We start from the raw sequence: 72,089 nt of genomic DNA on the forward strand, positions 1-72,089 counted from the left end.
ACTTTGTTGTGATTTTTTTCCACAGATTTCCATACTATGTTTTCAGATGCATCTGTTTTTCACGCAATTTTTATTTCAGTAGTTTTCAAAAATTATTTATATACACTATGACATGTGCATTGTTTCCATATTCATAAATCTTGTTATAAGTTGGTTTTGTATATATTTTGTTAATTTGTATTTTATTAGGTATAATATTTTATTATCATATTTTTTAAGGTTCATTTTGAGTCACATTTGAACTCCCTACAGAGATTTGCCAATGAATTGTTCTAGGAATCAATAGAAACATTTATTTTAAATAATTATATAGATATAGTTCTTTTTAAAATCAAGTCTTATTCAGCATAAATAAACATTTGATACTCATGATCAGGGTTAGACATTGAATGTACTCATAGCGTTAAAATCGTATATAAATTTGGATGTTTATTGGCATTGATAAATAAACACTAGCAGTTTAATTTTTATTCAACAAGAATCTTATTTAAGATACACCTGTATAGTACTGTAAATCGTATCATTTGTGAATAGAGAATACAGTTGGTATCATGTATATATAGAGGATATTCAATGTTTTGTAGATGAATATGGAATTTATTTCACGAGTGGGACAGGATTTTTTGATATTTTCACGAGTGCGAAGCACGAGTGAAAATATAAAAAAAATCCTGTCTCACGAGTGAAATAAATTCCATATTCATCTACAAAACATTGAATTTTCTGTTTATTACATTTTTTTATTTCCCCTTTGCCTCTGTCTTTTCTTAACACAGTGTCATAGGCTTGACGTCATAGTTGAGCGGTTGAGACGTCATAGCTTAGCAGTTGTGAGATTGAAAACATTACATTGTATGGATTTTAGCAACATATTTGGGAAGAAATTTGCAGTTTTAGCTCTATCAAGATGGTTTACTTACTATCTCTATCTTATGACAGGCAGAAATTATTTTGTTACTTACTTTGATATCCTTTCACACTGTGAGAGAATATCATTTTGGTATCCTTTCACACTGTGAGAGAATATCACTTTTATTCAATAAATAAATCACAGTATTTCACTGTTGAAAATGTAATAAACATGGTTTATGTAACATTGCCATTGTGAATACTAAAGATAATAGGATATCTGCACTATTATAGTTTTGCAAGAAGAAGAGACTTTTGGGGATTAAACATAACGGGTGACCAGCCACCAGAAAAAAAAAATTCTCACATGGCACCTTTCGTAAATTTGTAAATAATAATTACTTCTGAAAGAAGAAAAAATGTTGTTTTTTTTTTTCATTACAATCAATCCTTTTGGTAACACAATAGATTTGTTTCTTTGTGTTTTTTAACGTGAGAGTGTTTATTAAAGCCTTTTCCATAACTTCACTTCAATTTTTTTACAAGCCCTACCTGGACCAAACTTGCATGGGTGATGCATCAAGGGATGGACACTACCAGACTTGCTTCGGATGCTGGATGTAAAACTTTGATTCCATGTTGTGGCCCAATCCTACCCCCCAGAGGTCATTTAAAAAAACTTGAATCTATACTACCTAAGGATGCTTCTGTATAAGTATGTCTAATCATAGCTTTGCTGTTCCTGAAAAGATTTTTAAAGATATTTCTTATATACGTGTATTCTTATGTATTTGATCCCCTGTTGTTGCCCCGCTCTACCCCCAGGGGTCTTGATTTGAACAAACTTGAATGTACAATATGTAATGAAGCTTTCACGTGTTTCATCTTTTCCGGTCCGGTGGTTCTTGGGAAGAAGATTTTGAAAAATGCCACCTCCCAATTCTCAATTATCTTCCCTTGAATAGGGCGTGGCACTTCCTGTGAAAAAACTTAAATTCCCTTCACCCAAGCATGCTTTGTGTATGGTGTCCGGATAGGGCCATTTGCAAAAGCTCAACGGCGCGTTCAGAAAAAACACGCCATCGCGCTAACACACAACACGCAATCACGCTAACACAATTATACAAAATACGTCATCGCCTTATACACAACACGCCGTCGCGCTAACGCAACTTTACACAACACGCTGTCGCGCTGCCACACAACCCGCTAACACAACTTTGTGATAGCGACGGCGAGTTGTGTGTTAGCGCGACGGAGTGTTGTGTGTTAGCGTGACGGCGTGTTGTTTAATGGTATGTTAGCGCGATGGCGTGTTGTGTGTTAGCGCGACGGCGTGTTGTGTGTTAGCGCGACGGCGTGTTTTTTTTTTTTTTTTTGAACGCGCAGTGAGCTCTTGCAGATGGACCTATCTGGACACCATATTTGTGGCAAGTTATGTTGAAATTGGCCCAGTTGTCCCAGATGAAGTTGGAAATGTGAGAAGTTTACAGACAACACATAACAGACAGACGGACGCTGGACACTTTTTGATCAGAAAAAGTCACTTGAGCCTTTGGCTAAGGTGAGCTAAAAATAAACTCAAAATACGTCGACAATATCATATGATGTCTATAAAAAAGGTACCTCCTATCTCTACATACTAAAGGCATGGACTAGAAATAAAATGGATGTATGATGAGATAGCGAACAGTAATAAAGCTCAAAAGTCCATTGAAACAATACAGATCGGGAGCAAAGCAACACCGGACCTCTTAAAGCATCAGAGGTGGGATCGGATTCCATGGAGGAGCATAGTTTTTGAAATCTACCGGTCCCACCGGCAAATATTCTTCTTTCTTTCTTTCTTTTTATTTATTTATTCATAATTAATGTCATTTTTATTTTCTTTTTTCTTACTTATTATCTTCAATAATGTTGTAAATATGTTTGACTGTACGTTGCATTACTTAATTTGAATCTCCGTTTTGGAGGAAAGAGAGAGAGAATGAATGATATCATCCAAATCGTAACTAATTAGCAATAAGTAATCCAATTTGAATTAATGTCCAGTTTATTACATAATTATCAAAAACTGAAAATAAGATGAGCATTCGTTCGAAAAGAAAAAAAAATCGAAATATCATAATGGTTATATATACAATGTTCATGTATAAATAATAGTAATTAAATAATTCACCTTGAATAATGTTTATTTTAAATTGAAAGAATGAGGGAAAAAATCAATTTTGGTTCAAAATTTCATTCGAATAAAGATAACATTGAGTTGACATAAATGTTGAGAATTAGGGTGAGGAAGAAAAGCCTGGATCCGTCGACGAAAAAATGTGCTTGCTGAGAGTGAGAAGTATCTGTCATTAGCCTTTTGTGCAAATCGAAGGTGTCCAACTACACAATGTTTTGAATGAATTCTATAAACATTCGTCAAGGGACATAACCAAGTGATTGCAAGGCTGTAGAATTGTGATATACCAAACATCCTTTGACAGTGGCTAGAAAACAGGTCATTTTTCTTAAGTAAACAGAGCAATTCTGTCTAGAAACTTCGGGTAATTCTCAATTTGGTATCGTAATTCTCTGAAGCCTTCCCTCCAATATACTACACGAGTACGTTATAAAAGTGATGCTTTTGCGATTCACCGCTTCTACAGCAAAATTAAAAGAAATATTCTATTTGAGGAATGCTTTGTCTCTATTGATCCTCCATTTAAAAGTGTTGATAGTTGTCGATTTTCTTGGGTCTTTGCTAAGTAGAGGAATTGGTTCCGCGTGAAATATTAGATATAAAAGCCAAATAATTCTCCAGAAATTGGTCAGATGAAGTAAGTATGTAGTGAAAAAATCTTTACAATAGGAATCCTCGCGGAAATCCACAGTAGGTGTCGGAGGAGGGAGGGGCCTGAGGTGTGACTGCAGTGCTATTAGTGCCTTCAGGGGTTGCTGGTGGAACAGCATCTACATCTGTACCTGGTGTGATGTCCTCAGTTTCCTTGCTGGTTTTCATTTCTTTGAGAAAAATACAAAGTCTTTCTATGTTCAGAAGGCTCAAAAATATACCCCTTCAATTTTAATACGCTCTATGTACAAGTTATTGATATTTGAAAAATGGGTTAAACAATATTGTACAAATACAATGATACATTTTAAGTGCAATTATTTTGAGAGTAATTTGATGTGAAGAGTAAACATAAATGGTATAAAGTAAAAAAAAAAAATGATTGTTCATATCTACGTCTACAGAAATTGAGTAAAAATTGCTTGCTTTTTAAAAACATGACCACAAGTCCACAAACAAATTCTATACAAAGAGTGTTTTCAAGACTTTGCTATTTACTCGATATCTTAATGGAAAATACAAATGCAATACCTAGAATGTTCGATGAAACCCATCTGTAGGTCCATTGGGCGGACAGATAAACCAAATGCATGGTAACAATCATCTTATTCTTCAGTCATATAGATCGTAAACACAGCTCTTTGACAACAATTGTAACACGTGATCTCTTCATTATGACGTCATAATAAGTCGAAAAGTCTATGCACATCTTCTGTGATTAGGATACGAAAGAATTGGAATTTTGGGGGGAACAGACACATAGCTAGGATCATCAATTTTTAAATTGAGTTCTTAATGAGGGAAAAACTAAATGTGTTCGCATCATTTTGAAAAAAAAAATTAAAGAAAGAGAGAGGGGAAGAGAATGTCGGAGAAAAAGTCTGTAATAAATTATTGATGATATTTGATGTTTTATTGCGGCACAACCTAAACCCCGGACAATGGTTTGGGAAAAAAAAATGAATCTGCACTTTAATTCTGGACATTTGGTATCTTAAAAGCATATAAAGCTTTAAAAATGTATTTAAGTCAAAAATTTCAATTTATTTGACTGAACAGGATTTGAAAAAGAAAAACAAAACATTTCGCTGTTCAGTCTTTGAGATACGATCCTAAATCGAAGTACAATGACACAGCCTTCTTTCATCTGACTTTATTCATGTCAGAGGTTCCAAATAAAGTTATGGACTGGACCCGTAAAAATTCTATTACTTATCAAATCAAACTATAAATGTATGAAATTTAAATTTAAGAATAAAAACTGTGTTTTCTTGATTTTAAAAAAAATGGTCTTTTTTTTAAAATTCTTACGAAAGCTCATTTGGGTCAACCTTAAAAAACAAGCAGAAACGATATTTAAAAGGCGTTGTAAGGCAAAGTTAAAATGCGTAATACGAAAAAAGGCGCAATAGCGCAGTGAAAATGCCTTAAACACAAACTAGAGTGTTCCAAGGAACGCATGTGTCACCTGCTTAGTAAATAAATGTAAATAAATCTTAGAGTGGTCAGCTTTTTATTTACTATTAGCATGATAGTGTTCATGCATTTGCCTGCAAAGAAAAAATGGCATCCAGGGATAGTATAAGACTGCCATAGAATCTGACAATCAAAGAAAATATGATTCCCTTACCCTCAAATGAATAATTAAATTGAAATTATTAGAAATAACTTTTTATCATTTTATAAATACGTGCTTCCAACAATCCTTCCATCAAAACAGAGATTTCAGTCTGTCTTTACTGCAATTCTCAATCTATACGACCAGTTGTGGAATACCAATCCCAATGTATTTTAATAGTATTTAAAATAAGTCTGTGTGGTAACTGAATATCATACAGTTTCAAAGTATTGTATCATGAGCTCAACGTGTTTCCAACTATTCCCCAAAAGAGATTGCAGTCTGTCTTTACTGCAATTGACAACACGATCCACTGTGAAATACCGATCCCGATGTATTTTCGTAGAGTTTGTGTGGTAACTGAATATCATACAGTTTCAAAGTACAGTATCATGAGCTCATAAACATGTACAAATGCTAATTATCAAAATCCCGCATCTCAAAATTCAAAAGTCATAAGTTAAATTAAACTGCCTGGGGTATTTTTTGCGAAGTAGGTCAGAGGTCAAGGTCAAGTGGACTGTAATGCTGGTATTTTTCATATTGTCTTATGACAAACAGTGCACATGCTAAATAGCATAGACTTACTTAGTGGATATTTTATTACGGGGGAAGGTTTACTCTTTGACACCGGCATCAGAGTAGGGCTTAGTTGGTTACATGTCTTGGACATCTATATGTAGCTGCAAACTGTAAAAATTATTATAATGAGCAACTGCACTCGATCTAACAATTTTGTTTAATTTATGCAATGAATCCTGGTTCAAATTATTTTGTATTAAAAATCTTTTTTACTCATGTCATTTTGCAGGAAAACTGTGTGATTTTCATCAAAATTTATATCTCTTTTAAAAGTATGAAATGTATGTTCCCTAGGCCTGGGTACATATTGCTGGTCGGGGCTACCTTGATCCAAGACTGAAAATTCAAATACTTTGACAATCTTATTTAGACCATTTAGCAAGCAAACTGTTTGCAAGATGGCAATAAGCTATGAGTCATTTACCAAACGATTTTTGATCTTTGTTATTATGCTTTTTGAAAGTCATTATAATTTCTTCCTTTTTTGCGTTACAAAAACTTCGATACGGGTGCATAAATTCAAAATGTAATATACAACCATTCCCAACGACAATAACCCTGGGTGCCGAGTTTAGGTTTAAACTTGAAGCTATTCGCTTGTGTATGGTGACGTCTCTATACGAGTTTAAAATGCTTTATAAAGTATTTTTTACTACAAATGCGTTATGCCCGATTGAAAGGTTCAATAATGCCTGTTATAATGGATGAAGATTCAAAGCAAGGTTTATATCATACCCAATGATATAAACCTTACTTTACAGTAAACATCGAACTCATCAGTTGCCTACAATCTTTTTGTCTGTAGACTGTATTTGTTTCTTTACACTTTATTAAAATTAAATTATCCTCCATATAACTAGTTGTTAAGGTTCTTATCAATTGCTCATTCAACACAAGAATGTATTCAGTCTAAAGCTTGGGGACGTGTGGCTAGGTGCATATTAAAATTTTATTTTCTGAAAATACGATGTCTGATTTCAAGAAATCAAAAACAGGAACCTCATGAACTCAGAATGAAAACCAGAACTCGATAACACTTTCCAGGTAATCGTAGAAAACGAAACACCAATAATGAAAGTAAAAAAAAAAGATACAACCTTGTACATTACGAAGTCGGCAGATCTAAAACCTGTTTTTTCCTAACTAGTGATTTTAGCTGAGTATGTTAGAAAGTACCGGTATACATTTATATGACACAATTGCATGTTTGCTTATCGTCAATTTGATTTGAATATATTTTGTAATTCATTAGTTCAAAGTGATTCGGCACAAGTTCTAAAAATCTATTACGCCATCTCCCTAAATTTTGCAAGTCTGAATATATTACATATGTCCATGTGTGTGCTCTTATTCAAAGTCATAATGACATTCATATAATTGATATTTTGAAATTATCTTACTAATTCTCGTTCCTTCATCCCATTTTCTTGTGGAGGAATATTTCGATCAGGTTTTCATACATATAGCATTCATATGTTTATCCTTGAAAATACAATATTCCAGCATATGTATCAAAAAGTCATTAACAGAAGATTTACAGGTAAAATTTTCAGATGAAAATTAAATCTAACGATTTTATTCAGATGAAATAAATTTCAGGTTGATGTCCTTGTTTTAAGTAATGCATGTTTTAGCTGAGGATCGATTGAGGGAGGATTTTTTTTTTTTTTTTTTTTTTTGAAGACCTTCTTTCAAAGATAATGAAGCATTAAAAACATTAGACACGATTTTTTCATTAATATGCCTATAATTGACTATAATGTTGGGGGGGGGGGGTTGCTTTGTTTTTTTTATTCTTTGTTTTACTTATATCAGTAACTTTTTTGAGAAAATAAACTTTTATCAAGAGTTTGAAAATAACATTTAAACCTGAAAGAAATCAAGAGGTGATCTAGGCTAGAAATATTGTTTTTAGGAAAATTATCAAGAAATTATTGCACTGAATTCCAATCTTAAGATATTTAAAAGCAATTAAGCGATATATATTTCTAACCAATTAATTAAAGCGATATATATATTTCTAGCAATTATAATTAAAGCAATTTTTTAATATGAGTAAAATATGCTTTAATCAAAACTTAAGTTTTAAATATGAATACGTAATAAAAATGACTTAATTTCTCGTGAACGCTAGAAATATTTCATTTCAATGTTGTTCTGGCATTGATTTGTAAAAATCTTGTGAAGAAAAGAAAATGAAATCTATTTTTTTTTCTTTTTTTTTTAGATAATTGGAATGTCCCCTCTTAAATTTTGAGTTTTATAAGATCGATATTGATGCATTTTTATATGTTCCTGGTCTTATCTAATGACGTAACTTGTGCTGATAAGATAGAAAACTCCTTTTCCTGCATAAAATCATATCATATTGTTGCGTCGGGTTTGCCTTAGTTACCTGTAAGCAATATGGCGGACGGACAATCAGGTTTGTGTTTCTGATGAAATTTTTTAGGGATTTTGTAAGAAAAAAAATGGAATTAATAAGAACTGTAAAAAATTTAACTTCTTTATTTAACCGATCTTATCTTGATGTAAGTTTACCTACACTTATATCAAAGTTTTCGAAATTGATTTTTAAAGTTTGAATTTTTCTATTTTTATTTTTTTTTAATTTGGCCTTGAAAATGAAGGGAGAAATCAATTTCTTCAAAATTTTAAAGAATATTAAGATTCTGAAAGAACGATGCGCATTGCACTCCATTTATGTAAAGATTACAGGATTTTAATTTTTGTCAAACGTAAATGTTTCTTCGTCGAGTCCTACTGTATCATGAGAAAAATCCATAGTACTCTCAGAGCAGACCCTATGCCTACATGTAGGTCATATATAAGCCGATGGTCGGGCGACCAAATTTTTCTCGTATCGTCGGCTGAAGAAAAAATGATCGGCCGACACTAGTATCGGGCGACGCAGAGTAGTCACATTAATTCCTAGGAACACCGATGCCTTTAAAAGTAAAAATATTTATAAGTCGGTTAACCGTCGCCCGATCATTGATTGCTACATGTAGGCCACAGTTTGTTTTTCACCGTCGTCCGACGTTTACGAAAACCCAATTCCTAAATGTCGATCGACCGACCACCGACTTTAAAAACTGATGACTGTCGGAGGATGAGCGAAGATTGATCGACGGACTATTTAAGCGGGACTGCTTCAAATGAAGGAATCGGCCACCGACGCAGAAAATATTATAATTTGACCTGACTGATACTGCCGACGAAAAAAATAGGTCAAAATCAGGCAAGACAGCAGGCAATGAACTGCCGACTGTCACCCGAAGAATCCTATTTTTGCCTAAATCGTCGATCGTTTTTGGAAATGTGACTGGGGTTTTAGCAACGGAGAACATTTAATAACTAACTGGCAAGATAATGAAATTTTCATAGATTCTCAAAATCAAGCCCAGAAAGAACAAAATATTGCATACATTGTAAATAATGATTTTCTGTAATCATCATCTTGACAAGTACTTGATCAAGTATTCTTCCAAGATCATACAACATTTAGCAAAATTTTTTGAAAATCAAATTATTTACACTATGTTTAATTCTTAAATAGGAAAAACAGAAGGAAAAACAGACTCTAAACCTCCCATTGCTTCCCCGCATCAAAACCAAGTCCATCCTTATGGTGGTCAAGAACAACCACCCGGCTACGGTGGCCCTCAGTACTCGGGGCAGCCCGGACCGGTTACAGGTCAACCTGGGGCAGGACAGTCATTTGGTTACGTAAGTATTTTATCGTTCTATATAAATATTAGTGTCAGATTCGATATCTTCTTCTACTGGCTTTTATGTAAGATTTGTTTGCATTTAGCAATCAATGATTCTGCAGTGTTTCATAAAAATGATAAAATTTATCAATGCTTTTGAAATGCTTGACCCATTTTCAAAGTTCTGTAGAACATTTCTGAGTGTATAATTGTATCATATCAGTTACATGTAATTGATCGATGAAAATTGGATTTCTGGGAAAATATTAATTAATAGTTCATACTTTATTAAATCAAGACCTAGAAAATTAACTATTGATATAGTTTTCACCTATTTCCTTTTTCTATACCTCGACTTAAGTCTACGTGTAATTTTCTGTTTTTGTAAACTTACCAGGTTTTAAAATATAAATTATATAGAAAATGTGAAATTTGAATGGAAAATTGTAAAATTTCAACTGAACTATTTACAAACATATTTTCTTTATTTTAAATGATATAGCATTCCAGTAACACCACCGTAGTTGTAACACAACAGCAAGTACCAACTCGACCTCCAAAACGAGGCTGGAGCACAGGCATATGTGGTTGTTTCGAAGATTTTGGATCCTGTACGTTTGCATTTGACATAGTTATAGGGGATCAAGTATTAGTTTGCGTTTCTCAACTTATACCTTCATTTTAAAAATGTTAAATTAGGCCAAAATAAAAAATACCTTTGTTTCCCCTAACGCGACCGACCCACTTAAATCGCGCCGACTGAAAAGTTTTTTTAATAAGATTGTTCAAATATTTTTTTTATTGTCTATCAACTTCATAAAATCCGATTTTATTAAAATCTGTTTTTATCAGAACGGCGACTTTTGTTCTACTCTGATTTGGCGCCCACAACATGTGGTCACAATTAAAGGGTTAGTTTGTGTTATAAAACAACGGCGACGTATCGATCTTATTAAACATATATGTATATCTTTAACTCATTAGAATCCTACACTCTTGAAACATTTCGTGAATTGAATATATCATGACTAAAGAGTGTTTCGATTGTATTTACAAATGTGTCTTCTAAAATTAACGTACATGTACATGTACGTAGTAAGCATGGCAAAGCCTGCCTCAAAAGTAGATGAGGAGCCCACCTTGTGTATACATATCAATAAACTTCACTGGATTTCATTCGTTTGGATCTAATAAACAGTTTATGTATGATCCTATTTTTACTATATGGGACCATAGCAGTTGTAAATATGTCTTTGTATAATTATTTCATCTTGATAAATATAATTCAGACGTCGTTTCTTCATTCCTTTTATTTATGGGTTAAACTTCGCGACTTTTAACATTAGATATATAGCATTTTAATCATATTTAGATATGGTTTGGTTGAATTAAATATTGTTTATACATGTACACTCTTTCCAAATAGTGTAGAAATCTTTAAAATTGGCTTTTGGTACAGCCTCCTGAGAGGTCCAACGCATTTTTCTTTAGTTAGGCCCTTGAAAATAGGTTGTTTCTTTGCTTTAAAATCCCTTTAAAATTGTTTGTCCGACAACATTTGAATATCTACCTGGTGGAGGGCTCCAAATTTAGACTTTTATTCGGCACCTATGGCCACTGATCATTAAGCATCAGTAAGGGATCTTTAATTTTTGATGCCAACATCTATACTGCGACGCTGGACGTTTTTTAAAGTCTCATTCGACTGACCACTCTCCACATCCCACATCGGGACCTGTGACTTAGAATAAGCTGCTAAATTACGTCCTGACTCTAAAACGAAACACTCTATTATCACTGCGCCACGCAAAATCCTTGACATTTTGCCTGTGTGAGCACTTGAAGATGATAGTAGGTTTGAAGAATATACTCGGATGTCCGATGGTTGAGTATTTGCGAATCTTATCCTTTTGTAAATATTCGATTTCAATAAATTTACACTGGCCTGAGATATTTCACAAGTTCAAATGAATAATATTTGTGAATTAATTTACCATACTTGTTGCTTTTGAATTTCATTTGTATGATATTCAGTTTAAAAATCGGTTTCTTTTGGGGGGTTTTCTTATTTATAAAGATATTATTCAATTTTTCAGAATGCATTTTCATAACTGCTGTCAGAAAAAAAATAATTTACCTACCTACCTACCCAACTTCAGATTTTAGGGTCGGGTTAGGGGAAACTAAGATATTTTTAATGATGGCCTTATAAATACCGTACTGAAACTGATGGCTTACGTTTCATAGTACGATATGAAAAGCAAAAGGTCTCTTTGATAACTTACACGAGTTAAAGGTTTAAGTGTAGTTTTCGCATCGTCCTTCTGCCTGTAAGCTTTCCAAATTTTAGACTTCTTTAGAACCACAGGGAGAATTTTAACCAAACTTAGCACTAAACATCCTTGGAACATAGATGTTTTTTTTTTCAAATGAAGATTCAAACCCTCGATCTTTGAAGGGGAAATAATCAATCAGCATTTAAAATAGGGCGGGGTCTTTTTAAAAAAAAAAAAAACAGGGTCATAAAACAGAAATTTTTAATATAGCATAGATCCAAATAAGTTTGTTTAAACATTTCATGGAGCTTATTAAATGGAGTCTAAGTTTCACATAGGAATACTTAGGAAGAAATCTATTAAAACTCTCTTCCCAAGAGCAGGTGGGTTACAATTAGTCTTAAGGATATATTCTTATCCCCACTTATCCCCACGTAGCTGAGATTCAAGTTCGCTCTAATCATGACCATGGACTCAGGGCTTTGGGTGGGGCCGCAACAGAGACTCAATGATTTGGATATGGATATAAGTGGATTTTTTTTAAATTTTCCACAAGAACCTAAGAGCTACAATTGGTAGTAAATACATGCTTCAAATAGTAGGATAAAAACATCCAGTGTAATGAAGATTGCAGTGTGTTCAAATTATGCATCGGAATCAAGGATGAGACCCAGATTTTAAGAAAGGAAAAAAATCTTTTAAAATTTTCTTCTCAAGAAAAGGTTTACAATTATAGTTATATTCAAAATATTGATAAGCATGTATTCCCCATTCAGTGAAGATTTATGTTCCTTCCGAATAGGATTTGGACACAATAGGGTGATAAAGGTTGACACAGAAATTTATAAATTTCTACAAGAATATCAATGATATAATTTGTAAGCAAGACTCCATGCCATAATATGCTTAATTGAAATTGCTGAAATCATGGAATTTAATAAGCTGATTGTGTCTGCTTTCATATATATATATATATATATATATATATATATATATATATATATATATATATATATATATATATATATATATATATATACCTTATTTTCTTGTTTAAATAAAGGCTGTGCTGTGGTTTTATGTCCATCATGTTATGTATGTTACCTGTCCAGTAAACTTGGAGAGTCATGCTGTCTGCCTATCGCTCTCGGAGGACAATATGCACTAATACCTCTCCGTACCAAGATCCGTGCAGAGAACAACATTTATGTAAGACTGACTGTGTAACTATTACGAGTACATGTATACATTGACATTCCATACCCTAAATTTACTCTGTTTACATGTACGATAATACTTTTGGTATTCTATGAAAGTCTTCTTTTCAAAATTGAAAAAAGGATTTCCCATCCCCTTGATCATCTACATTTAATGCTGTATAATTTTATTATTTTATTTCATATTTTAAAACATCTAACCATCCTTTATCTGACCTATATTACAGGGCAGTATCTGTGAGGACTGCTGTATGGTCTGTTGGTGTCCACAATGCGTCATGTGTCAACTGTCACGTGAACAGGACAACATCCGCCTTAATCAGGACTTAAACATGCGTTAAAACACCATATTATTGTTGCAGAGAATAACAAATTTTAAATGGAATATCAAAGTTTGTCTTTTAGTTATAAACTTATTTGATATGTGTGAAAAATGGTCCACTGCTTATCCACGTGTGCCATTTGGGATTGTCATTTCAGTATTAGAATTTTCTTAGAATTTAATCATTTTAATTAGAGCAAAACTAATGCAAGATGTCGGTTTGATAATGAACGGAATCAATCAATTCGAATAGATCTTTATATATTGATAAAAAATATTACCCATTCTTATTTTCTTTAATATGCAGAAAAGTATCATACATGTAGTGATAAAACAATATTTTTTTTTGTTTTTAGCACCTGAACAAATACGAAAAGTTCAAAGGAAATAAATACTAATGCACGTTTGTGTATAGAGGAGTTCCTGTTTTTTCCCCACTTTTGGGATTTGGGGGTGGAGGGTGGGTGGGTTTTTTTTTTGTTTGTCTGTTTGTTTTTTGCATGCATTTGCTTCTTTCATGATGGATTGAATAACTCATGTTTGATTGATTAATCAGATATAATTTACTAATAGTAAAATATTTTTGAACAATGTGTTTTGATTTGTGACTTTAATTTCCTATTTATCTCTTTTTCTTGTAGATTTAAATGTCTTAATATTGAATAATTATGTATATACAAATATTGTATAAAATGATATATATACATTCGCAATTATCTCATTAAAGAATTAGTTTTCCTTATAATTTTACATATAAATATGAATAAATACAATTAATATTTCTATAGTCATGTAAGTCATGTTATTTGATTGTATTTACTTTAAGGTACTTCTGGTCTGATGTTCCAAAGAAAATTTTATTTCTATTCTGTTGTAAAGTTTCTCTATAAATGAAAAACATCCATGTGCTCAATCAATTTCTAAAAGCCAAAAATGCATTCCGTGAACAAAAATCCTCCAATTTAGCTTCAAAACTAAATAAATTTTTCATAACGAAGGTTTCATGTCAACTTAAGATGCGCTTTAATAGTCTATATCTATTATAGTTATAAAAGAGAGAGAATAAATGATGCAAGATATTGTTTTAAAGGGCGAAAACAAAAACAAACAAACCAACTAAAACACAGAAGCGAAAATACTCGTAACATGAGAAAATTCTAAGTTTCATGTACGCCTGTTGTAAAGAAGATGTGCATTTAATACCTAAATTGATTTCAGAAGCCATACATGAATACAAATATACAGGGGTGTGTAATCAAAAAAGAAAAGGATAATCTTGTTTCCAAATTTCATTTAACTAGCGACATCTGGATTGACAAACAATTATCTATAGGTTTACATATTATTTTTTGGACAAATAATTATACACATCATCATTATTGAAAAAAGTAATTGTATTTGAACACAGTCAACTTCAAGTATTCTATTTCAAAGATGTTCGAAGTTTCATTTTTCAAATAATATAATATCACTGGTATTTGTGAAAAGCTATGAAATGATATGATTTCTAATATATATAAAGGATAATTCGTAAAGATATACATGTATTTTCATTCAAAAGAATGAAAGACCTTAATTTTGTTAAAAGCTAGAGTAATGGATTTAGCTAGAAGTAAGAATTCAATCCAAAGCTTTTATTCGAGAAACAAGTATCGCATGATGTTTTAAATTGCAAAAAAGTACGTTCGTATGTATGTATATATGTGTTCTTTTTTGTATCCAGATAAAACTTAAGGTCAATCAAAGATTACCAACCTCATACACAATAATTCCAGCACAATATCATTTACCAGAGTCATCCAGGACCAACGATTCCTCCACAAAGAACAAAATTAAAGGCTTTCCTAAACATTTTTTGTCATTTTGTGGATAAGCAGACATACTCTCTCCTTCTAACTTAGATTTTTGGGCAGACAAAACATCTGTAAAGTATTCAAAAGGATTACACAAGCTTGATTTCCTTTCACGGGTATTTTACATTTTTTTAAAATGATTACTCGAATGATCGTGTGCATAAAACGCCCATCAATCACACAAAACATTTCTACGGACCTCCGCTTGCTGAGTCTAATTGTAAAAATTATCACGTTTGTATATCAATTTCACTAGATATTTCAGAAATTTCTGATGAATTTCATGTATCAGTTCGAGTTTCACGTATATAAAAAAAATGACGTTTATAAAGCGACTTATTAGAAGCAAAACGAGATGTTCGGTTGGAATCTTCTATTATGTCATCAATTTTTCTTGGTAGATCTGCTTAGAATTTGATGAAGACATGCAAACACTTGGTTACATCATGCATTCAGCTTTATGTATTACGCTATATATAAATTAGCAAATTTTTTTTGAAATTTTTAGATACATCTAGTTTAATTCCCTTAGACATTGTTAGATTGTTAACAACTTCAAGTAAAAGTCAAAACACGTCTCCGTACATTTGGAAAACGAAAAAACAATCGTTTGAAGATTTTGGAGAACTCATTCATTTATTCATGTATCAGAGTATTTTCTTTTTCAAATGAATAATAGGAACAAAGTGAATTCGAAAATATAAAGAAATCTGAATTCGATGTCTTAGAACTATGAACAGATTACAAAGTACTCTTTAGTAAAAAAATCTTTTTTACTTTAAATCTACTTTTACATTTGCAAGATATACATAAAGTGTCACAAGTAAATAAAAACTAATTCTATAGTTCATGTAAAACAAAGATCATAAGAAATTTGAGAGTTTTGATGAGATTTTTTTTTTTACTCTTTCAAGCATTAGTATTTAACTTAAATAAGGAAATGAATTTCCTATACAAAGAATTAAACTGTGACTCTTATCAGTGGATACTACAATTTTTTTCTTTAAATTAACGATTATTGACTTTTGTATTTACCATTACGTCAACATTTAAGAAAAGAAATTCTTTTTTTTATTAAGTAAGTCCAAGCATTTGTTGTGTCAGGTATCTGTTGGGAAAGTCTGATACAAAAGTAAAAGTGTTTCAAAAATGTAAAAATTTGTAAAAATTTGAAAATATAGCCATAGCAGTTAAGTTTTATTTGTATATTTAATTGAGATAATTACTTATAAGTATTTATACCAGCTGATCATTAAATGCTATATACGTGTTAATACAAATATATCATATGTTGCTTATCATAAAATGATAACCTGTTATGTGTATACTAGAAATATGTTTCACGAAAGTGGCTTTATTTCAATTTTAGATCGAGTGAAAACACAGTATTTCGATACTATGGCATAAATTTGTAAAACTTTTTTTAACATTGACACCGCGTCTTTAATACGGTCTGATGTTTTCCAAATCTCAGGTTTGAAAATGCTAATTTCTTTTCAATGATCGATATTTGTATGCTCTTGTTGCTCCTCGTCGTATATTATGATGTCACCTGTGCTGGCTAAATAGAAATCTCCGCCTCTTTCTGCATAAAGCTACAATAATTATTTTAATGAGTTTATCTTGGTTACCTGCACAAGCAATATGTCGGACGGTCAATCAGGTCTGTATGTCCGAGAACAAATTTCTTTTATTTTGAATATAAGAACTTAAGAATAAGAACTTATGTTCTTGAAAAATAAAAAAAAAATGATTTAAACTCATTTTATTTTATAGTTAAATTAAGGAAAAATGAATTGAGTTGCATTTATATGATTGTAAATGTCAGATCTAATTTGCGGGTAAATTAATTAGTTGATGGATTTTTTTCTTTATGATTTTTTTTTTATTAAAGCTGATGTTTTATTTCTGATATGATATCCTGATTTGTATTATGAGAGCGATGTGCATATTTCATGTCAAATCATATTTTAACATAATCAAAAGTCAACCATTAGCTTTATGCGCTTTAATTTTATGCAGATGGTGCGTCTAATTTAGATTAAGTAGCGAGTAAATGAACTTATTCTTACCGTTTTTCTAAAAAAAAAAAATATACGATGCTATCTTGAGAGTCCTAATTCGAAGAAGAAAAACGATAAATGTCAAAGTTTATGGTAAAAAAATCACTCTAGAATGGTTGACGTGAAGATGAAAAATCAATATTCAATGTTTGGGGAAAAAACTGAGGTAGTCTTGTAATGGCAAGTACTCTTTTTGTGGTGTGTAATACCATAAACACATCAAAGAAGAACCAAATTCAAATTTTAAAGAAATACTTAAAGTCAATTTTCTCAATCTTAACAGGAAAAAAAGGCCCTCAGCCTAAAACTGGATCTCCAAATCAAGTCCAGCATCATGACGGACAGGGACCCCCTCCCCAGTATTCAGGACAGTCTGGCCCAATAACGGGTCAACCGGGACCTGGACAACCATTTGGTTACGTGAGCATTTTGTTATTCTAATCAAACTTCATAAAGGTGTTTGAGTTGTTCAATAACGCTTTTTAAAAGTCTCGCATCGCATCCTTGTTCAAAAATTATGACGAATGTCTTCCATTTGCATTTATCGATAAACGATAAATCCACACTAAAAGACTGCATTGTGCATATTATTCAAAACTTTTAAAGGCTGTAGCGCTGGAAAATCTTGTATTTACCTGTTTTGAATTAAAATCTTTTTCCCTCAGACTTCAGTCTACATGTTCCTTTTTAACTATTAAAACTATAAGTGCCAAAACATAAAGACTTCAGGAAATTGATTTAAAGAATTTCTTTTTTTCCTGTAATGACAGCATACCACCAACACCACTGTGGTTGTACAACAACAGGCCCCAACTCGACCTCCAAAACGGAACTGGAGCACAGGCGTATGTGGTTGTTTTGAAGATTTTGGATCCTGTATGTTTGCATTTGAAATACATGTTTTTGTGTGGGGCTTATTTTCTTTTCTTCAACTTTCATATTATGATCATTGATATATATTGGGAACATTTTTTTTACACATGCACCTTAGAATAAGGGATGTGGAATGATTGTCCAGTATAATTTCATTTATTAGATACCGATGTTGTAGAGTAGGATTTCCCCCATAGCCAGCTTTCCTCCAGGAATATCTACTCCAGAGTAAGATTTCTCCCGAGGGGAAATCCCACACTGGAGCAAAATTTCCCCTCTTTCTATCTCAGAGTAGAATTTCCCCTTTTCTCAAAGCTTAAATCATATCGACATATTTGGCTAAAAGTTTATATAAAAGTCAAATTTTAATGAAAATATGAATTGTTTTCGATTTAAGAATTGTCAAATTTAGTATGAAATCGTCAAAGACATGAATTTAGTTCAAAGCATTGAGTCTCAACCCAAAATTTTAATGATAGCAAATTGTAAAATTAGTCACTAAAAAAATTGTGAGTTGATGTCTCAGCATCCTCTCTCAGCCCAGCGGCACCTGTTTGTTCACGAATTTTAACATGTACATCAGGACACCTATAGTGACTTGATAATTTGCCCTCCAAAGGCCAAGTATTTTAAATAAGGATCGATCTTTTTTTACAAACAATGAGTGAGAAAATTCTAAAATTTATGTTATTGATAGGTTCCACATCCCATTTTATGAGTATGTAAATCTTATACGGTACCAATTTTGATGCACTAGATGCGCATTTCGACAAATTATGTCTCTTCAGTGAAATCAGTATTTGAATCGAGGAGTTCTTTAAAGGGTGAAAAAAACGGGGGGAAAAAGGATACAAGAAACAATGCGTTTGCAAGCCGAAGCATTGGTTGTCCCCTCGACCCCAGCGGTGTAATACTGGATTTGAAAACAGAGAGCAAATACTCTCTTAAAGTTTTACCAAATTTCACCTTTTTTTTTTTAAGAAATAAATGACCCAATTTAAGTTCAAAAGCAGTTATTTTGAATATTTAAACACCATGACCTTGGAGAGACACACATTAGTATTATATGCATGTACATGTAGTTTGAAACACAATTGAGAAAAAATGTTAAAATAAAATTTCTTTTTGTTTCCACGGATACGGTAAAAAATTGTCCAACCGATTTTAATACTTCAAAAGAATTTGTTACTGAGAAAAGTTAGATTTAAAATTTTCAATTTTCATTCTTCGTATATTTTAATGGAACTGGTCGCCTTTTTGAAGAAGGGACGCTTGTAACAATGTGTCACCCCTCCCCCTTTATACATAAGTACAACCATGATATTTTAGTGGGTGTAGGCTCTGGGGGAAATAACACTCTATAACTATTACATAGTGTCGAATCAATTTGGGATTTTCGTAGGGGAAATCTTACTCTAGAGTCATTTTTCTGGGAGGGAAATCCTACTCTAGAGCCAGTTTTCTGGGGGAAAGATTTTAGAGGGGAAAGCCTACTCTAAAGGTCAGTATGTTACCGATAAGCCCAAAATAGTTTATGCTTCAATTATTGTTCTTTTTAAATGATTTATCAATTCTTTCTTACGATTTAAGATGTTACATTATTCTATTTTTTCCCATTCTTCGTTATAGGCTGTGCCGTGTTCTTTTGTCCACAATTTTACATGTGTTACCTGTCCAATAAGCTCGGAGAGTCATGCTGTCTGCCATGTGCAATCTCTGGAACCGGTGCATTGATTCCTCTCCGAACCAAGATCCGTGCAGAGAACAACATCCATGTAAGTTTTGTATGAGTCAACCTGATATAAATAAAAATATAAATATAAAAATATAAATACATCTAAAAATATTTCTTACCCTCCTGTTTACAAAGTCTTGATAGCATAAAATCGTAAATCGCATATCGTAAAAAATTTTTCTGCTATAATTCTGCTATTAAAACTTATTTTATCACAATTAAAACAGAATTTTACTTTCATTGGATTAAATTGCACTACATATTGGGAAATATTTTTTACTTGTTTTCTATATATTACAGGGCAGTATCTGTGATGACTGTTGTATGGTCTGCTGGTGTCCACAATGCGTCATGTGTCAACTGTCACGTGAATACGACAACATCCAGCTGAACCACATTCACTGACATTTAACCATCATTGCTGTTACACCACAATATGTATAGTGTTTTTGGGGTGAAACATTAGAATAAGCTGTGATACTCTATTTTGACATATATATTACATATAAATGTATCGTAAAACTGTTGAATTTTTTTTAATTTGATCTTTCCATTGTTGATATAGTATTCCTTTTTCTGTGTAAAAAGCAAGAGATTTTGTATAAAATTTATATGATCATACATTTTTACCTAGTATGGACCCATAATAAGTAGAAAAATGGTTATTTTTAAGGAATTTCTTTGAATTTTGTAAAACTTCTAGCATCTCTTTTTTCTTTCTTTTTTGTGCTTGTACCCCCTTCCCCCCTTAAAACATATTCTGAAAATGAGATTTTTATTGCTAGAATATTTGGAGATCGCTTAAATTTATTTACAAAAAAGCATCCAAGAAAAAATGATCATAGTTGTTAGAGTTTTCTTATATCTTTCTTTTGTCGAATTGGTTCTTATCAAATAAGTAATGCATTGCTATTTTTATTCTTGAAAAAATCCCCTTTTAAAAAAGATAATGATTATAATTTTCGTTTTCAAAATTTCATTTTTAACGAAGCATCCTGGATACATGTAGTGGATATTCAAATTGTGGCCACCGGGAGAGAATTAACTGAAGATAAAGAAGCAGATCAGATCATAACTGAAAAAAATGTCAAGAAGTTTTTTTCAGCACTTCAAATCAGGAATGCGAAATCATTATTCGAGTAACCCTTTTGTATATACCCAGAAAGCAGAAAGTCCTTATGAACTAAAGTGCTTTACCAGGTAACCTTGTATGGAAATTGCATACACTGCACTAGAAATAAAGTTTTGTAAACAACATTTTCTGCCTGTCATTCCTTAACAACTAGAAACAAATAATAACAGGACATTTAAGATCCCTTTCTTGATAATGGTAATATGCAGCATTTTAATGTACTTTAAACATGTATACAAATATGAACAAAGTTGACTCAACGATCAATCAAATACCTTTCATTTCAATATTTGCAATACTAGGCAGCAACTTACTAAAAAAAATTTCAGAACAAAGGTTAAATTTACTTCAATTTTGTATGATAACTCCTAATCATTATTTCATAGTGACATTTGTTTAACATTGAGTGCTGTATAAAGTCGTTTTGCATCCTATCACACAATAAATATTAACTCTAAGTGGAATTCAGAACTTTAAGGACAACAGCTAATTTTAAGCAATATTTCATTACTTCTTCACATATCTTATTTCCAACCAACAATCAGTTAGCAATCAGTAATAATAAGTACATATTAAAGCATTTTGTAACAATTATTTTCAATGATATGGTTGGAGTTTCCATGTCCGTGAGTTACTCTTTATATATATATATATATATATATATATATATATATATATATATATATATATATATATATATATATATATGTCAGATCGTTCACTGTTCCTTATCTTCATCTTCTGCATTGGAAAAAAGCTAGCTATAATTCTAACATTTATTGAAGTTAACAATCATTATGGATGCTACCGGTCTTATAGAGTAGGCTTATCCCTCTAAAATCTTTCCACTCCGAAAAACTGGCTCTAGAGTAGGATTTTCCCCCGGAAAAATGACTCTAGTGTAGGATTTCCCTTACAGATTCAATTTTCCGGGAGGAAATCCTCCTCTGTGTAATAGTTTCGAGTGCGATTTCCCCCAGAGCCAATTTTCCCCCCTAAAATATCATAGCTGTTCTATGTATGAGGGGAAATGGGCGACACATATTACAAGCGTCCCTTCTTGAAAATGACGACAAGTTCCATTGAAACATACGAAGTATGAAAAATAAAAATTTTATATCTCATTTTTCTCAGTAACCGTCCAACTAAATTCTTGAACATTAAAATCTTATTCTTTTCACTGGTAAAACTAATTTCTGCATGGAAAAATGGTACTATGTGATCGTTTGGACAAATTTTAACTGTATCCATAGTTCTTAACAAAAAAGGAATTTTATTTTAAATGGATTTTTTTCTCAAATTGTATTTCAAACTATATGTTCATATATGTAAGTATCTCTCTAAAAATTCTGGTGTTTAAATATTGTCATGGAACTGAAAATGGGCATTATTTCTGAAAGTTAAAAAATTTTGCAAATCTTTCAGACAGTATTTGCTATCTGCTCTCAAATCCAATATTACATCGCTGGGGTAGAGAGTACATATTTATGCTATGGCCTGCAAAAGCAGTGTTTCTTGTATTGTTGTGTTTATGGTTTCACATGTAGCCTTTTTTCCCTTTCAAGAAAAGGGGAAAAAAAGAAGGATCTATGGATAAAATACTGGGCGTTTAGAGGGCAAGCAAATAATCAAATCACTAAAAGTGCCCTGATATTATTTAAAATTCGTTAGCAAGCAGGTACAACTGCACTGGGAGGAGGTGTTGAGACATCGAGTCTTACTATTTTTGAAGTGACTAATTAATTATTTCCCATAAGTTAAAATTTTGGGTTGAGACTCAATGATCTGAATTGTATATTTTAAGATTTCATACTACATTTGACAATTCATGATCATGAGACCAAAACACCAATATTTCCATTAGAGAAAATTAATTGACTTTCATATAAACATTTTGTCACATTATTGTCGACATGATGTACATGTAAGCATTGATAAAAGAGGGGAAATCCTACTCTGAGAAAGAAAGAGTGGGTAATTTGGCTCCAATGTGAGATTTCCCCTCGCGGGGGGGGGGGGGGGGTTCTACTCTAGAGTACAGATTCCAAAGGAGGAAAGCTGGCTATGGGGGAAATCCTACTCTACAACACCGGCACTCGAGAAAACAATGAGTAAATGTACATCTGTCTTACACACATTCAACGTTATGTGAGTCTGTCTGGGCCATTTTGGGGGTTTACTATTTTACATAAACAGATAAAAGGAACATTTTGTGTTTTTTTTAAGGGTAAGGTTATCAGGTCCCAGAATCATAAAACAGTCCTAGACTATAAATTTAAAATTCTATTCACTCAAAAAATGAAAATCTTTTATAAAGTGACACTTATAAATTAAAATTTACAACAAAGAAAACAATTTTCAATTAACTTTTCAAATTTTATGTATTTTCTATATATAAAACTTTAAGACAATGTTCAAATGCGGACTCTACTCTAAACCTGCTTCATTATCCTGGGGCCGAATTAACTTATTAAGAAACACTGCAACGTTACGATTTTCCATATAGAGTGATCTGCCACTCATTAACAAAATTATCCAGGTACACTGTATTTGTAAGTTAAGGTCTAGACTCTCGATTATGCAATTTTAATTCAAGATATGTTTGATATGCCCGAAGAAACTCGAATTTGATGCCACATATCGAGCTATTTTGCATTTCATGAGCATAATTTCATGACTAATCTTGAAAGTCACCCTTTCAACGTATGATTGAAGCTTTTTTAACGACCTTTTTAAGTTGCATGAAACCGGTTTTGATTTCTACTGATCGGAATTTTTTATTAAGATTTAAATTCATTATCAACATTATTCTGCCCATGTTTGCTCTTTGTTTTGATTACTTTAAGCTGCAATAATGTAGCCCTCTACGATATTCTTGATCTGATGATTTTAGAAGAGGGTTACAATTCTATAGAATGGTGCAAATTTTTTTTTTCAAATACGGACGTCTTCAGGCAATATAAAAGGTATAATACTACAGTACTGCATGTTTTCCAGTCGTCTTCCTTAGCTGTCATGACAGGTCTCGCGTGATGTACTGACTTGCACTTGAATTTAGAATAGCCTGCAATAGTAAATATCGCTGCAGATAAATAATTTCGTCGTATGGTATCACTCTAATATCTATAAATAAAAGCATTCCATGTGAAATTTTATTCATTTATAGAGTTGTTTATGCTTAAAATAAGGGATATCTATAAGATCCACTGCCTTGCTCTCGAATTCTCATTGGATGTCCCAAAATAAAATCGATCAAGGGCAGTAAACATGGCAGACAATACTTGAATCGCGATTACTTAACTTAACGGAACTCTTTCATGGTGGAGGTAGGAGAAGTCTGTTGGCTGAGGCCAATGCAAGATCGATCATTTATAAAGAGAGACAAGAAAGAAGTCCTCGTGAAATATCTTGCTGAACATTCGCTGAACCACGCTAATAAAACTTTGTTAGGAGTTAATCCTTGTATATTACATTTTTGATGATACTTTTCCCTAAGCTGACTTTTTAAACCATTTCTTCCTTAAAATCGTTCCGTTTAGAAGCTGATAGAATACTTTAACCATTCCATATTAGACAACCTAGTATTTGGGGTTCAACCCTAGGCAATACATTGTACTTTAAGCATAATGATTGTTCGAATCATTCGATTGCCACTACTTATGCCCCAGAAATCTTGTGAGATTTATATTATAGCTTCCTCGATTCCGATGCAAAAAGCGTCAGTAAGTTAGATAACCGCGAGGTAACTGCGATACCAAGTATTCAAGTTGTGATGTTGACATGCAGGAAAAATAACCGATGTATTTTCTTCATTAACTATTTGGATGAATTTAAGTCTTGTATTACTACATTTTTTTAGTCCAGGTAAGAAATGTTAATAAAGTAGTCACTTTCCAAAATTCGTGCGGTAGTGAATCATTCCCTCACTTGCACCTTTACGGAGATCCAAAGGAGTTGTAGCCCCCTCCCTAAAAAAAGCATAGAGAGGGCTACATTTATTGCAGCTAGAGGGGACACAGAGACTGAACCACAGAATATCTCAGCCATCAAAAAACGCCCTGTTCCATTGAAAGTCATTGAGGTTGGATTATTTACAAGATTATGTGGCTATTACCATAGATTTATATGTGGTTTACCTTTGATCAAACCGAACAGGAAAGGGGAAAATTGATTGGATTACTAAGAGCCAAACAGCTTAAACTTTCAAGGAATTCCAATATCATTTGGTTAACAACAATACTCTCTCACCCTGGCCTTGCTTCCTGTTTATCCTAATAACGCTAGTAAGACGGCTTTGGCACAGTTCTTCTCAGAAAATAGAAGGACAAATAAAAGAAATAGCTTACGTTAGCAAGACATTGTCTAATCAGAAAGACATAATGCGTCTTTCAAAAAGAATTTCTGGCAGTAGTGTTAGCGTGCAAGCATTTCTGGTATTACTGGTATGGACACTAGATTACAAGGACAGACCATAGTGTTTTGAAATTGCTGTTCAATTTTAAAGAACCACCTGGTCAGATAGCAAGACGGATAGAGATCCTTTGCACGTATGAACTGGATATATGGCATAGACACGGTACAAAGCATTGTAATGCCAGTAGCCTAAGTATTCATCAATGTTTATTTTCCAAAGACTCGGAGAAAAACGTGCCAACTCACAAAATTGAACCCCACATCTGAGGAATAGTCACAAGGTGGATGTTATAACAACAACATCCATGTTCTATTACAAATCTTCTAGACGAGGATGAGGAGATTTTTTAAAATACTCAGTAATAAGAATAAAGAGCGTCAAAAATCTGTTGAGATCAAGCAAGAAGACAAAGTTATATCAAATCGATTTGCATCCAGTGGAGTCAAAAATTTTAAGGTTACCTTTAGTGCAGACAGTGTATAGGTAATGAAAAGACTCACCAAGTTATTGTCCCTTGTCTTTAAAAGGAGAAATATTCTACAGCAGTGTAATGATGCCCGAACATCTGGAGTGAAGAACAAGACTCTAGAATAAGTCAAATCTAGAGAACGCTACTATTCTACTATAGGGCTGGGCTAAAGCAGGATGTTTTGTTTGTTTGTATGTTGTTTAACGTCCCTCTCGAGAATTTTAGGGAAAAAATGTTTATTTAGGAAAAGGAAAAGGGATAAGACATAAATTATATCTTTGTTTGTTTAAAAGATATTTTTGTAGGTAAAGAGATGTTTGTTTGTTTGTGTGTAATTTAACGTACCTCTCGAAAATTTTTCACTCATATGGAGACGCCACCACCTCCCGGTGGAGAGCTGCAAATTTTGTCCTATGTTCGGCACTTACAGCCATTGAGCAGCGAGGGATCTTTTTCGTGCCAGCACCTACTGCAACACGGGATCTCGGTTTATACGGTCTCATTCGAAAGACCGGTCTCCACGTCCCACAGTGGGATTCGAACCCGCGACGTAAGGATCAACTCCTTAATTACGCTGCGACTCTAGAGCGAACGCTCTAACCACTGCGCCACGCGGGCGACCTACAGCAGGATGTAAGAAGCTATGTACCAAGCTGTCCACAGTGCAGAAAACTGAAGAACCGTGCTGCAGGGAAATCAAGTAGGCAATTGGATCAAACAGGGTTTCCAATGGGACTGAGGCAGCAGACTTATTGAGAGCATTGCCAGAAATCACTGTTGGCATGTACTTGTAGTTCAAGACTAGTTTATTAAATGGACTGAAGCGTCCATATGATTAAGGTTGACAGTATGAAAGCCGTTTATTTAAGGAGGTTCGATCCTGAGCTTTTGAGCAGATTTTGGTCTGGACCTTTATTTCTAAAATTCTGCATCATTTTTATGTTCTAACATTAAACCTGGATTCTACAATGCAGGTTAAACGACATGCAATGAAAAAACCGCGATTAAATTCCATTCAAATCCATTCAGGATTAAGCCAGGAACTATATTTTGTGCCGGAAGGTTTTTTAGAAGAAAATGATGAATTTTTCCCTTTTGAAATATATACAGTACTGTTAAGTTTAGACTCCTATTTTTCCTTGCTGGTTGCAAACAGAGTTGTTTTATGTAGTGAAACGTTTTATGCTGGTTCTGAAATATCTATTAAATTATTTCTTATAAATTCATTCATTATATTGTTACAGATATAGTAAATATATTCTGAAAGTCCGGGAAAACATTGAGCCAATTTTAACATAAAATTAACACTTTTTTCTTAGTAATATCTAAAAAATTTGATCATAGACCCCCACTTTTGTTTTTCTTTTCTGAATATATAAGATAACTTTGATCAATCTGCTTAAATTTAGCAAAAGTTTAAGACTTTAAAATAATTTTCTTGCTTGTTAAATTTTTATTGCCAGAAAAATCATATTTTGTGAGTGCAGAAAGGTCAAATAACTGATTATGCGAAGCAATTTGAAACTTTTTCTTAGTCACAATTTTAATGTGTCTTTTTCTAAATAGACTAATAGTTTATTTTGTCCCATGATTTATTTGGATAAAAATTTTGGAGGGAAACATCGACGATGTGATTTTTGATTAAGACACAAATTTCAGTGCAAAAAGGTCATATTAAATGTACTGTAGCGTCAAAAGAAGCATATTGACCCCCATTTTTTGTTCTGATTTTTAATTAAGCTATGTGTGTAGAAACTAAAAATATACTTGACATAAAAGTTTAAAACTTTAAGGACATCGGCAAGTCAGGGTTTTCCGGAGAAAAAAGGTTTAATACATGGGTTTTTTCACTTATAAAATAGTGATTGAGAGTGACCTCCCGTGTAGAATTCTCTAAGCGGTGAAAACCAATATAGCGTATGTTACAGATGTAAACAAAAGCACGTGTTCTTCCTTCAACGGGTAGAATCATCTATACAGCAAGAAAGAAAAGTAGTAATGGCTTTGTTGTACATTGTATTCAGGGACAAAGAGCCAACAGGTCGTCATTTACCATAGTTATGCTCAGTATGTTGGGAAGGGCAAAGATGTGACATATGCTGAAAGGTAGGTCGACCATGCCAATTGAGAAAAGTTCTTAGGTCGTGTGAAGGAATCAGCATTTAGTAACTACGAATAAAAGTTAAAGATAAATCCATGCCAATATTTTTATGACAATGTGTTTCAATCAATTCAGCCAATTACATGATAAAAACAATCAACCAGTCTTTTGACCAATTTTAGCTGTTAAGGGACGCAACTCAAAAATGATGATCGGTGCCGGTATATCCATGTCTTGTTTCTATATATACGTTTTTAGCCAAAATATCTAGAAGTCATAAGAAATGAAGATACAATAATGTATATAATGCAAAAACTGTATGAAATAAATGGGTTTTGAAGAAATATTATGGTGAAAAATTATGTAAGTCCCTTTTAACAACAATTTACATAGGAAATGCATTAAGAATTGTAAAAACACTAATTTGACAAAATCTAAAAAAGAATGTTGGATTGGTAGGTAAAACGATCCAGAATATAGCCTGTTTAGTACATTTAAACCTACACACAAGTTCTTGATAAATTCTATACAATAACCAGGAACCTTGCCAATGTCCTTAAATATCAGGATCCAACCTCGTTAGGGAAATTTTAATGAAATTTGTAACATATTTCTTGGTATTTATGTTACGGTTCCCTATTTATTCCCTTTACTATGGGAAGCACTTTCTGTGGAAATACACAGTACAAGTTAAATTATATTCCCTGTAACATATTGGACTATAAAACGACAAATAATGTTTTATTCATTGTATGTTTTATTTTGATCATCAATTGTATATTTACCAAGTTCATCATTGGGATGAGGTCGGTAATTAGCGTTACCCCAAAATCCCTCGACATCTTACATTCCCAAGTCACGCTTTAACTGTTTACAATTGTTTTAGTTTATGTTTACGAAATTCATCAGCAATAAGTCCCAAATGTATCAATTAGTAATTATCCGCACCCTAGGGTGCGTGTTTCCTTTAGTCGGTCCGATCGGCATGGTAGCATATCAAAGCTTCTTTGCTATGCGAAGATGGCGGGTATTTTCACTTTATCGTGACGTCATGACAATCGAGCCCGATGCCAATATAAGCAAGCAAAGATCGACCGACCAGTCAGTTTGTAAGTTTTGTAAGTCAGCTTGTACATTTCGTATCGCCAGAATGTCTGGGAGCGATAGCCGATGGGTAATTACTATTATTTAATTAATTAATTCTGGGAGCTAATGAATTTTGGGATAATATTTTATTTTTACTTTTAATAATTATATTGAATTGTTCTGTGGGAGAAAATTAGTGGGAGGTGAAATAGCTCTTCCATGACTATCTATTGTATTGTGAAGGGAGTCCCAGTATTTTTGGAAATACTTTTATACTTTTGTTAATTTATTTATAATTCCCTAAAACTTAATTCTCCCATTTGAGAATAATTTATTCCCATTTCTAACTGGGAGAGAAATACTATTTCTACGGGAGCAAGAAATAGGGATAATCATTCAAAGAGATTATGCAAATTAAATACAACAAGCAATAATAAATTTTTACACATTTTAATCCTGACTCAGAGTTCTTTTGTCCAATTCACAGAATTGGGAGACCCACAAGTTGCATAAGGGAGAATGAACTGCCCTGAACGGCAACATTTATAAGACTAGAACTAGGGCCTTTCGCCCGAAATTGGATGGAATGGTCAAGCGCTGTAATAAAACCTTGGCGACAATGTTAATTGCATATGTTTAGGACCATCAACACAATTGGGACAAATATTTACCAAATGTTCTGATAGCCTACCGGTCTGTGTACATGTGACCACACAGGAGATACTCGTAACATGCATGGTTATGCTAGAGAGAAAAGTTTCAATCCATTTAGATAATGTATGAACTCCTTAAAGGTCATGAAAGGAATAATGTCGGAGTTTACAGGATGCCATGGAAGAGGATTATCGATATATAGGACAGTTCAGGCAGGATGAGATACTATGGGGCTCAGAAATTTAGTTTTGAAACAGATAGTGTAGGTGATGCACGTGATCAATCAAAGGAAGCAGTAACGGATAAATCTGAAAGTTGTAAACTAGGATGCAATTGAAATTCGTACTTTTGCAAAGAATTAAATATTGAACCGCGTGAAGGTTTAGATTATCAAACAATACGTATAAATGAGATAGAAGCAATTTACAAGTTGCAGGCAATGTAAGAGGTCTCAATGGCATTCTGAGTATCAGTTTGATTAAACCTTACATTCAATGTATTATGAGTACTGTAAGCCAACGATCTTTGCTTCTCTTAGAGCCTGTGATACATGTCTATCTAGATATTAAATCACAAAAATAATTATGTATCACAGACCCTGATATAATGGGAATAGCAATTATGCATCTGTCATATCTCAAATTAAAAGAATTGATTCTAGGCCAACCATTTCCAAAAATTAGCGTTGGATGTTCCCTTTGATAAATTTCTCTAATGGTTCGAACTTTATCTTTTTTAATAAAAACATTTGTGTTGTGTTGAGAAGGTCAGATTCTAATGGGTAAGCCATGAAAAATTCATGCCTCGAAGACATCTATTCCTATCATGTATGATATTCTTATATTGTTCTTTAAGCATTTGCTTAACAGTTACAGGGGATGCTCACTCCTCCTAGGCACCTGATCCCACCTTGGAATTTCCAGGGGTCCGTGTTTTATGCCCTCTTCACATATTTGTATTGTTTATGGATTTTTTTTAGATTGATCACTGCTCGTTATTTTTACCTTTTACATAATTTTCACTTCTTTTATTTTTTCACAAGTTTCTGTTACATTCCTTATCTTATCAAGAGCTATTTAACTTTTTTTCCTGTTTGACCTAGTTTTCTGCAGTGTGGCATTCCTCTGCACTGTCGTGCTATTACCTGTCGCTCAATACTGGTAACCTATGGATGAGATATAACCTGATATCTTTTTTGATAGTTATTACTTCCTCCTTTATATTTGCTTAGTGTTGACAGTTTTTGCGCACACACACAGAGAGAGAGTAAGATGAAAATGAGAGGAGGTGGGAGGGAGAAAGAGAGAATGCTTGGAAACAAAGAATATTAATTTTGAGTAAGTTGAGAACTATGTGCCCCTTGTCAGTCAGCAGGTGGAGATCTTTCAATTGTTTAAATTTGATAGTGCTACGAATGGTGTTCATTCAGAGATAGTATTTTACATTTTTTTTCCCTTAATTCTCTAAAGGAATGCTACAAAGTTAGTGATTCCCAGAGCAATTACCATGGTTCAGACTAATTCACCGATTGCAAAACTGCCATATGATAATCATAATGTCATAAATTGACAATTTTTTTTAACTCTCACAAGTGAAAAAGCCCTCTCAAATCAAATTATGTAATGCATTTTTATAATAGGAAATTGATCACTTCTTATCAATGTTACGCATGCCAACCATAAATAAAACGGTCACTGCCTGAGATCTGCTGGGCGTGTCCAAGTAAAACAAAATGGCGGACTGGGAATCAGGTCTGTACACTTGGTTAAAATATTTGCAATGATTTTTTTTTATTGCCCAACAAAGTATAATTTCTTCTGTATGTCTGAGGGGAAATTTGATATTGAAATATTATTTGGAGTAAAGATGAAACAAAACTTTAGTTTCGTTTTTCTTCTGTCTGGTTTTGATTAAATTTTTGTAGCTCATTTGAGATTTATTTTTAAATAAGTAATAAAAAAATTATTGCTCATATTTCTAAGAAATCCTTATTTGTTCAATGTTGACTCAGGGTTTTTTTTTAAAATAATTTTGCATCAACTATTCCTCAGTGCTCAGTAAGGAATTCTTTGTTAGTGTATAATTTTGTGTTCGAAATTTCAGTTGATTCGGAAATGTTAAAAATTAACGAAGCATTTTCTTCGACAAAATTTCTATTACTTTGAAAGAAAAAATAGGAAACGTGTCGACAAGATTAAAGATCACTCTGATCCAAAGTATACTAAATGTAAATTTACTTAGTTATAGACGCGTTCTCTCAATGAGAATAAATGAATAAATTATAAATATTAAATTTATTTTTTCACAAAATGTAATAGAAATTACAAGACAGCCAAAATCAGGAGGGTTAAATTTCGGGGTTTTCTATCTCCTAGGAAAGCCTCCATTAACACCCCCACAGCAAAATGTCCAACCTTTCGATCAAGGATCCAGTCCTGGGTACAATGCCTCCCAGTATTCAGGACTTGGACCTATGCCGGTAACAGGTCAACCAGGGGTGGGGCAGCCATACGGATACGTGAGTATTTTTATTTACATTCTAGACAACATATGGCGCATAGAGAAAATTTTGTTTAATCATGGTTTGTTTGGATCGATACAAGACAATATGCGGCACATAGAGACCATTTTCAGTTGCTAAACATGATTTCTTCTGTTGCTGTTTAAAAAGAATATTACGTAATATCAAAGGTATTTTCTTTTGATGCCTGAAAATTATTTAACGCATCGATAACGACATTTCTCATATACTTAGTAGAAAATACACCGATTCCGCACTGTGCGATATGGATGACGTCACAATACCCAGGACCGGTCCTATTTTGAAGAGAAAGGTCATATGCTTGCCCGAAACATTCTTAAATGACAATGTGAACTCACATATAAAATATCTTAGTTATAATTTCTTGCGTTATGATAGCATAGCGAGAAATAGTTGTCCTAACAACATGTAAACAATTTGTGTGCACTGAAACGTTTCATATAGCAATATTTATATACTGAGTAACAGCCAATGAAATTAGATTTCTGGAAATGACGTGTTTGAAAAGTTTTCTTGTAGTGTTAGAGTTCCTTTTCTAGCGCACGCTCTGCCGAGCAAGTATATTTTTAGCACTTTAAAATGCATATATTGTTGTTGTTATTGTTTATTTTTTTGAATAGTGAAGTGCAGTATGGACGTATATTTATACTTATGTGCGACCGTAGTTGTCGCGTATTCGATATTAGGGTCACGTGATTCTTTGGTATCAATAGCAGATCACTCTGTTGTGGGTCAATCTACGCTCGCTTGCAATTGGGTTCTTAGGATGTTATGTGAATTAAGAATATTTTAATTGTGTAAAAATGGCTGAAAGTGATAATACACACATGGAAACTTCAATGGATGACTTGAGATTGGCATGTACATATTTTAAATCAATGTTGCATTTAATACTACATGTAATTGCTTGATATAAATTAAAAATTGTAATATACTGAAATTTCGAATATAAGATATACCAAAATCTATATCATATATCGTATTCATCCGAGGGTCTAAGGCCCGAGGGATAATATGGGACCCGATGGTTAATATAACAAATGATATGAAATTTTGTACGTAGTATTTTGTTTATCGTTTGCTTAAAATATTTAGTAATCTTCTCTATTTATAAGATTAAATCTTTGAAGGATCATTTGAAGTGAATTCAATAAAACCAGTTTTCATTCTTGTTTTAAACGTGTACAAAGTATGTTGTTAAACTTATTACTCGCCCATTCGATAGGTACACCTGCTTAACCTGGATACCATATCTCATGGTGCTTGAAAAAGGTTTATCTACCTTAACTTCTTAATCAGTGAAATAATAAATAGTATTTCAATCTTTCTTGGATATTTTCGAACCAAGTATCAAAATACTTTCATTTTCTCTATTCTATATACTCCAGTAAGTATAGGTGATAGACTAATACTTCAGAAATATTTTTTATCATATAGCTAATAAATAGTCTACAATTAAAAAAAACTACTAGAAGTCTAGAGAATTTTAGCATTCAATACCTTGGCGTTTTATTGAACGCTGAGTTTGTATTACGTTTATGAAACATTTCCGAATACGAGCGTTCAATATCGTATGCCCCGTTGTAAACAAAAAAGGTCGTCTGGTCAACCTTTCGAAGACAAATTTTTGTACAGCCAACTCGTGCCAATATTCACCAATATAAGTTCAATAACCCTATAGAATTGATGCTGCAAGAACATATATTATAAGAGGGCAATTTAACATTAATAAAAAATTAAGATTAAAAAGCTTCTTCCCTTTCTCTGCATAGCATACCACCAATACGACTGTGGTTGTACAACAACAACAGGTCCCAACTCGACCTTCACCGAGAGACTGGAGCACCGGTATTTGCGGCTGTTTCGAAGACATGGCATCCTGTACGTTTGTTTCAAATATACATGTATATATAAAATCAAAGGCATCTACTTTAATTTTAAAGACTATTGTAAGTCCCCTACCAGTGAAACCGGAGGGGACTATAGGTTTTCTCTGAGTCTGCCCGTCCGTCTGTCTGTCTGTCCGTCCGTCCGTCTAGCTGTCCCTCTGTCTGTCTGTCAGTCTGTCCCACTTGGTTTTCCGCACTTTTTCTTAAACGCATTCAGATATTGAGCTGATTTTTGGTATGTGAGTGTATCTTGATGAGTTACAGATCAAGTTTGCATTTCGTTCCGCTTCAATGATTTTTGACGGAATTACGACCTTTTCAATTTCTCAGGGTTTTCCACATTTTTTTTCTAAACGCTTGCAGATATTGAGCAGATTTTTGGTATGTGACTTTACCTTGATGAGTTATAAGTCAAATTTGCATTTCGTTTCACTTCATTGATTTTCGACGGAATTATGGCATTTTCAATTTTTAACGGGAACCAGATTACACTTGCCGGTAGGGGACTAGTATTGCTAATGCAATTCTCTCAGAATGCTTGTTTGAAAGAGTGATTACATTTACTATAAAGGTTGTGCACATTAAAAAAAAATCATCCACTGCGGACGTCTCCAAATGTGTGGTATATTCAATACATTTAGGTATGTAATTTGAATTTATATTTTGTAAAGATGGAAATATTAAGGTTGTTTCAATTTTAGAACAATTTTTCAATTAATATTTTAAACAAGTATTATTACAATGTCTTGCAAATGATTTGATTTTTTTTTCTTTTTGAGATAAGATTTTTGTATGGAAGCATATTAAGTAATTCAGAAAGACATTAAAAGATTTCATTCTGTTCTATTGAGCCCCAGATATCTTTTAATCAACGGATTCCTTTATTTTAAAACAGGCTGTGCTGTGACCTGGTGTGCAAATTGCTATATGTGTTACCTCTCGAATAAGCTAGGCGAGTCCTGTTGTCTACCTTTCGCTATCGCAGGATATGGTTCTTTGGTTCCTCTCCGAACCAAAGTCCGCGCAGAAAACAACATTGTCGTAAGTTTGCATTTTCGCAAATTTCTATAATTACATGACCTGTCTGACGATATTTCTTTCATAATAGATACAATATAAAATAATTCGAAAACATGGTTAGTAACTAAACATTATAAATAAGGCTGTTTGATGTCAAATGTCAGTTTCTTTCATCATGAAACTTAATTATGCTTGCCATGATATTCAAGATTATTCCTCAAGTGCCCGAAGGCAAAAGAATTGTCATAAGTTTTAAAAAGCAAAGTCAAGCTGTTGTTTAAAAGAGACATCTCTTTTCCGGTCGCCAGCGTGGCGCAGTGGTTAGAACGTCTGCTCTAGAGTTGCAGCGTAAGGAGTTGATCCTTATGTCGCGGGTTCGAATCCCACTGTGGGACGCGGAGACCGGTCCTTCGGATGAGACCGTATAAACCAAGGTCCCGTGTCGCAGTAGGTGCTGGCACGAAAGAGATCCCTCACTGCTAAATGGCCCTAAGCGCCGAGTATAGGTCAAAATTTGCAGCTCTCCACCGGTATGTGGTGGCGTCTCCATATGAGTGAAAAATTCTCGAGATGTACGTTAAATTACACACAAACAAACAAACATCTCTTTACCTACAAAAATATCTTTTAAACAGACAAAGATATATTTTTATGTCTTATCCCTTTTCCTTTTCCTAAATAAACATTTTTTCCTTAAAAATATATAACTTTTCCTAAAAATTAAACAAAAAAAAAAGAGATGTGTTTGTGAAACACAGATGTCCCGTATGGCAACTTAAAGCGAAGGTTAAACTTTCTCAAATGCAAATCAAATAAGTTGGTACCCAAAGTAAGATTTGTATAAGAACCTTCTCACAAGAAATACACATGTGAAATATGAAAGCCCCAGCACCAACCATTCAAAAGATATGGCCAAGGTTAAAGTTTTTCAAAAATAGGTCAAACTCCTTGGTCAAGGTCAAAAGGTCAAAGTTGTTGGTATAACATTTGATTAGTTCGATTTGGAGCTACGACTTTCATATTTCACGTGTATTTCTTGTGACAAAACCTTTCTTTGGGCACCATCATATTTGACCTTTTGACCTTGGAGTTTGACCAAGTTTTACAAAATTTTACCCAACTTTAACATTGGCCATACTTTTAAACAGTTGGAGCTAGGGATTTCATACTTCACATGTGTAATCCTTGTGACAAGACCTTTCTTTGGATACCAACAACTTTGACCCATTATCCTTGACATTAGAGTTTGACCTATTTTTGAAAAACTTTAACCTTGGCCATAATTTTTGAACGGTTGGTGCTATGGCTTTCATTCTTCACATGTGTAATTTTTGTGACAAGATCTTCTTTGGATACCAACAAGATTGACCCTTTGACTTGACCATGGAGTTTGACCTGTTTTTGGAAAACTTCAACTTGGCTATAACTTTTGAACGGTTGTTATTAGGGCTTTCATTCTTCACATTTGTATTCTTTGTGACAAGTCCTTTCTTTAGATGCCAACAAATGTAGTCCATTGACATTGGCCTTGGAGTTTGACCTGCTTTTGGAAAACTTTAACCTTGGCTATTACTTTTGAACAGTTGATGCTAGGGCTTTCATTTTTCACATGTGTTTTTCTTGTGAGAATGCCTTTCCTTCGGCACCATTAATTTTGACCTTGACCTTCATGTATGACTTACTTTTGAAAAACCTTTACCTTTTCCATATCTTTTCAATGATTGTTGTTAGGGCTTTCATATTTCACAGCTAAAATCCATCTGGACAAGACATTACTTTGGGTACCAACATATTTGATTTGCATTGCCATACGGGTGCACCAGTGTTTCCGTCACAAACACATTTTGTTCTTAGAGAGATTTCTCATATACATACAGAGATATCTTTCTTTTTAATTACTTTGAAATAACGTAATAAATTTGAAAGTACAAACTTGTGAGATATCACCATGTACTAAAGAGGTATCTTGTTTTTAAAATATATTTCTTAAACTGCTAGAGGTGAAACATTTGTACTGCGTCAGATATTAATACTCCAAGAATTTTCTTATCGGTCTTGTTTCTTGAACAAAACAAGATGTGTTTGTGAAACACTGATGTCCCCGTATGGCAACTCATAGCGAAGGTTAAACTTTCTCAAATGCAAATCAAATATATTGGTACCCAAAGTAAGGTCTTGTCCAAAGGAATATACCAATATGATAGCCCTAGCAGCAACCATTGAAAAGATATTGAAAAGGTTAAAGTTTTTTTCAAAAGTAAGTCAAACATCAATGTCAAGGTCAAATGGTCAAAATTAATGGTGCCCAAGGAAAGGCCTTCTCACAAGAAATACACATGTGAAATATTAAAGACCTAGCACCAACCATTCAAAAGTAATGGCCAAGGTTAAAGTTTTTTTAAGGTACGTCAAACTCCAAAGTCAAGGTTAAAGTTATTGGTATCCAAAGAGAAGTCCTGTCACAAGGAATACACATGTGAAGAATGAAAGCCCTAGCTCTAACTGTTCAAAAGTCATGGCCAAGGTTAAATTTTTCCAAAAGTAGGTCAAACTCAAAGGTGAAGGTCAAACGGTCAAAGTTGTTGGTATCAAAAGAAAGGTTATGTCACAAGGATTAAACTTGTGAAGAATGAAAGCCGTAGCAGCAACTGTTCAAAAGAAATGGCAAAGGTTAAAGTTTTTCAAAAGTAGGTCAAACTCCTAGGTCAAGGTCATAGCGTCAAAGTTGTTGTTATCCAAAGGAAGGACTTGTCACAAGGATTACACATGTGGAGAGTGAAAGCCCTATCACCATCTGTTCAAAAGTAATGGCCAAGATTAAGGATTTTTAAAAGTAGATCATTCAAACTCCAAGATCAATGTCTATGGACTACAATTGTTTATATCTAATGGAAGGTCTTAGCACAAGAAATACACGTACACAGGTGAAGAATGTGAGCCCTAGCACCAACTGTTCAAAAGTTATGACCAAGCTTAAAGTTTTACAAAAGTAGGTCAACCTCCAAGGTCAAGGTCAAAGGGTCAATCTTGTTGGTATCCAAAGGAAGGTCTTGTCACAATGATTACACTTGTGAAGTATGAAAGCCCTAGCTCCAACTGTTCAAAAGTTATGCCCAAGGTTAAAGTTGGGTAAAATTTTGTAAAACTGTGTCAAACTCTAAGGTCAAGGTCAAAAGGTCAAATATGATGGTACCCAAAGAAGGGTCTTGTCACAAGGAATATACCTGTGAAATATGAAAACCATAGCTCTAAATCGAAAGTTATGAGCAAAGTTAAAGTTTTTGCGGACAGACAGACAGACGGACGGACAGGGCAAAAACTATATACCCCCGAATCTTCGATACGGGTGAATAAATTCAAAATGTCAGGAAAAATGCATGAAATATTTCCTATTTGTATTACAGGGCAGTATCTGTGAGGACTGTTGCATGGTCTGCTGGTGCCCCGCATGCGTCATGTGCCAACTGTCACGTGAGCATGATAACATCCAGCTGAATCAAACAATTGTCAGATGACATTCTTAAATATTGTTTTGTTATACTAAAAATTAGTTTCATTCATCCGAAGCTAGAACTGGTATACAGTGTTTTAATTTCTTAGTTATATACTACAGACATTTTTGTTTTCTTTGATGCATTTTTTTTCAAACACTTGATGTATTGAGAGAACAGTCAATTGATTGATTGATTATTTTCAGCTCTGTCTTCAAAAATTCTTGCAAATCAAGGACGTGCATTAATCATTAAATGAATATAAGGAAGACGGAAGACCTGCCTGTTGCTCCAGCAACGAGCTTTGCTCTACTTATTATTATTATTAATTTTTAAAACAGACAAGAAGTCTAGGAACGTATTTAAGGAAAATTATGGCAAGATATATCATAACCTATAGACATATATAGATATGAATTAATAAATGTATTGATATTGATTAATAAATAATTGATAAATGAAAATTTATTTTGGGGAAGAAAAAAAGAAATTACATTGACACAGGCAATATCAGGAGTGATAAATCTTTGTTCTTTTCAGGATAAGACAGGTCCTCCACCTTCACTTAGAGAGAAATGTCCAGCCTTTCGTTCAAGGATCTCCTCCTGTATACAATGTCTCACAGAACAATCTGGGTATATGACGGTGTAACGACGAAAAGTGGCCCCCATAGAATATTGACCAGGTGGTCAAATTTCTACGTAGAAAATGAATCCCCGGTCAATATTCTACGGCAAGTAGAAAACCCTTCCAGGCCGGTAATTCTAAGACTCCACACACGATGAAAAATGACCCCCATAGGAATCTGACCTCCTACTTTTTCACTATATTTAAGAAATAGTGTATCATTTTTAAACATCTATCGGGATATAAATACGGGTTGGTCACAAGATCAAATTCCATAAAGCCCGAAGGGCTTTATGATAAATTTGATCTCGAAATTTGATATCTCTGGATATCAAGCATACTAGAATTTGGCCCTCTACCAAAATTTTGAAATTCATGGTCCCAGCTGGGTCAGGGGTTCTAAAGTACTTTAGAACCTCTTATGATCATTTAGTGAAAATGTCCTCTTTCCCCTATATAGCATATAAACTAGGTGAGTGGTAATGTTGAGAAAAGGTGCCTTTTCCTAAATTTGAAATTTTTGGTCCCAGGTCAGATGTTCTGATGTAAGAGCGTGATTCTAATGATCATATATTGAAAATATCCTCTCTTCCCTGTATATTTAGCAGATAAACTAGGTTGCGTGGTAAAGAAGCCTCTTCCAAAATTGTGAAATTGGTGGTCCCAAGTCAGGGTTTCGGTATGGGGAGGAGGAGGCTCTAATTTAATAAATTTATATTTAAATTCATATAGTGAAAATGAATTATTTCTTTGAAAATCTTCTCTGTTCCTGAATAGATACCAAGGAAAGTAAGTGCATAGTCATGATGAGTTAACTTAAGGTATCAACTTCAAAATTGTGAATACCATAGCCTCTAGGTCTGGGTCGGGAGGGGGGGGGGTGTAAATGGGAGGTGGGTCTTTCGATTATATAGTATAAATACATAAACTCACCTCCTCAGACTGGGGTATTTCTCCAAAAAATGATTGATTGTCTAATTCTATATTATTTTACGTCCTATCGAGAATTTTAAACTCGTATAGAGACGTCACAATACACAAGTGAATAGCTTCAAGTTTAAACCTAAACTCGGCACCCAGGGTCATTGTCGTTGGGAATGCTTGTATATTAAGTTGAAATGTCGTAGTATTGACGTTATTGATTCTGGTATAATTTTGTGATATTAAATTTTCCAAAGGTTCCTTGGAATTTTTTTATTTACACCACTTCTCGAATATAAGAGGCTTGGAAGAACTTTTACTGGAACCCGCTAATCGTTAAATATCGTTAAATAAAATGACATTAAGAAAATGATATAAAACTGGTAAATCTAAACTAAAAGTTAGAATTAAAATAAGAAACAAAAATAAAAATTTTGAAATAAATTTGGAAAAACAAGAAATTAGAAGAATAATAATTTCTCATTATCAAAGTTCGACAAACTTGTAGACTTTACTTTTGTAGACTAGTAAATTTTGCTGATACTGGAAAACATGATTGGTAACTTGCAACACATTCAAGTTAAATATCTTATTTTATACAAGTAGACGAAATATACAAATATGATATCAAGAGGGTCAAAATAAGAGTAAATTTTGAAGTACTCATGCTGGAGTTGCAGAGTTTACAACATCAAATATACAAAAAAAAATCGAAAGTCAATCCAGTTGTATGTTTTATACTTTTTACATATCGTAGATATAAAGTAATAAGATTTCAACACATATTTCTCTCTCCCCCTCTGTCCTACCCCCTCCCCCTTTCCTCTGCCCTAGTCTCTCTCCTCTCCCCCTCCTCCCACACGACTATTTCTCTCACCACTCCCACACCACTCTTCCTCTCTCTCTCACCACTCTTTCTTTCTCTCACCACTCTTTCTCTCTCTCTCTCTCTCTCACCACTCTTTCTCTCTCTCCTCCCCACTCTCCCCCTCTCTCTTTATCTATTTATTGTCCGTGTGACTCAGATACTCTTATTCCTGTGAAATAAACTGTATATATGCATAATACATAGATGTTTTATAGTTATTTACAATAAAAATGATGGAAAAGTATTTATTCTACGACAAAGATAAGATTCTTATCGTTACGTTATTTTGAAAGAAATTATATGATGTTTATTCTTGATCTTTTTACTTTAAACTGGATTCAACAGATTTGTTTATTTATGCAAATAATGAATGTAATTCAAAATTATAAGGGCGGTAACTTCATACAACAGATAATACTGCTTCCCAGTTCACAATTAGATCATTGCGTTGTTTGTTTGTGTATTTAATGAAGAAGAATTTTATATGCTTGAAGAACAATACTTATATGTTTACTAACATACAAGGAAGATATGTCAGCTTGAAATCCCAGTTGGATATTACTCGTTGTTCTGTTATGAAAAGTAGATGCATCATGACTCCCTCGTTATTCTACATGTACGCATTACCCGTATGTCATATTTTCTCATTGCATATAAATGTTCGTTTGGTGCTTTATTCAAATACGTACTGTTCATAAACCTACAAGTATTCCCTACTTGTTGCATGATTCTCCTCTACTAACCATAGACTTCCATTTAACGTTTTTGAATGGATAGTGTTAAATGATTAACCGTTGGGCCATGAGTATAATTTGAGTAAATGTTCACCTTATAAAAAGCCTTAGCCATGCTTCTTGGAAAATTACAATCATTCAATTAAGCGGTAGAGGCATTCAAAAAAAAGAGAGCCATGCAAAATGTGTGCTTAAAAATTGTTACAAGGTTGCCTCTGTCGCACATAGCCCTCCTCAAGCCATGTATCATTATGGAAATAAAGTTTGTGAATCGTAAAATATTTGAAACAAGCATTTAATTCTTAGTCTGAAGGAAGAATTTAAGTTATGAAAAGGACCGGGGGTGCGGGGGGAGGGGAAACGAACATATTAGAAATTCAAAATTCCTTGAGAAACCAAAAAATTAATGCCCGCAGACTTTATTTATATGACAGTAGCAAAATAGGGAGAACCATACTGCAGTGCATGATTTGGAGACAACCCAATCTTATTTACAATATATATATATATATATATATATATATATATATATATATATATATATATATATATATATATATATATATATATATATATATATATATACGTTTGGGGGAAGGGTTTTGTTTTTTATTCCTCAAAGGTTTGTTCCGAAAATGACACATGTTTCTGACAACGATATACCTGTAGGAATGTTATCACAAACTCACAAACCATTTAAGGTCAGATGACACGTTCCTCTAATAACTGTTTAGTATCTCTTCATAAAAAAATATTCATAATTTAAAGTGATCTGATATTATTTAAAAACTCGTGAGCAAGCACGTACAGCTGCACCGGGAGATGGTGTTGAAACATCGAGTCTTACGATTTTTGAAGTGACTAATTATTTTTCTCCCATAACTTAAAATTTTGGGTTGAGACTCAATGATTTGAACTATATATTTTAAGACTTCATACTATATTTGACAATTCATGATCATGAGACCAAAACACCAATATTTAAATTAGAGAAAATTAATTGACTTTCATATAAACATTTTGTCACATTATTGTCGTTATAATGTAGGCATTGATAAAAGAGGGAAAATCCTACTCTGAGAAAGAAAGAGGGGGAAATTTGGCTCTGGTGTGAAATTTATACTCTAGAGTACAGATTCCAAAGGGGGGGGGGGAGCTGGCTATGTGGGAAATCCTACTCTACAACACCGGCACTCGAGAAAACAATGAGTAAATGTACATCTGTCTTACACACATTCAACGTTACGTGAGTCTGGCTAAGCCATTTTGGGGGTTTACTGTTTTACATAAACAAATAAAAGGAACATTTTGTGTTTTTTAAGACGAAAGGTTATCAGGGCCCAGAATCATAAAAGAGTCGTACACTAAATTTAAAATTCTATTCCCTTCAAACAATGAAAGTGACACTTATAAATTAAAATTTACAACAAAGAAAACAGTTTTCAATTAACTTTTCAAATTTAATGTTTGTTTTTTTTTCTATATATAAAACTTTAAGACAATGTTCAAATGCTGACTCTACTCTAAACCTGCTTCATTATCCTCGGGCTGAATTAACTTATTAAGAAACACTGCAACATTACAATTTTCCATTCAAAGTGATCTGCCACTCATTAAAAAATTATCCAGGTACACCTGTATTTGTAAGTTAAGGTCTAGACTCTCAATTATGCAATTTTAATTCAAGATATGTTTGATATGCCCGAAGAAACTCGAATTTGATGCCACATATCGAGCTATTTTGCATTTCATGAGCATAATTTCATGACTAATCTTGAAAGTCACCCTTTCAACGTATGATTGAAGCTTTTTTAACGACCTTTTTAAGTTGCATGAAACCGGTTTTGATTTCTACTGATCGGATTTTTTTATTTAGATTTACATTTATTGTTAACCTTATTCTGCAAATGTTTGCTCTTTGTTTTGATTCCTTTAAGCTGCAATAATGTAGCCCTCTACGATATTCTTGATCTGATGTTTTTAGAAGAGGGCTACAATTCCATGGTGCATTTAATGGTGCAAAAATATTTTTTTTTCAAATACGGGCGTCTTCAGGCAATATAATCGCAAGGTAAAATACTTCAGTACTGCATGTTTTCTGCTCGTTTTCCTCAGCCGCCATGACAGGTCTCGCGTGATGTAATGACTTGCGCTTGAAATTTAGAATAGCTTGCTAAAGTAAATATCGGTGCAGATAAATAATTTCGCCGTACGGTATCACTCTAACATCTGTAAATAAAAGCATTCTATGTGAAATTTTATTCATTTACAGTGTTGTTTATTCTTAAAATAAGAGATATCTATGAGATCCGCTGCCTTGCTCTCGTATTCTCATTGGATGTCCCAAAATAAAATCGATCAAGGACAGTAAACATCGCAGACAATACTTGAATCGCGATAACTTAACGGAACTCTTTCATGGTGGAGGTAGGAAATGTCTGTTGGCTGAGGCCAATTAGGGAAAAGAGTACCAATTAATTTCCCATAGAACTCTATACAAACCTTATGCCCTACCAGTACTTTACTAATTCCCTTTCAAACAAATGTCTGGTATCATTTGAAACTTCATTCTAAGGACTTATTAAAAACATGGGAAAAAAATATACCGTGCCGTTGAGTTCATAGGTCAAATTTGCAGTTGATTACAACTTACAGTAATCGGCAGTAAATGGCACTATACATCTAAAATCAACCCCACTCCTTAAGTTCCCCCTGGTATTTCTATACTTTCTGTAATATTCCCTCATTCCATCATTCATTTCAAACATTAATATTTTTACTTTAAAATGAAAATAATACCTGAATTCAGCCAATCAGGTAACGCCTACCCATTTAGTACTCTTCTCCATCTTGTCTAACCAGGAAATGATGTAAACATCCGGTGATTTAGTATTCTTTTTCCCAATGCAAGATCGCTTTCACTGAAAGTGGGGGATATGAATTTGGGTCCGTCCGTCCGTCTAGCTGTATTTCTGTCTGTAACGCTTTCGTTTCCGCGCGATATCTCGAGAACCCTTTGAGCTTTCGGAGTGAAATTTTGCGTGGCAACTCCCTATGGCGTAAAGAAGAACCCTATTGATTTTGAGGTCAAAAGGTCAAAGGTCAAGGTCAAAATTTCATAAATTCTTTGTTTTAACACTTTCGTTTCCACGCGATATCTCGAGAATCCTTTGAGCTTTTGCAATGAAATTTTACATAACAACTCCCTGTGGCCTAAGGAAGACCTCTATTGATTTTGAGGTCAAAAGGTCAGAGTTCAAGGTCGTAAATTTATACATTCCGTCTGTGTGTTACACTTTTGTTTCCGGGCGATATCTCAAGAAGCTTTTGCAATGAAATTTTATACCATATCTCCCTAGGGCCTCTCTCACCCCTCTCAAAGTGTCCCACCCCGTTTTTTAATTATTATTTACATGTATTGCATTAAAAGTCGCATGGCACTATTTTTAGCACAGGGGCTTGTGGAGAGTTATTACGTATAATACAGGTTGTCGGCGGACATTATATTCTTATTACATCTATAAGAACTGTTTAGTAAAGGCCAAATTAGACACCATGTATTGATTAAAATTTTGACAATATCAAACGTCAATATAAACATTATATGTGAGTTAATGTTTGCATTTAATTTGCTGTATAATCAAGTGCCTCCGTGGTCTAGTGGTATGTTGCTCGCTTAGCAAGTGAGAGGCCCGGGTTCAATCCCCGGACGATTTCTCTCTTTTTTTTATTATTTTTTAATTTAATTATTTTTTTTGGATTTACTAAATGATACTATTCAACATGTGAAATGAAAAAGTTATGATGTCTGGCGTGTACAAACTCACAAAATCATTATTACAGTGTGATAAATATTCTGTATATTAAAAATAATCTTCTATACACATATTAAAGAATATGCAATGAAATCTTTATATCCATATTGGCATTTTTAAATATGCTTCAATATACATGTATACATTCAATAATTCTACAAATACAGGGGGCAGTATGACCCCCCCCCCCTTCCGAACTGCACATGTTCTTCTTTTTTCCCTAAGCGGGGGACACAAATTCTCTGGATTAGCTTGTTATAAGGAGAGATAAGAAAGAAGTCCTCCTGAAATATCTTGCTGAACATTCGCTGAAACACGCTAATAAAACTTTGTGAGGAGTTAATCCTTATATATTGCATTTTTGATGATACTTTTCCCTAAGCTGATTTTTTAACCATTTCTTCCTGAAAATCGTTACGTTTGGAAGCTAATAGAATACTCTAAACATTCCTTATTAGACAACCTACTATTTGGAGTTCAACCCTAGGCAATACATTTAATTTAAACATAATGATTGTTCGAATTATTCGATTGCCACTACTTACTCCCCGGAAATCTTGTGAGATTTATATTATAGCTTCCTCGACTCCGACGCAAAAAAGCGTCAGTAAGTTATGTAACGTGCAACGCGGCCAAGCTGGTGTGTGGTGATATGTCTTGTATCACCGAGGCGTTACACTCAGGTTCGTTAACCTGTTAACTCAGGTTTTTGTTGACCAAATACAATGTATTTACAAACTTTAGTACAATTAAAACAAATACAAAGGGTTTCTTATTGATTGGATGACCACTAATTGTGGTCAACGGGTATCTCCCGCACACGAATTTCCTCTGGTCCTGCCACTCTACCTATACTGTCAACTGCTGGTAATTCCCCCACCTTCGTGGTACATGTATGCCAACCTCTCTCAATAACCAACCAACTGCCTTATTCAGGTCTTACGTTCTGGCTATTGTATACTCTCAGCTAGGTGCCCTCCGCAACTGTATACATTATTCAGGTCTTACTACAATGTAAAAGACGACACACAGCTAAGAACTACAGCAAACACCGTCTCTAGAGAGGTTTCAAAAACACTATAATACAGTGTGTATTATCACAGTGCAATCCCAGTGCCTCGGCAGTTTCGACCTACTTACATGATCGTAGAATTAATAATTTTTAGTGTTTAAGAAATGAAATAAAAACGTATGTCCAACGTTTTATACGAAACTAAACGACAAAAACCATTTCCGTTTCAATTAGATAACCGCGAGGTAATCGCGATACTAAGTATTCAAGTTGTGATGTTGACAAGCACGAAAATTAACCGATATATTGTCTATTCATTAACTATTTGGATGAATTTAAGTCTTGCATTACTACATTTTTAGTTCAGGTAAGAAATGTTTATAAAGTAGTCACTTTCTATTAATTTAAGCCAAAATTCGTGCGGTAGTGAATCACTCCTGCACTTGCACCATTACGGAGATCCTAAGGAGTTGTAGCCCCTCCCCCCCCCCCCAAAAAAAAAAACATGGAGAGGGCTACATTTTTGCAGGTAGAGGGGACACAGATACTGAACCACAGAATATTTCAGCCATCGAAAAATGCCCTGTCATTGAGGTTATATCATTTACAGGGTTATGTGGCTATTACCATAGATTTATATGTGGTTTTCCTTCGATCAAACCTAACAGGAAAGGGGGAAAATGAATGGATTGCTAAGTGCCAAACAGCTTAAAGTTGGAAAATGAGTCAAAACCATGTTTTTCTTTTAAGAAAATTGTATCACAAAACAAAAGATTTCTGTGAAATATGAATATAGCGAAATTTTGACAACTCAGCTGCACTGTAAAGCAAGAAAAAAAAACCTGCAAAATATAAGTGCCGGAAAAACAAATGCTGTATCTATCGCTTTGTTTTTATCGTCAATGTCAACAATGTCAAGGTCACGCGTCCTTTATTTTTAGCGTGAAACTTGTAAACAACATTGAATTGGGGCAAGCAGAAGTAAGGAATAAGTTACGATCATCTTTTCTGAAGATTGTATCAAAATTTTCAGTCATCCAACATTTATATCTATGGAATTGAAACCATGGTAAATTCTTCAACTTTTCAGCGCATGCGTACAATAAAGAGGAAGAAGTGAAGCAATATTTTTGAGATGTGTTATACAAAGATTTTTTTACTTTTATTTTTCTCCATTAAATTAGATTTTTTAGGTTCTGAAATCTGTAATTTTCTGAAACCTAATATCTTCAAGAACTGAACAAAATTTGCATGTGTCATGCAAAAATTCTACTCTTGTCAAATTTCCCGTTTGTCCGTCACAGTGTCACTTTAAGCTTTCTAGGAACTCCAATATCATTTGGTTAACAACAATACTCTCTCACCCTGGCTTTGCTTCCTGTTTATCCTAATAACGCTAGTAAGACGGCTTTGGCACAGTTCTTCTCAGAAAATAGAAGGACAAATATGTCAGCAAGACATTGTCTAATCAGAAAGACATAAAGCGTCTTTCAAAAAGAATTTCCGGCAGTACTAGTAGTGTTAGCGTGCAAGCATTTCCGGTATTACTGGTATGGACACTAGGTTACAAGGACAGACAATAGTGTTTTGAAATTGCTGTTCTATTTTAAAGAACCACCGGGCCAGGTAGCAAGACGGATAGACATCCTTTGCACGTATGACTTGGATATATGGCACAGACCCGGTACAAAGCATTGTAGTGCCAGTAGCCTTAGTATTCATCAATGTTTATTTTCCAAAGACTCGGAGAAAAACGTGCCAACTCACAGAATTGAACCCCACATCTGAGGAATAGTCACAAGGTGGATTTTGTAACAAAATCATCTATGTTCTATTACAAATCTTCTAGACGAGGATGAGGAGATTTAAAAAAAAATACTCAGTAATAAAAATAAAGAGCGTCCAAAATCTGAGATCAAGCACGAAGACAAAGTTATACCAAATCAGTTGGCATCCAGTGGAGTCAGAAATTTTAAGGTTACCTTTAGTGCAGACAGTGTATAGGTAATGAAAAGACTCACCAAGTTATTGACCCTTGTCTTTAAAAGGAGAAATATTCTACAGCAGTGTTATGATGCCCGAACATCTGGAGTGAAGAACAAGACTCTATAATGAGTCAAATCCAGAGAACGCTCCTATTCTACTAATGCTATAGTAAGATGTTAGAAGCTGTGTACCAAGCTGTTCTTAGTGCAGAAAAAAAAACTGAAGAACCATGCTGCAGGGAAATCAATTATGGAATTGGATCAAACAGGGTTTCCAATGGAACTGAGGCAGCAGACTTAATGGGACCATTGCCAGAAATCACTGATGGCATGTACTTGTAGTTCAAGACTACTTTATTAAATGGACTGAAGCGTCCATATGATTAAGTTTGACAGTATGAAAACCGTTTATTTAAGGAAATTTTAATGAAACATTCTTGATATTTCTTGGTATTTACAATACTAGAACTAGGGCCTTTCGCCCGAAATTGGATGGAATGGTCAAGCGCTATAGCAAAACCTTGGCGACAATGTTAATTGCATATGATTAGAACCTTCAACACAAATGTGACAAATATTTACCATATGTGCTGATGTACCGGTCTGCGTACATGAGAACACACAGGAGATACTCGTAACATGCATGAATATGCTAGGGAGAAAAGTTTCAATCCACTAAGATAATGTATGAACTGCCTAAAGGTCTTCAAAGGACTAATATCGGATTTTACAGCATGTCATGGATTATCGATATATAGGACAGTTCAGACAGGATGAGACACTATGAGGCTCAGAGATTTAGTTTAGAAACAGATGGTGTAAGTGATGCAAGGAAGCAGTAACGGAAGAATATGAAAATTGTAAATCGCTATGCAAATAAAATTTGTACTTTTGCAAAGAATTATAAATTGAAGCGGGTGAAGGTTTAGATTATCAACCAACACGTATATTATTTTCATTTCTTTTATTTTTCCACAAGTTTCTGTTACATTCCTTCATTTTATCAAGAGCTATTTAACTTTTTTGCCTGCTTGACCTAGTTTTCTGCAGTGTGGCATTCTTTGCGCTTTCGTGCTATTACCTGTCGCTCTATGCATTTGTTCCAATACTAGTAACCTATGTATGAGATACAACCTAATATCTTTTTTGATAGTTATTATTTGCTTAGTGTTGACAGTTTTTGCACAGAAAGAGAGAGGGGGAGGGAGAGAGACAGAGAGAGAGTAAGATGGAAATGAAAATAAAAGGAGGTGGGAGGGAGAAAGAGAGAGTGCTTGGAAACAAAGAACATTGATTTCGTGCATGTGCCCCTTGTCAGTTAGCAGGTGAAGATCTTTCAATTGTTTAATCTTGATAGTGCTACAAATGGTGTTCATGCAGAGTTACTATTAAACTTTTTTTCCTCAATTGTCTAAAGGGATACTACATAGTTAGTGATTCCCAGAGCAATTACCATGGATCAAACTAATTTACCGATTACAAAATTGTCAAATGATAATCATGGTGTCACATAAATTGATAAGAATATTTTTTTTAACTCTCACAAGTGAAAAGCCCCTCTCAAATCACATTATGTAATGCATTTTTTTTAAAATGGGAAATTGATCACTTCTTGCCATAGTTACGCACGCAACCATAAATAAAACGGTCATTGTATGATATCTGCTGGGCTTGTCCCTGTAAAACAAAAATGGCGGACTGGGAATCAGGTCTGTACACTTGGTTAAAATATTTGCAATGATTTTTTTATTGCTAAACTAATTATATTTTTCTGGTATGTCTGAGGGGAAATCTGACATATCTTTGAGTGCATTGCATTATAATTATTGGAATATTATTTGGGGTAAAAACAAAACGTTAATCCGTTCTTCTTCTTCTTTTTTTATTTTTTAAAATAATTTGGCATTAAATTACTACCTCAGTGCTCAGTAAAGAATTCTTTTGTTAATGTATAATTTTGTGGTCGAAATTTCAGTTGATTTGGAAAAAAATTAAAAAAATTTATGAAGCATTTTCTTCGACAAAACGTCTCTTACTTTGAAAGAAAATAAAGAAGTTTTAAAACAGGAAACGTGTGGCAAGATTAAAGATCATTATGATCCAAAGTATACTAGTATGATCTAAATTTACTTAGTTAATAGACGTGTTGTCTCAATATGCATAAATGAATAAATTATAAAAATCAAATTTATTATTTCACAAAAAGCAAGAGAAATTACAAGACAGCCAAAATCAGGAGCGTAAAATTTCGGGGTTTTCTGTCTCCTAGGAAAGCCTCCATTAACACCCCCACAGCAAAATGTCCAATCTTTCGATCAAGGATCCCCTCCTGGGTACAATGCCTCCCAGTATTCAGGACTTGGACCTATGCCGGTAACAGGTCAACCAGGGGTGGGGCAGCCATACGGATACGTGAGTATTTTTATTACATTCTAGACAACATATGGCGCATGGAGAAAATTTTGTTTAAACGTGGTTTGTTTAAATCGATACAAGACAATATGCGGCACATAGAGAACATTTTCAGTTGCTTAAAAATGATTTCCTCTGATAGCTTTTCAAAAAGAATATTACGTAATATCAAAGGTATTTAATTTTGATGCTTGAAAATTATCTAGCGCATCGATAGCGGCATTTATCATATACTTAGTAATAAATACACCGATTCCGTACTATGCGATATGGGTGACGTCATAATACCTAGGACCGGTCATATTTTAAAGAGAAAGGTCATATGCATGCCCGAAACATTCTTAAATGACAATGTTAACTCACATATAAGATATCTTAGGTATATAATAAATTAAATACTATACATACTAAAATCCATATCATATACATGTATCATATCCGCCCGAGGGTCCGAGGGATAATATGGGGCCCAAGGGTTAATATGACATACATCTGTATGACATGGAATTATGTACTTAGTATCTTATTTATCATTTGCTTAAAATTTTTAGTAATCTTCTTTATTTATAAGATTAAATCTGAGTAGGATAATTTGAAGTGAATTCATTAAAACCAGTTTTCATTCTTGTTTTAAACGTGTACAAAGTACATGTATGTTGTTAAACCTTTTTACTCGCCCATTCGAAAGGTACACCTGCTTAACCTGGATGCCACATCTCATGGTGCTTTAAAAGGTTTATCTACCTGAACTTCTTTATCAATGAAATAATAAATAGTATTTCAACCTTTCTTGGATATTTTCAAACCAAGTATCAAAGTATTTTCATTTTCTCTATATTTACTTCAGAAAGTCTTGGTGATAGAGCAACACTTCAGTAATATTTTGAATTGATGCTGCATGAACATAGATTACTAGAGGGCAATTTAATACTAATATAAAATTAAAATGCTTCTTCCCTTCCACGACGTAGCATACCACCAACACCACTGTGGTCGTACAACAACAACAGGTCCCAACTCGACCTCCACCGAGAGACTGGAGCACCGGTATTTGCGGCTGTTTCGAAGACATGGCATCCTGTACGTTTGTTTCAAATATACATAAAATCCACAGGCGCTTGACGTTTTTAACCTTTCTTTCCATAAATAAAAAATCCCCCATACTATAATAATAACAAGGTTCGTCACGGTCGCCATCTTGAATTTTTCAGTTCAGCTACTTCGCCGCGATTTTTAGTCTACAATGTGTTTAAAATGAACGGATACAACCGTTTCCCTCAAGTACTTACTTTAACTATGCCTCCACTTTCGGACAATTCAACTCAAATCACATTAAATCCTCTCTAATTCTTAAAATGTCGCTTCAAACTCAGTCTACTGCTACCGATTCCGTAAAACTTAGAAAAGGGAGGCCGGAAGTTGATGTTGCTATGTAAATGGGAATTCCCTCTACTTAAATTTCATTGGTTAAAAGAAATATGACGTTTCGCGGGAAAAATCATGCAAAGACAGTAACAAACTTTTTCGACATGTTGAATGCTGAGCAGGCCGATGCTTTCCATAATCATCGGAAATAATGTGTGAAATATTTTTTTTCTTTTATTTTGTAGAAGACCAGAAGTCTCTGATGAGACTGTAGCTCTACTGGTCTGTTTGTATAACAAAAGAAAAGTAGCACTTGGATTTGAAACATTGCAACATGCAACAATAAATAGAATTATGTATCTTAATGTAGTCTACTTTTGTGACAAGTTATATTGAAATCAAATGAAAACTAGGAGTAGTAGCGTTTTGAAAGTATTTCACGGAAATTTCTATTTTTAGTACCAGTAACCATGACAACACCATTCACCCAAATAAAAAAAACAGAAATACATATTATGTATCGTAGTGTATTCTAACTGTGTGCCAAATTAGATTGAAATCAGACCAAAATTGTAGGAGGAGTAACGTTTTAAAGGAATTTCACAGAAATTTCTATTTTAAGTAACCATGGCAACACTGTTCATCGAATTCAAAAACCAATGCAATAAATTATGTATCTTAGTATAGTCTTCTTGTATGCCTAATTATATTAGAAGCAGACTAAAACTGTAGGAGGAGTAGTGTTTTAAAGGAATTTCACAGAAATTTCTATTTTTTGTAACCATGGCAACACCGTCCATTGAATTCAAAAACCGATGCAATAAATTATGCATCTTAGTGTAGTGTACTTGTGTGCCAAGTTATATTGAAATCGGACCAAAACTGTAGGAGGAGTATCGTTTTAAAGGAATTTCACAGAAATTTCTATTTTTAGTAACCATGGCAACACCGTCCATCGAAATCAAAAACCGATGCACTAAATTATGTATCTTAGTGTAGTGTACTTGTGTGCCAAGTTATATTGAAATCGGACCAAAACTGTAGGAGGAGTAGCGTTTTAAAGGAATTTCACAGAAATTTCTATTTTTAGTAACCATGGCAACACCGTCCATCGAAATCAAAAACCGATGCACTAAATTATGTATCTTAGTGTAGTCTACTTGTGTGCCAAGTTATATTGAAATCGGACCAAAACTGTAGGAGGAGTAGCGTTTTAAAGGAATTTCACAGAAATTTCTATTTTTAGTAACCATGGCAACACCGTCCATCGAAATCAAAAACTGATGCACTAAATTATGTATCTTAGTGTAGTCTACTTGTGTGCCAAGTTATATTGAAATCGGACCAAAACTGTAGGAGGAGTAGCGTTTTAAAGGAATTTCACAGAAATTTCTATTTTTAGTAACCATGGCAACACCGTCCATCGAAATCAAAAACCGATGCACTAAATTATGTATCTTAGTGTAGTCTACTTGTGTGCCAAGTTATATTGAAATCGGACCAAAACTGTAGGAGGAGTAGCGTTTTAAAGGAATTTCACAGAAATTTCTATTTTTAGTAACCATGGCAACACCGTCCATCGAAATCAAAAACCGATGCACTAAATTATGTATCTTAGTGTAGTCTACTTGTGTGCCAAGTTATATTGAAATCGGACCAAAACTGTAGGAGGAGTAGCGTTTTAAAGGAATTTCACAGAAATTTCTATTTTTAGTAACCATGGCAACACCGTCCATCGAAATCAAAAACCGATGCACTAAATTATGTATCTTAGTGTAGTCTACTTGTGTGCCAAGTTATATTGAAATCGGACCAAAACTGTAGGAGGAGTAGCGTTTTAAAGGAATTTCACAGAAATTTCTATTTTTAGTAACCATGGCAACACCGTCCATCGAAATCAAAAACCGATGCACTAAATTATGTATCTTAGTGTAGTCTACTTGTGTGCCAAGTTATATTGAAATCGGACCAAAACTGTAGGAGGAGTAGCGTTTTGAAAAATTGTTTACAGACAGACGGACAGACAGACAGACAGACAGACGGACGGACGGACGACGGACACCTTACTATCGCATAAGCTCTTCTGGTCTCTGACCAGTAGAGCTAAAAAAAATCATGAGGAAATAAAAATTATGCTTGGTCCTGGAATTCTGGGTACTAATTTCTCGTGTAAACCAGACCCCTTACATTCTGGCATAAATATTTCTTCCCTATTATGGTACTATTTTTCAGTGTTTGGAAGCGATGAAAATTATAAAATAGAAGGATGGATATGTGTATTTTTTATTTTTCATCACAGTGGTGAGGTGGCCCAGATCACTGAACCTCCATGTCCCCTCTTTCTACAGGCGCGAAGCTGTCTTTGCAAGTATGCAAGTTCGTTACTACACATCGTTTTTTTTTTTTTTAAATCTAGGTCTGAGAGAGAGAGAGAGAGAGAGAGAGAGAGAGAGAGAGAGAGAGATTGTTGAGAGAAAAAAATATTAGCATCAGCCGGCAAATTTTTTTTTTTTCAAATTATTAATTGTCATTATTTCGAATCAAATTTTATATTATAACGTCTATTTGAAATCTTTTATTGAATCATATTGCCAAATCCAAATAAATCATTAATCTATAGTAAGTGTTCTATAACACATTAATAATTCTATAAGACCTTTGAGAAATTAAGTTTAATTATCGTTAAATGGCTTGATCAAATAGTATACTGGCGGATTTAGAGGGGGGCAGGGGACCAGCCCCCTCCCTTTGTGTCCAAAATATACATAAGATTTAATAAATTAAGCAATTTTTCTGGGTGTGGCTGTGAGCCCCTACCCTGACCCCAAACTGGTCGCCCCCCCCCCCTTTTCAAGATTCCTGGATCCGCCACTGTAGTATATGATTTTAAAATTATTTTTGCAACCAACATTTAAAATACTTGTTGCTGAACATTATTAAAACATATTATAACAGAGAGCAGACGATACAAATGTAGCGGTAAAAGATTCTGCATGCCTCAAGTACATTTACAATAAGTTTCCGAGAAAGTTAAACTTCGTGTTAAAAACAATTTTACTGCCTTGTCTTTCATAAGAAAAGCCAAATATCATGCTACTCCCTGCAAGAATGTGATTGAAATATTTGTGCAAGCCCCCGCCCCAAACAAGGCTTCGCCTAAGACCTACGGGTGGCCTCACAGATTATATTGCCATTCATTTGTTTTTAAGGGAGGACCAATTGATTCCGGAGGGGGGGACTGGGCTGGCAATTTTTTTCCCAGCTTTATTTCCATGTCAGTGAAGGACAATCAAATTTATTATCAAAATATGCCAGACCCCCCCCCCCCCTAAATTTCAGAATTAAATTGTAAACGCTTTTATGTTTTGACAATGTAATTGTATTTTTATTTGGATTTAAGCCCCCCCCCCCCCCTTTACTTTTAGGTGTGTAACTACGCTTCTGTATGTAAAATACAGTGTATACTATTCAGCCTAAATATTTCAGTGTTTCTTAAATAGCAGTTGAAAAAGTACACAGTTTTAGGCTAAATATATATTTATTTGCAAACAGTTGGGGACTATAGATGTATCAATATATATTACTAAATTATTTATAAAATACGTACCAGTAGTCTAGAACTGCTCAAGCTCCATTTTTAAACAGTTCTTAATACATGTATTAATATAACTCTCAAGATATCCACCAATCAGAAAAGGGCTTTCCCGGATTGTGACGTTCTAACATCAACTTCCGGCCTCCCTTTTCTAAGTTTTACGGAATCGGTAGCAGTAGACTGAGTTTGAAGCGACATTTTAAGAATTAGAGAGGATTTAATGTGATTTGAGTTGAATTGTCCGAAAGTGGAGGCATAGTTAAAGTAAGTACTTGAGGGAAACGGTTGTATCCGTTCATTTTAAACACATTGTAGACTAAAAATCGCGGCGAAGTAGCTGAACTGAAAAATTCAAGATGGCGACCGTGACGAACCTTGTTATTATTATAGTATGGGGGATTTTTTTATTTATGGAAAGAAAGGTTAAAAACGTCAAGCGCCTGTGATAAAATCAAAGAAATCTACTTTGATTTTAAACGATATTATTTGAATGAGAGATTACATTTGCTATGAAGGTTGTGTACATTAAAAAAAATCATCCACTGTCGACGTCTCCAAATTATGGCAAGTAAAACGTTGGAATATTCGATCTTTTTCATTTGTATATAATTTTCCATATATACTCTATAAGTTTCCATTTGTGTTTTATAATTTTCAATTTGTATTGTATAATTTTTATTTGTATTCTACAATTTTTCATTTGTATTGTATAACAACAAACGAAAACTTATAGAAAACAAATAAAAATTTTACGATGCAAATGAAATATTATAGAATACGAAATTTGATGGAAAATTTTACAATACAAATGGAAATTTTGCCATAAAAATGAAAATTTATACAATACAAATGGAAAAGCTCGAATATTGCAACGTTTGACATGCCATACCAAATGTATAGCATACATTGTATTCAATACATTTAGGTATGTAATTTGATTTCATATTTTATAAAGATGGAAATATTAAGGTTATTTAGTAAAACAATTTTTAATCAATATTTTAAATAATAATATGTATACAAGTATTCTAACAATGTCTTGCAAATGATTTGATTTTTTTTTTCGTTTTGAGATAATATTTTTGTATGGGAACATATACATGTAAAGTTATTTCGTGAGAAATTAAAAGATTTCATTCTCTTCTATTGAGCCCCTGAAATCTTTTAATCAACAGATTCCTTTATTTTAAAACAGGTTGTGCTGTGACTTGGTGTGCAAATTGCTACATGTGTTACCTCTCAACAAAGCTTGGAGAGTCCTGTTGTCTGCCATTAGCTATCGCAGGATATGGTTCTTTGGTTCCTCTCCGAACCAAAGTCCGCGCAGAAAACAACATTGTCGTAAGTCTACATCTTTTGCAAATTTGCATAATTACATGACCTGTCTGGCGACGTTTCTTTCATAATAAATACAATATTAAATAATTCGAAAACATGGCTGGTAACTAAACATTATTAACAAGGCTGTTTGGTGTCAAATGTCAGTTTCTTTCATCATGAAATTCAAGTATGCTTGCCATGATATTCAAAATTATTTCTCACGGTACCCGAAGGCAAAAGAATTTTCATAAAGTTTAAAAGGCTAAGTCAAGCTGTTGATTAAAAAAAGACATCTACAAAAATATCTTTCAAACAGACAAAAATATATCTTTATGTCGTATCGCTTTTCCTTTTCCTAAAGAAACATTTCTTTTCCAAAACACATATCTTTTAACTTTTTCCTAAATTTAAAAGAAAATAAATTCAGAGATGTTTCATAACAAGATATTTCTCTCCATGATTTCTACAAAGAGTATTTCGTTGTCTCTTGACGAGTTAACATGATACATAACATAAATAAAAAAAATATATAACAAAATACATGTATATACTGATATGCCCATGTACAACTTGATTGATATCGAACCTTCTTCATAACAATTTGAATCAATGGCATATTATCACATGATCATCTCATTGCATCTTTTTTCTTGGAGAGATTTCTCTTATACATACAGATATATCTTTCTTCTTAATGACTTTAAAATAACGCAATAGATATCACAGTACAAAAAATTATGAGATATCTCCATGAATTAAAGAGATATCTTGTTTTTAGAATATATAGTAAACCTGACTGAGATTAAACATTTGTACTGCGTCAAGTATTAATACTCCACGTATTTTTTGATCGGTCTTGTCTGTTGGCCAAAAAACAAAATGTCAGAAAAAATGCATGAAATATTTTCTATTTGTATTGCAGGGCAGTATCTGTGAGGACTGTTGCATGGTTTGCTGGTGCCCCGCATGCGTCATGTGTCAACTGTCACGTGAGCATGATAACATGCAGCTGAACCAACAGATAATTGTCAGATGACATTCTTAAATATTGTTTTGTTATACTAAAAATTAGTCTCATTCGTCTGGAGTTAGATCTGGTATATAACATTTTAATTTCTTAGTCACATACTACAGACATTTTGTTTTGGTTGCTGCATCTTTCTTTTTTAGTCATGAGCCAAACACTTGATTTATTGAGAGAACAGTCGATTGATTGGTTATTTTCAGTTCTGTCCTCAGAAATTCTTGCAAATCAAGAACGAACATTTATCATTGAAAGGAAAATACAATAGAAGACATTGTCCATTATAAAGCAATTTGCCTCATATAGATAATAAAAACTGTTGAAACTCATAATGCTTTTAATGTTCTTTTTAACTATGGTCCTGCTAGACACATCATAATGAAAAAGAAAAGGTAATCGACCTCGAAAAACCTTCAAACAATACAAATCCGTAAACAGACCATAAAAATACGGACCCCTGGAAACACCAGAAGTGGAATCAGGTGCGTAGAAGGAGTAAGCATCCCCTGTCGACCGGTCACATCCGCCTTGTGCTCCTTGTCATGATCGGGGGAAAACGGAAAAATCCGTAGAAAATTCAGAGTAAAAACAAGATGTGTTTGTTAAACACTGATGTCCCCGTATGGCAGCTTATGGCGAAGCTTAAAGTTTCTCAAATGCAAGTCAAAATCCGGGCCAAAAGATAAAAAATGTTGGTACCCAAAGAAAGGTCTTGTCTCGAGGAATATACTTGTGAAATTTGAAAGCCCTAGCTGCAACTGTTCAAAAGTTATGGCGAAGGTTCAAGTTTTTTTAAAAGTAAGTAAAACGTCAAGGTCAAGGTCAAAGTTGTTGAAATCCAAAGGAAGGTCTTGTCACAAGGATTACATATGTGAAGTATGAAAGTCCTAGCGCCAACCATTCAAAAGTTATGGCCATGGTTAAAGTTTTTCGAAAGTAGGTCAAACTCCTATGACAAGGTCAAATGGTCAAAGTGGTTGGTTTCGAAAGGAAGGTCTTGTCACAAGGATTACATATGTGAAGTATGGAAGTCCTAGCACCAACCATTCAAAAGTTAAGGCCAAGGTTAAAGTTTTTCAAAAGTAGGTCAAACTCCAAGGTCAAAGTGGTTGGTATCCAAAGGAAGGTAATGTCAAAAAAATTACATATGTGAAGTATGAAAGCCCTAGCATCAACTATTCACAAGTAATAACCAAGGTTAAAGTTTTTCGAAAGTATGTCAAACTCCTAGGTCAAGGCCAAAAGGACAAAATGGTGGATGTCCAAAGGAAGGTCTTGTCAAAAGGAATACATATATGAAGTATGAAAGCCCTTGCTTCAACCGTTCAAAAGTTATGGCCAAGGTTAAAGTTTTTCAAAAGTAGGTCAAACTCCTAGGTCAAGGTCAAAGAGTCAAAGAGGTTGATATACAGAGAAAGGTCCTGTCACAAAGAATACACATGTGAGGTGTGAAACCCCAAGCTCCAACTGTTCAAAAGTTATGGCCAAGGTTAAAGTTTTTCAAAGGTAGGTCAAACTCCAAGGTCAAGGTCAAAAGATCAAAATTGTTGATATCCTAATGAAGGCCGTGTCACAACGAATACACATGTGAAGTTTGAAACCACAAGCACCAACTGTCTAGAAGTTATGGCCAAGGTTAAAGTCTCATAAAATTTTGCAAAAGTGAGTCAAACTCCTAGGTCAAGATAAAAAGGTCAAATATGATGGTATCCAAAGAAAGGTCTTGTCACAAGGAATACGCATGTGAAATATGAAAGTCATAGCTCCAACCAATCAAAAGGTATGGGCAAGGTTAAAGTTGACAACAGACAGACAGACAAACAGAGAGACAGGACAAAAACAATATACCCCCAGGATCTTTCGATCCGGGGGCATAATAATGGCCTTATAATTAGTTTGAAAAACGTCAGTAAGCATTTGACTTAATGATAAGTTGTATTTGCTGACAAGGTCGTTGTATCGACCATGAAACATGCGAAATGATGACTTCAAACGAGACTGTTGATATCCTTGTTTCATCGTCGCCCGCGTGGCGCAGTGGTTAGAGCGTCTGCTCTAGAGTCGCGAAGTAAGGAGTTGATCCTTACGTCGCGGGTTCGAATCCCACTGTGGGACGTGGAGACCGGTCCTTCGGATGAGACCGTATAAACCGAGGTCCCGGGTCGCAGTAGGTGCTGGCACGAAAAAGATCTCTCACTGCTCAATGGCCGTAAGTGCCGAGTATAGGACAAAATTTGCAGCTCTCCACCGGCAAGTGGTGGCGTCTCCATATGAGTGAAAAATTCTCGAGAGGGACGTTAAACAACATACAATCAATCAATCAATCAATCCTTGTTTCATCAACTTGTGTGTCAATTGATAAACCCGTTTTAGAAATTGAAAGTAACTATTGTTGATTGATAAAGCTTTATGAAAATATGAAAAGACATGAAAATTTCCGAGTTCCAATTTTATTGAAAAAGCAGTTATCTATAAGCCTAGTTTTTGATTTATCGTGAGTTGTAGAAAAGGCATACGTTTTGATGTTACAGTGTACTGACTTTTGGAAAAATATGGATTTTCAATTTTCTAAAAGATCTTAGTTATTGCTTCCTCCTTGTACATTTATGCCCCCGTATCGAAGATTCGGGGGTATATAGTTTTTGCCCTGTCCGTCCGTCCGTCTGTCTGTCTGTCTATTTGTCTGTTTGTCCGCAAAAACTTTAACATTGCCCATAACTTTTGATTGGTTGGAGCTATGGCTTTCATATTTCACATGTGTATTTCTTGTGACAAGACCTTTCTTTGGGTACCACCATATTTGACCTTTTGACCTTGATCTTGGAGTTTGGCCCAGTTTTGCAAAATTTTACCCAACTTTAACCTTGGCCATAACTTTTGAACGGTTGGTGCTAAGGCTTTCATACTTCACATATGTAATCCTTGTGACAAGACCTTCCTTTGGATACCAACAACTTCGACCCTTTGACCTTGACCTTGGAGATTGACCTACTTTTGAAAAACTTTAACCTTGGCCATAACTTTTGAAGGATCGGTGCTTCAGCTTCATATTTCACCAGTATATTTCTTGTGAGAAGGCCTTTCCTTAGGTACCATTAATTTTGACCATTTGACCTTAACTTTAACCTTTTCCATATCTATTCAATGGTTGCTGCTAGGGCTCTCATATTTCACAGGTATATTCCTCGAGACAAGACCTTACTTTGGGTACCAACATATTTGGTTTGCATTTGAGAAAGTTTAACCTGGCTATAAGTTGCCATACGAGGGCATCAGTGTTTCACAAACACATCTTGTTTTTATTGTCGGCACTTTTTTTTTTTTTTTTTTTTTTTTTTTTTTTTTGTTTTTTTTTTGCGGATTAAATTCCTTCAAAATTGAAAACGTAGCTTTCAAATTAAAAATCTTATCTGGTAATAATCAATAGGTGTAACGTTTATTATGCAGGTTTCCGAACCATTGGTTTTGAATAGGTAGACACTGCTGCATTGGTGCAGGAGGAGCAAGGGGTCTCAATTCAGCATGGTGAAGATCGGATGCTCTCCACGTCGGCAATGACAATAACGTCTGTTTATTCAATAGAAAAAAATAAGAAAAGTGCTTAAGGCACATGGTGTTCATTATTATTTCAATGCTGAAATGGAAAGTGCAACAAGTTAAAGAAATCTGTTGAATCAATAGGTCCAAATTTGAAATGTTCCATTACGAATTTTTGTAAGGATTCAGACAAAACTTTGATAATACATTATAAATGATAATACAAAATAGTTGCTAGCACTCGAGAAAAATGAAGAAAATCCTTAAACTTCTTGTAATTTCAGTTAAAAAAAAAACAAGGACAAGTAGACGTATTTACATAAATGCCCCTGAACGTGGCCAGTTGTGATGTAAACAATAGTTTCCGTATAGCTATATGTATTTATGTTCATACACCAGATAATTTAAATCTGCCTTAAGTATTAGTCAGGCCCATCACCTTGTGATTTAAGTACACTTTTTATTTAATTCTGCAGCTATTATTGGCAAGAAAGTTATTCAATATTAACAATAATGAGTAAAATAAATTCAAAATTCAGTTGCAGCATCTGCAGGAGAAACACTCGTGATTTTGGACGCACAAACGTATCTTAGCTGTATTTTTCCGTATTTCACTTGTTCGGTGCTTTTGCACTGTCAATCCTAGCCAAAGCGCATTGTAGTTATTGCAGTCGATTTTATTTTAATATGGTGAGTTGTCCCGACATTCCTTAGACCCAACTGATATCTTTTAGATAATTTTCTGCATTTGTATAGATTTCTAATTTTTTTTTCTTTGCTTGTAAAGAAATTTTCAGGGTTGGAAAATTTTGACAGGTAAAAATTCCTGGATCCGAGCCTGTGTTAGAATATAAAAAAAAAAAATTGAATATACATGTACATGTATATAAAAGGTTAATGAATATACATATATATAATTCTATAATAATTATTTTCAAAAACTATTTTGGGGGGGGGGGGGGGGTCCGCACTGAAGTTGCACAATATCGCTTTGATAACGATTTTTGTCAGTTTATTTCGGCCGGTCTCTTTTTTACTTTTGTTTCTTCAAATACTTAGAAAAGTCTTTTCTGTCATTTAATTACTACAGTGTATAGACCGGAAAACATGTCTTAGCGTTCCAGACATTTGTGACTTATTTAGGAGTGAATATTTGATCCCAGTTTAGTTCACCGCCTGGGTCAACGAAGCTCCATTTTTTAGCAAGTAAAGTTTTTTTGTTTGTTTGTTGTTTAACGTTCATCTAGAGAATTTTTTACTCATATGGAGACGCCACCACTTGCCGGTGGAGATCTGCAAATTTTTTACATACACTGTATACTCGGCACTCGGGGCCATTGAGCAGTGAGAGATCTTTTTCGTGCCAGCTTCTACTGCGACACGAGACCTCGGTTTATACGGTCTCATCCGAAGGACCGGTCTCCAGGTCCCACAGTGGGATTCGAACCCGCGATGTAAGGATTAACTCCTTACTCCACGACTCTAGAGCAAACGCTCTACCACTCCACCACGTGGGCGACCAGCAAGCAATGGTGCACGTAAAACGTTAAAAAATGATATCAAATAAAGCATATTCTAAAAAATTAGAGGAATGGTACGTCAACAATATCATATTATAAATTTTATTTCTATTCTCGAAATTTTTCATGGTAACTTTTTTTCGGGGAGTAGGGGAGGGGGTTAATTTTGAATATCATATACCGATTTTTAATTGCAATTTTTAGGTACTTCAATGCCTTTTTACACCAGACATCGAAATATATAATTTAATGTTTACTTGTGTAATAACTCAGTTTCTGTCAATCTTTTTAGCTATGTTTGTTTATTCTGTTTATCTAATTTAATTCATTTATGACATCGAGTCCTTAAAAAAAACTTCTATCAGGCATCTTGTTTCTCATTTGAGAGTTTAAAAGTAAGTTTTAATTTATACTCAGATGCTTGAGATCTCCTTATTTGCTCCTTGTAAATTCAGTTCTTTCAAATATAATTTGAAAATTACCACTCGAGAATAATTTAGAGGTCGAAATTTTGGTTGATTGAGATGAATTGGGATTTTATTACTATTATTATTTTAGAAAATTTATTATTACTATTATTTTAGAAAAACAGACAAGAAGTCCAAGATTTAGGAAACGTATCAAAGGAAAAGGTTGGCAAGATATAATATCATCACCTATCGAAATATATAGATATGAATAAATAAATGTATAGAGATGAATTAATAAATGTATAGATAGGGATAAATAAATAATTGATAAATGAAAATTTGTTTTCGGGGAAAAAAAGAAAGTACATTGATACAGTCAATATCAAGAGTGATAAATCTTTGTTCTTTTCAGGATAAGACAGGTTCTCCACCTTCACCTACAAAGAGAAATGTCCAACCTTACGTTTAAGGACCTCCTCTTGAATACAATGCCCCACAGTATTCAGAACAATCTGGGTATATGCCGGTGTAACGACGAAGAAAATAAGTAGAAAATAATCGTTGTCAACTTTATTTTTTCCCGTACTTTACGGCTCCAATAAAATTATGTAAAATAATAAAGTAGTTTCATGGAATCCAACTGAAATCATGTGAAAAGTAATCCCGATACCTATATTCAATTTAATATTATTTTAAAGAAGAGGCCAAGAACATACAAATTACCGTTTTCTGAGAGACTGTAGGCAATCTGGAAACATTTCATTTGTCTGATTTGGAAAAAACCTCCCGTATTCATGAAAGATTTTCTTAATTTTTCATTGAAAATGACAGTTTAAAGTATGATTTTTCGTCTTATTTACCTACAAATTATGCCCCGAAACAACTTCTTTGACCAAGCTAATATCATAAAGCATCATTAAAGGGATTCATTTCTCAAATTTTAGAAATCTGTAGGCACCTTTCATTTACTAGATCTTGACCTTAAGTATAATAAAACCTTTAGAAATGAATTGCGATACGCGTTCATCCCATGGTTGGGGAGGGTCGGCGAAAGCCCAGAGATAACTGCGTCTCCTGATTTTTTTTATACACTCAAATGTACGTTAAGGAGGAAGCAAAGTAACTTTTCCCCCTCCTTAACGCCACTTCTTAATACTAGCATCAAAGTTTGACCTACTTTTAAAAATTTTAACCTTGGCCATAATTTTGGAACGATTGGTGCTACGGCTTTTATATTTCACATGTGCATTTTATTTTCAATACATGAGTAACTTAGCCCATCCCGGGGGCTGCTGAAATCTTATCCTCGGGACATGAATTTCGCAATTAAGTATAGGGCTAATTTCTCAAAAATAATTTAAACATTTTAATTAGATTTTCAGGAAAAAGATTTTTAAATGTGAAATATATTTTTAATGATAAACTTAGTCCTTCTCTGATGCCAGACACCTTTACCAAATGTCATGGATTTCACAAATTTGGTTGAAGGCTATTTGCTCATTATACCCATGCAAATAGTTTGCCTGCTTTTTTCCAAGAGGAGAGAAAAACATTTTCAAACTTGACATGAATTTTCAATACATGGCCAATACGCATCAAAAAAATTGTCTGCAAGATGTGCAGGAATATAGAAAATACTTTTAAATATTGCATAATTAAAGATGGCTTTGATTTATTCTTTCATATATTTATTAATATCAAACAATCCCTTTCCATTTTTGGACATAACGCATTTTCAAACGGGGGGGGCTCCTCCACTTTTTGGAAGAATAGTCTTGCTATAGTTTCAATATAAAAATTCATTTATTGGCTACTTGGTCCCTGAACATTTTGTTGCAGTATGGTTAAACTCTGGCAAATAATTGCATTTAAAAAAAATTTTACCGAAAAGTTAGAAAAAGATCCCCCTCAAGTTTAGGCAGTTTAGTTTTGTTTAGTGCGCGGTAATGTTGAGAAAAGGTGCCCTTTCCTAAATTGTGAAAACGTCACGGTAGTTCAGTCGGTAGAGCGCTCGCTCCGTGATCGGAAAGTCGTCTGTTGGAATCACGGCCATGACTGACATAAGTCGATAAAAAAAATGGGTAGCAACTGTTCCTTCCCCAAGCGCTCGGCACTTTGAAGTGAAAGTTGCGGGTCAATCGGATGAGACCTTAAAATCCAAGGCCCCGTGTCACGGCAGGAATTGGCACGATAAAAAACCCTCACTGCTCAATGGCCCTGAGTACCGAATGAAGGTCTTAATTTGAAGCCCTTCACCGGTATATGGTGACATCTCTTTATGAGTGAAAAAATTCTCGAACGGGACGTAAAACAACATACAATCTATCTAAATTTGTGAAAATTTTGGTCCCAGATCACGGATTCTGATGTAAGAGCGTCACTCTAATGATCATATATTGAAAATGTCCTCTCTTCCCTGTATATTTCGCAGATAAACTAGGTGTGTGGTAATGATGAGAAAAGACGCATCTACCAAAATTGTGAAATTTGTGGACCTAGGTCAGGGTTCCGGTGTGGGGAGGAGGAGGCACTAATTTAATAATATTAATATTTTAATTCATATAGTGAGAAATGAATTATTTCTTTGAAAATCTTCTCTGTTTCTGGATAGATACCAAGGAAAGTAAGTGCATAGTCCTGATGTGCAAACCTAAGGTGTCACCTTCAAAATTGTGAATTCCAATGATTTCTAGTGCAGGGCGCTTGGCGAAGGCATGGCCGTAGGATGGGGGGGGCACGGGGGCCGCCCCCCCCCCTCAAGAATTTTGCCGATATGTAGATTACTATAGAAAAATATAGATACTATATGCTTGTGCCCCCCTTAATAAAAACGTTTGATGATCTTTACTTCTTTTTTTGGCTTGTCAAGGAATTTTTGGTAGTTGATACTGCCCCCCTCAACTGAAAATGTATGGCTGTGCCCCCCCCAACCTACGGGCCTGGAGGGAACAGTTAAAATACTAATCATGTTAACGTCTTACGTTTGACGCGGCGCAGCGAACGAGAATCGAACCTGGGCCTCTCTATCACGAAGCGAATGTCCTATACAATGTATATAGCCAATCAGATTAGTCGTCAAAATAATCACCAGATAAGCACACGACGTTTTCGGTCAATATGGATATTGTGATAATTCAATAGGGTTAGGTACATGTATCGGCTGGGAATTTCGTATTGCGATATACTGCGATATTTTTGTGTCGCTTGCAGAGCAGAGCGGCACTAAGAGATCACTTTAGCTCTCCATAATTTCTCATTATCAAAGTTCGACAAACTTGTAGACTTTACTTTTGTAGACTAGTGAATTGCGCTGTTGTATAAAAACATGATTGGTAACTTGCAACACATTCAAGTTAAAAATCTTATTTTATGCATGTAGACGAAATATACAAATATGATATCAAGAGGGTCAAAATTTAAGAGTAAATTTTGAAGTACTCATGCTGGAGTTGCAAAGTTTACAACATCAAATATACAAAAAACTCGAAAGTCAATCCAGTTGTATGTTTTATACTATACATGTCGTAGATATAAAGTAATAAGATGTCAACACCTTTTACTTCTCCCCCTCTGTCTTACCCGCCCCCCTTCTCTCTACCCCACTCTCTCCTCCCCCTCACACATTCTCTCACAACGCTTGCTCTCTCTCCCACCACTCTTCCTCTCTCTCTCTCACCACTCTTTCTCTCCCACCCACCACTCTTTCTCTGCTCCCCACTCTCTCCCTCTCTCTTTAGTTACTTATTGTCAGTTTGACTCAGATACTCTACTTTCCTGTGAAATAAATTATATATATACGTACTACATAGATGTTTTATAGTTTATTTACAATAAAAATAATGGGAAAAGTATTTATACTATGACAAAGATAGAATTCTTATCGTGATTTTAAAAGAAATTATAAGATGTTTATTTTTGATATTTTTACGTTAAACTGGATTTAGCAGATTTGTTTATTTATGCAAAAAATGAATGTAATTTAAAATTATAAGGGCGATAGCTTCACGCCAAAGAAAATACTGCTTCCCAGTTCACAATTAGATCATTGCGTTGTTTGTTTGTGTAATTAATGAAGAAGAATTTTATATGCTTGAAGAACAATACTTATATGTTTACTAACACACAAGGAAGATGGCATGTCAGCTTGAAATCCCAGTTGGATATTGTTGTTCTGTTATGAAAAGTAGATGCATCATGATTCCCTCGTTATTCTACGCACTACTCATCAGTACCCTGTATGTCATATTTTCTCATTGCATATAAATGTTCGTTTGGTGCTTTATTCAAATACGTACTGTTAATAAACCTACATGTAATACCTACTTGTTGCATGGTTCTACTCTACTAACCATAGACTTCCACGTGACGTTTTTGAATGGATAGTGTTAATGATTAACCGTTGGGCCATGAGTGTAATTTGAGTAAATGTTCACCTTATAAAAAGCCTTAGCCATGCTTCTGGGAAAATTACAATCATTCAATTAAGCAGTAGAGGCATTCAAAAAAAGAGAGCCATGCAAAATGTGTGCTTAAAAATTGTTACAAGGTTGCCTCTGCCGCGCATAGCCCTCCTCAAGCCATGTAACATTATGGAAATAAAGTTTGTGAATCGTAAAATATTTGAAACAAGCATTTAATTCTTAGTCTGAAGGAAGAATTTAAGTTATGAAAAGGACCGGGGAAGGGGAAACGAAATTCCTTGAGAAACCAAAAAATCAATGCCCGCAGACTTTATTTATATGACAGTAGCAAAAAGGGAGAACCATACTGCAGTGCATGATTTGGAGACAAGCCAATCTTATTTACAATAAATTATTCATTCTGCGCTCAATGTGTAAAATAATAGAACCATTCATATATATATATATATATATATATATATATATATATATATATATATATATATATATATATATATATATATATATATATATATATATATATATATATACGTTTGGGGGAAGGGTTCTGTTTTTTATTCCTCAAAGGTTTGTTCCGAAAATGACATGTTTCTGACAACGATATACCTGTAGGAATGTTATCACAAACCATTTAAGGTCAGACGACACATCTCTTCATGATATATGAAAAAATATTCATAATTTATATCATTATCTTGTAATTTTTAAGCTGTCAAAATGTATTTAAAAAACAAATACACCAAAAATTGTGATATTGACAATTCAAGATATTTCCAATAGGCATGATAGGATTATATAGAAAACTCCATCATCTGGTATCTTGCACAAAGGCCTGGTAAGGTGCCTCAATTTTTTGTGTAGAAAGCTATTATTGAGGAACGTGTCCTCAGACCTTAAGGACAACTTTTAATCCCCATACTTTACCTTTAAATTTCGTGCCCGCTTTCAACCTACACCACCTTGTATCAGTTTCTGGATACACCAATGCATTAAATCATAATAAAAGTATTGCATTACAACTTTTTAACAAAAGAAAAAAAAAATCAGAGCAAGCACGACGTATGAAACGACCACATGGAGATGCTATCATTTACTGTAATAACTACTTCATTTTTAAAAACATGTTATATCTTTTTCCCTCTCTTAGGTTCATTCACCCTTATTTGTTACATGAGTATTAATAACCCCGCTCCGAAGGAAAGGGGGTATAGTGTTCTACATTAAAAGTTAAGATCTGAGTAAATAATATTTCAGCCTTCATACATATTTATAAAGTCACCAAAATAACTTCTTTCCTTTAATACTTTAAAGGAAAGTTAAAGTTTGTGGCTGAGTGACTATGGGACTGAAAGACAGACGAGACTAAAACAATATTTCCCCGATCTTCGATCTCGGGGCCACACAAAATACTTGAGGATTTTCAGTGAAAGGGAAAAAAAAGATTTCTTTTCACTTTTATCCTAAAAACTCTTTTATGTTTTTAAACCTCGTATCAGACAGCAGGAACGCTTAATTAGTACATGGCTAGAATGGAATTTCTTCCTATATGCTAGCAAATTTAAAGAGTGTTTTACAATCCCGTAACCCCCTCCCCTCAAAACTCGCCAATATAAATACGCTCATACAAATCTCGCATGGAACTTGATTCTAACACAATGTGTTACTATACTTTTTTGTACAGTTCTATATTTTTGCACACGCAACTTCAAATGGGCTAATATTGCCAATCATATATACTCAGGAAAAAAATTAAGTAAATTAGACTGAGAAGCTTTTTTCATAATGCAACATTCGTTTTTTTCTATATTGGTAAAGAAGATGGGCGAACAAGGCAAGCGCAATGCCTATAGTGTGACAAACATGAAGGTGAAAAATTAAATCTCAATTATGACAAAATTTTCTTTGATATTTCATCTAAAATTAAAGTATACCTTATGTAAAATCTCCACAATTTGCAAAAATCTCAAAAAAAAAAATGAAATTATTTGCTTATGAAATAGCATACACATACTAAAGAGGGCGAAAAGGATCATTTTCTCATACTATAACACAATTTTTTGATATGAGTGGGTCTTCGCTCCATATTTTTGAAAGTTTATCCTCAAAGTTTGCGTAGAAATATACATTTTTTTTGGGGGGGGGGGGTAACAAAAACATGGAGCAAAGACCCACTATACCTTAAAAATACACTTTTATGACACAACATTCGCATCTTTCCGAGAAATACTTGAAGTCCATTTAGTCAAGGATCATATCACAAACATGATTTAATTGCCACCATTTATCAGGAGCTGTGTAGCGTAGTGGTAAGCGTGTTAATCTAGCTCAAAGGAAAATGATACTTCGGATTTTATTGCTAGGGTTCGAACACCACGAATAACACATTATTTTTTTAATAACAGAATAATTTTTGCCGAGAAATTTTTCCTCTGAAAAGTTTTGTTTATCATAATTTCATAAATTTCAATAATGAGAACTTTACTTTAAATACGAAATAAAAAAAAAATGATTATGATTTTTATATATCTGAAGCTATAGGCATTCTGCGCGCGTTGTTCACCCATCTTTTTTTTTTTTTTTTTACATGTAACTAGATTAAAGGGGAAAAACGATGCTACCGTGTATAGATTTGTGTTAATTCTTGGTATACCAAGCACCTCTTTTTTTATCAATAATTTTTTTTATGTAAAAAGCCTCATTTTGATAAAGACCTTGTTGACACAAGCAAACGACAAGAGACATTTGTAAAGATTTTGAGCTAATCACTTTTTGATATCGAAGGTCAGAGACTTATTGTTTTAGTTCTGTTTGTTATTTTTTTCACAAATTTAATATCTTCCCTAAATTTTTATGAGAAAAAATTTGAGACTTTATTCATAGAAAATCAAAGATATTTACGAGATCGAATTTTCTTATCAATCTTCATTCTTTTTTTCTCGTATTTATATGGGTAGGGTTCCAAAACGTTAACCTTTCTTATAACTTCTGAAGAAAAACAGAAGACTACTGTTTTTATTTATTGCACTTTATTTTCCCAGAGTAAAATCGAGGAGGGTTACAATTATGGAAGATATATACATTTTTTATTTATATATATTTTTTTCTCACACCAGCTAAGAAAATGATTTTGATTTTTTAAATAATTACAACTGTGGAAACTTATTTTATTAAATATGATAAAACAAATCAAAGAATGTGCGTATTCTTGTTCTAATATTCATAGAACATCATTATAGTCTTGTAAGGTTTTCCTTAATGGGGATAAAACATCTTGAATTATTAATGTAAAGTACAGTATAACTTTTTAATTTAATCATTTAAACTTGAAAGCTTTTAGAAATGAAAACTTCATATCATAAGGCTGCATGATTTAATCCCTATGTATTTGCCTAACAAGAATTTTCCTACCAAAACCACCCAGGTTTTTTTTTTTTGGGGGGGGGGGTGTTTTTTGTTTTTTTTTAATCAAAAAATGACGCTACGGCCATAATTTCTAAAAAAAAAAAAAAAAAAAAAAAAAAAAAAAAAAAAAAAAAAAAAAAAAAAATTAAAAAAAAAGGTCATTTCTACTTAGAATATTGACTAGGGGTCAAATTTCTACGTAGAAAAATGATCCTCAGTCAATATTCTACGGAGGTCACTTTTCCACGTTACACCGGTAACGGTACAAATGGAGGTGGGGAAGCTATTTGGATATGTGAGTATTTTGTATCTATGTACATTCAAGACAGCATGTGGAACATAATACAGAACATTTTCATAAAAATATGGTGTTGGGTCGATACATG

At 33.9% G+C, this 72,089-nt stretch overlaps 4 protein-coding genes across 4 annotated transcripts; all 4 read left to right on the top strand.

The window, feature by feature from the left end:
• The first annotated feature begins 9,732 nt into the window (after positions 1-9,732).
• LOC133204609 (placenta-specific gene 8 protein-like) lies at positions 9,733-13,432 on the top strand. Its single transcript, XM_061340361.1, has 4 exons — positions 9,733-9,801; positions 10,101-10,209; positions 12,938-13,083; positions 13,319-13,432. The coding sequence occupies exons 1-4, from the start codon at positions 9,733-9,735 to the stop codon at positions 13,430-13,432; spliced, it is 438 nt and encodes a 145-aa protein (XP_061196345.1).
• Positions 13,433-16,874: 3,442 nt separating this feature from the next.
• Positions 16,875-21,194, top strand: LOC133206029 (cornifelin homolog). Its single transcript, XM_061341936.1, has 5 exons — positions 16,875-16,929; positions 17,613-17,749; positions 18,100-18,205; positions 19,832-19,977; positions 20,238-21,194. Exons 1-5 carry the CDS (start codon positions 16,911-16,913, stop codon positions 20,340-20,342), a joined length of 513 nt encoding a protein of 170 aa, XP_061197920.1. The 5' UTR covers positions 16,875-16,910; the 3' UTR covers positions 20,343-21,194.
• A 10,285-nt stretch (positions 21,195-31,479) lies between these two features.
• Positions 31,480-39,193, top strand: LOC133205703 (placenta-specific gene 8 protein-like). Its single transcript, XM_061341564.1, has 5 exons — positions 31,480-31,544; positions 32,169-32,311; positions 34,108-34,216; positions 35,120-35,265; positions 38,649-39,193. Exons 1-5 carry the CDS (start codon positions 31,526-31,528, stop codon positions 38,757-38,759), a joined length of 528 nt encoding a protein of 175 aa, XP_061197548.1. The 5' UTR covers positions 31,480-31,525; the 3' UTR covers positions 38,760-39,193.
• An 11,136-nt stretch (positions 39,194-50,329) lies between these two features.
• Positions 50,330-58,745, top strand: LOC133205702 (placenta-specific gene 8 protein-like). The gene is made up of 5 exons (XM_061341563.1): positions 50,330-50,406; positions 50,967-51,109; positions 52,081-52,189; positions 57,265-57,410; positions 58,312-58,745. The coding sequence occupies exons 1-5, from the start codon at positions 50,388-50,390 to the stop codon at positions 58,423-58,425; spliced, it is 531 nt and encodes a 176-aa protein (XP_061197547.1). The 5' UTR covers positions 50,330-50,387; the 3' UTR covers positions 58,426-58,745.
• The last annotated feature ends 13,344 nt before the right edge of the window (positions 58,746-72,089 follow it).

This window comes from Saccostrea echinata, unplaced genomic scaffold, assembly GCF_033153115.1.
Source record: "Saccostrea echinata isolate AGI-Se365-2 ecotype Australia unplaced genomic scaffold, CSIRO_AGI_Sech_v1 ptg000054l, whole genome shotgun sequence".
Classification (NCBI taxonomy): Eukaryota; Metazoa; Mollusca; class Bivalvia; order Ostreida; family Ostreidae; genus Saccostrea; species Saccostrea echinata.

Excerpts from the sequence above, each read along its gene's own strand:
- LOC133205702 (XM_061341563.1), top strand. Across the intron at positions 52,190-57,264 it reads TTTCGAAGACATGGCATCCT|GTTGTGCTGTGACTTGGTGT; the intron begins GTACGTTTGTTT and ends ATTTTAAAACAG. Across the intron at positions 57,411-58,311 it reads GCGCAGAAAACAACATTGTC|GGCAGTATCTGTGAGGACTG; the intron begins GTAAGTCTACAT and ends TTTGTATTGCAG.
- LOC133206029 (XM_061341936.1), top strand. Across the intron at positions 17,750-18,099 it reads CTGGACAACCATTTGGTTAC|CATACCACCAACACCACTGT; the intron begins GTGAGCATTTTG and ends CTGTAATGACAG. Across the intron at positions 19,978-20,237 it reads GTGCAGAGAACAACATCCAT|GGCAGTATCTGTGATGACTG; the intron begins GTAAGTTTTGTA and ends TATATATTACAG.
- LOC133205703 (XM_061341564.1), top strand. Across the intron at positions 32,312-34,107 it reads TGGGGCAGCCATACGGATAC|CATACCACCAATACGACTGT; the intron begins GTGAGTATTTTT and ends TTCTCTGCATAG. Across the intron at positions 35,266-38,648 it reads GCGCAGAAAACAACATTGTC|GGCAGTATCTGTGAGGACTG; the intron begins GTAAGTTTGCAT and ends TTTGTATTACAG.
- LOC133204609 (XM_061340361.1), top strand. The coding sequence starts at position 9,733 with ATGATAAAATTTATCAATGCTTTTGAAATGCTTGACCCATTTTCAAAG. Across the intron at positions 10,210-12,937 it reads TTTCGAAGATTTTGGATCCT|GCTGTGCTGTGGTTTTATGT; the intron begins GTACGTTTGCAT and ends GTTTAAATAAAG. Across the intron at positions 13,084-13,318 it reads GTGCAGAGAACAACATTTAT|GGCAGTATCTGTGAGGACTG; the intron begins GTAAGACTGACT and ends CCTATATTACAG.